Here is a 63596-nt window from a genome sequence, read left to right as displayed (position 1 = left end):
TATCAGTGCCCACCAATGCTGCATATCAGTGCTACCTATCAATGCCACATATCAGTGCCCATCAGTGCTGCCTATCAGTGCCGCATATTAGTGCCACCCCATCAGTGCCACCCCATCAGTGCCACCCCATCAGTGCCTCCTCATCAGTGCCTCCTCATCAGTGCAGCCTCATCAGTGCTCATCAGTGCAGGAAAAATCTTATCTATTTACAAAATTGTATAACATAAAAAACAAAACTTTTTTTTTTCAAACTTTTCGGTCTTTTTTTATTTGATTAGCAAAAAAGAAAAAAACCTTGCGGTGATCAAATAACACCAAAAGAAAGCTCTATTTGTTGGAAAAAAATGACATAAATTTGGTTTAGGTACAGTGTTGCATGATCATGCAATTGTCATTTAAAATGCAACAGCGCTAAAAGCTGAAAATTGGCCTGGGCAGGAAGGGGGTGAAAGTGCCCTGTATTGAAGTGGTTAAACAATGATAGTGTTCCTCAATTTTTATATTTTTTAAAAGCTCTTTTCTTAATATTTATAGCTTTTTTAACTTTGGCCGTGAGCCACATAGGTTTTATTTTTAACCTTTTAAACGTATTGCCCATGGGAATATACTTTGCAGGGAGTTTGCATACAGTTTTTTGAAGAATTCTCATTTCTGTTCTGTGTTCATCAATGCCAATATTCCCTCCCAGTCTAAGTCTTAGAGAGCAGCCCTCATCCTTGGAAAATTTGCTCTCCTAAAGTTAAGTGTTTTTATATTTCCCGTATGTGTTTGGTGCTTACAGCTAACAATAAATGAAAAATACACGCAATGCATTATAATCTCCTTTTGTTTCTCCTCAGCATCATTCAGTGTTGGGTGCCAAAGGAAACACCTGGTACTTCTGGGTATGAAAGTGTATGTGACTCATGCCTTGTGAAAACCCAATCAGCATTTTTACATGAGAAGTCCATAGCCCTGTGCTGGCCATACATGGCTCCAATTTGGGCCAATTCCTGTTCTGTCAGCACCTTCAGGTTCAGCAAAACTTGTCTGAAAAATCAAAGGAGCTAGGTGGAAAATTGTGAGATACAATCACTGTCCATGTAGCTGCACCCGTCAGTACTATAGCAGACAGTGTAGATTCCTCACAGGAGGATGGCTTGCTTCAAACACGGTGTTACTTTTCTCCTGGTGGCTAAACAGTGCAGAAAGAGAGAAAAAGGAAGGTATGAATATGTTAGAGATGAGGGCTAAATAAAGGGGATCCTATATGAGAATAGGGATGGGCTGAACAGCCCCCTGTTCAGTTTGCAGCAGAACTCCCAAACAGGGAAATGTTTTAACCCAAAACAAACCCCATTGAAGTCTATGAGAGCCAAACAAGTAAAATCAAAAGATTTTGAAGGGTTATATGCAAGTAATTGGCCTTAAAAGTGGCATGGTGGTCTGGGTACTTGGGGACATGTATCAATAACATTTTTATTTTTTAAAACTAACGTTTTTTCAGGTGCAAGAATAAAAATGGAAAATTCCTTTTAATTTAGTGCCGGGGGATCCCCTTAATGAGCATGTAAAGTGGCGCATCTGTAGCATGCATAATAAATGCTATAGAAAAAATTACATTTCTAAAGAAAAAAAACGAGTCAAATCCCATTTAAAATGACTCGCGGTTACAACTGTGGGGCACCCAGCTATTGAAAAAATAAAGACAAAAATGGTGTGTAGTTCCCCTCCCCCAGTCCATACCAGGCCACATACCCTCAACATGGGTGGGTGCTTTGGGGCAGGGGGGCTGGTATGGATTTTAGGGGGTGGGCCCACGCCGACTTTTTCTTTATTTTTTTTTACTGGCACTTTGACCAATCAGGGCGCAGAATGCGCTCCGCTCGTCGGGGCGAACACCTGGCGAACACCCTGCAAATATGGGTGTTCGGCGAAAGGCTGAACAGGCAAATGTTCCCCCCCCGAACTCATGCCCGGGCAGAACCAATAGCCCATCCCTATATGGGACTATGATGGGACTATGATGGTCATAAATACAATCAGGTTTTACATTCTCCATTACCAACATCTTTGCAGTACAAGGGTGAATCTGGCTGGATATATGTATGGAATAAATTGATAAGGCAGATCCTCTCACTACATGGTTGTTGGTAATTCTTAAGGGGATCTTTAAATTCTGAGGTACAATTAGAAACATTCCCCATTGGTTATGTATTTAATTAAGATGCCCCAGAACCATCCCTGGGTCAGTATGGTTTTTGGGCATGTCCCTGATGGTATACATACCTGATGGTATGGATACGGACAGACTTGAAGGGGGGCACAGTGGGATATGTAGTGGCATTTTTTTCTCAATGTATTAATATTTATGACCTTTATTATATATTCTTGTGTTATCCGCTATATTATGGGTAAACATAGGAAAGGTGCAGTGCACTGCATAATACAGGGATACTCAACTTAGAGCAATAGTTATGCTTTTGACTATGCAGAGACTGCATTTTGATTTATTAAACATATGTCTTAAGTTGATATGTACGTCAGTACTGCTTAGGATTGGGATGTGGCTGCCCATTTTATTATATTTCTTTTCATTATTTTATTTATTTATTTTTTTTGTGATTTTCTTTTTTGTATGTTTGTTTTTTTGTATAACAAAACTTTCACATTGGTGGGATGCGGGAACCCTGCGAATCCATTGCAGGTTCCCGCATCGCACCCAACTTGCAGGCAGGTCACACTGCCATATGCGAACTGCTGGGAGTGTCAATACAAAGTTAACGACACCCCCAGATTAGTTTGCATATCGCAGTGCAAACTGTCAGTTTGGACATGAATCGGATCGCATAGGTGTGAAACACCTATGCGATCCGATTCTGGTGAAGACCAAAAAAGGGTTCTGCTCGACTTTGGTCTGAATGCAATGCAAATTCAGCCATGCAATTTGTATGGCTGAATTTGCATCGCACAGACATCGCATGTGATTCGCATAGCAGTGTGGGGCTAATCACATGCGATGTCTCACATTGCATATGTGTGAACCGGCACTTAATAAAAACAATTTAACAACAAAAAAGATGCCCCAGAACTCTTGGATTTTGCTTACAATAATTTGTTTAATACATGTTTTTGAAATAAAAAATTTTAAATTTACATTTTTATTAATAAAAAACAATTTAAAAAAAATACCTTGACCCCAGTACAAAACATCTAGTATTTATTTTCTCATAAATATAAATAATTACATATATACATTATCTACAAAAAAGTTTATCTGAGCATATGAAGATATATATATACACAGAGGACTAGCTGCAGCCACACTCTTCGACAATCATTTCTTCATGATGCCTTAAGACAACATCACTTCCTTCATAATACAGCATGGATAATGGGCTCATTCTCACTGGGACGCAGGATGGGCATTCCACCTTCTCAGGCTGGTACAACTTTACCACACTCTGAAATAACAAGAAGAAAACTGTGAATTGTGATGGTAACAAATAGTGTGTGTGTGTGTGTACTCAATTTATTTTGTCATTTTCCAGTGCACCATATAGAACTATAACACCTAACTTTCTAATATCTAATCGTGAAAATAATGGGGCTGATTTATTAAGAATGGACACAACAGCATAATCTGAAAAGCAGAGTTGTTGACCAAGCAGAATTCTTGCATAGTTTCTAGCAAAGTGAATTTTCATATTCTGCTAATATTTATGTTTTAAATAATTTTTCAAAAAAAAAAAAAAAAAAAGGATTTTTGTTTCTTTGAGTATCTATCTATCTATCTATCTATCTATCTATCTATCTATCTATCTATCTATCTATCTATCTATCTATCTATCTATCTATCTATCTATCTATCTATCTATCTATCTATCTATCTATCTATCTATCTATCTATCTATCTATCTATCTATCTATCATCTGCTGTCTACCTATCTTTCTTTTAAGTACATATTTTGGAATTATTGGTACACTTCAATGAAAGTAATGTATGTCTTTCAAAGTGTATTTGGTTTACGTTTTATATTTTTATCATTTTATTTCATGCACATGCTGTAAAATTGTCTTTCAAGTGATATATATATACATATAGGGAATACATTCTGCATCCTGGTTTCAAGCCTGTTGAGGATGGGAGGTGTTCGTGAAATGTTTACTATGTTTACTTAGTAAGCAGGAAGCACATCGTATAATAAGAAAATTTATTTTTTTAATGTCCTTATATATTTTCTGATCATAGTCATGTAAATAACTAAAATAATATTTATATCTTTATAATATTTCTAAAAAAAAAAAAAAGAGTATGGTTTCTCTTTTAGAATGCCATATATATATCTTTTGAAATGACTAATGTCAGAATAGAGATACCGCTGTCCTTCAATTATGACATCAATGCTCTAGAAATAATTACATACAGAGCTGAGTCACTACCATCCTAATATATATATTTTTTTACAGTTGCCATGTGTATATTATGTATTTCTTAAAGAATGTTAAAAACATCATTAGGAATGGATTGTATCCCTTCTCTTACCTTCATGTAAGCATGATTTGTTGGTTGGAATGTCTCATTCAATGGGATTGGACATGTACCCTCACATCTGTAGGCATTATACTTCTTGGGGTAGACGATCCAATCACCCCATCCAATTTCACCAAAGTCTACAACCATATCCACTCTTCGGCACAAGGGTTTGCCATGTTCTACAGGTCTTGAAGGCATATTGTTTATCAGCATATGGTGGTTCTCATTCCTGTTCCTTCTGTGTCTTCGGATGGCTGATACTCTGCTAGCTTTCTCCAGTGCAACATACTTTGAGGACTCCACTGTTTTGATGAGGCTCGGAGAACCAACTACACTGTCATAGGACTTGTCCTTCGCAAACACTACAAGCACAGCCCTCTCTGCACTGAATGTATAAGTGGTCTGTTGTGTACTGTATTTTGGTTCTAATTCCATATTGGTGTCCATGGTTTTCTCTGTTATGTACTTGGACTTTATGTGCTCATCTGCATGTTTTTTTCTTACGTGCTGGAGGAAGAGCTGAAGCATTTGGGTAAGGTCGAAGCTAGCCCAGGAAGAACCTTTTAAGGTAGCAGGTTCTATCTTGAATGACCCAAGGAAGAGTTCTTTTCCTTTCTTGCTGTGATAGATGTCTAAGGTTTTGTTCTCTAACATCAGGAATGAAGAGATGTGTATCCTTAGCTGGGCCAACTGTAACTCATTGCTGCTAGAAATCGAGGACATATCGAAAGACAACTTGAGGCGATTATTGTCTTCTGTACAATCTGCAGAAAAACAAACCAGTTCCGAAAATATTAACATTCATATATTGTTCTGCAGCTTTGTTTTCCTAGATGTCACTAAGAAGAACATGTCATGTGTCAAACTGCTGTCTGTGTGGTGGCCAGACAGGAATAGACTTAGACACTCAATACACAAAAAGTAGTTGGATAACAAGTGTTTTAACACTTATACCCAACAGGAGTAAGTCTAGTAATAGACCATCCATCTTTCTGACTAGAGGAACGAGAAAAGGGTCATTCCTCGGCCACATGAAAATCAGTTAATGATATTACTTTTAATACATGTACTTGAAAGCGAATGCATGATGAATCTTGGGGAAAATGCCTCTTCATTTTAAAATAAAACCAATCACTTAAATCTTATCCCATATAAACATTATTGGTTAGTGTAATTGTAAAAGTAATTTTCAGTATTTTTAAAACTTCAGCTTTCAATAAAATAACACTTGGTGATCATGCTATAAGGGTTGTCGTTCAGCCAATTCCTGTGACAACACTTTGCCCTTGTCTCCCAATTGTGCTTCTATGTTGTCACCTTATTGCACAGGTTTTTCTAGAGACAATCAGCAGCTCTTTTAACACATATTCTGCAGGAATGGCCTACTGTTGTCACCATCAGGGAGCTCACACTGAGAAATACCATGCTGCCTTTACTGGAGTGCATGTAGATGCAAAGAGGCTGGAGGAAATCAGCAGTGCTGAGGTGCAACAAAGCATGAAATAAAGGAGAAAATGAATTTGTTTTAATAAATGATTAATAATCATTTTTGAATAAACAGTGCTTTATCAAACTAAATGTTTCAACAGCTAAAATTAAAATCTAATTATATAAAAATAGATGTCTAAACATACTTAAAAAATAAAGTAGCCATTGGAGCTAATGTACTTACTTTTTGCAACAAGGCTTAGCACGATGTCATAATCTGAAGTGTTGGCTCTTTCAGATAATTTTGACTCATTCCTCATGAGCAGATTGTGGTAGAGCTGCATCATATACAGAGGATACCTAATATTTTGTAGGTGTCTTTTTCCGTGAAGAATGGATGAAAGTTTTAAGCCCAGGTCAGATCCTTGAAGACCAAATCTTGACTCTGTTTCAAAAAGTGTGGGCATCCCATGCACTATGAACAATAGTACAAAACTCAGTGCAGTGTTAAGTGCAATCATCTCGCCTCAACTTCTCTGTATTGCCCCTTAACTCAGGAGATGTTGCCAGTTCTCACACTCTCTTAACACTGGTCTTGCCCTCTGTATATATAGCAGGGAGGCTTGACCTGTTCCTTTACTCTTCACACCTAATGACCTTTTGATCTACATGACCTTAGCATCAAAAGCCAATCACTTCTAGAGCCATGTCAACTCAATGGCTCCCTGCTGCTAAACTAATGACTCCACAGTGGGATTCATGCAAAATGTCAAAGCTGCATCCTATGATACTTGATGCTCATTCTGAATGAGTATTGTCAGTTGTAACATTACAATAAAAAGTATACATACACGTATCTATGGATCTCCAAGTCTTCAAATTCTGTTACTCTTCAGCAGGAACCAGCCGATTTTGAATCCATCTATGGGCAGGCTGATTGTACTGAAGTCGATGCATTGTACAACCGGCCTGCCAGGTTTTTTTTGTACAATCACTGCTGCCAGCTCTAGCTGCTTTTAAGGGTAGGGTGATGAGGTGGTCATCACGTCCTCCACATTTCCTGCCTCGTGGAGCACCAAGCAAGGGTCACATGAGGGGCCTACCCAGGGGTGGGCTACGATTGGCACTTTAGATAGGGTAACTGCTTTACACATGAGGTACCTTGACTGGAACAGACAACTGAACAGGAATAAACTCTCTTGATTTACTAATCATCACCATGGTTACTTGTGCAATTAGGAGGGACACACAGAGTCCTTGTCCTGTCCACCTGTCCACCTATCCAGCGTATAACCACTACCTCACTCCCAGTAACAATATGGGGTCCTGCTGTGCACCTAGCCCAGACTCCATGCATGCACTTCACCTAACCTAACTTTTGCTCTTCTGTAAAATTATCTTTAAAAATGGTGCCTCACTCCCAAATGCTAATGTGCTATTATAGCAATTTTCAGAATCAGAATATCATATTAAACCATATATAACATAAACAAAACAAACAATGCATAAGTCCATAAAGTGTCCTTTGGTATGAATTCGCTTGCATATGCTCAATCTTTCATAAAAAACAGGCTTGTGTTTACATATCCAAATGACTGCTTCCTTAATTAGTGTTCACCACTATGTGCTCTAATTATCCACATACATTAGTGATAAACCCCTCACCTGGGGGGATAAGACCAACCAATGGTCTATATGCGCTTTTGCCCCACTCTGGGGATCTGTTTATGCTGTTTCACTCCTTTGGTTGCAACCTCGAGTTTAGAGTCCTCTTTTTCTTCCACTTATTTCCATACGCCGACATCAAAGAGAGAAAGCTGGACATAGTGCATTATCTTTTAAAACAAATGGTTTATTAAATAGAAAAACACTCACATTTTCCTGGTGCTTAGAGTGCACCAAACTGTAAAAAGCATTCAGTCCTCACAGTGCGGATATAAGAAAATCAGACAGTATTACCACGGTATTCTCACAATGTGCGCCTCAAGGTGACAACAGATTGGCCCCTCCCCTACACGTTATGCCAGAGGGTCATGTGGCTTCCTCAGGTTATACCTGAGGTACCTACTGAACCTGTGCACAGGCTGAGGGTCCCAGTGGTGCAGATCTGCTACCGTTGCTATGGGAGATAGATCGCTGCAAAAGGAGTGCCGACAACATCTCCCTTGCTGCAAGAGGCTATCTCACCTGCAACATGCAAATAACAGAAAATATTGCAGTGTAAATAACACACAAATTAATAATAAAAAAGTTCCACAATCGGGTTCTCTAAGACGATCCCTTAGTCTTCTGGATGTCCAGCCTACATACTGTTTCTGGCAACTACATTCTAATAAGTACACCACAAATTTTGTCTCACATGTAATAAACAAATCAATTTCAATCTCATAGGTTTTGCCCATACTATAAGAGGAGAACTGGTTTATCTTTTTAAGTCTCCTATGGCTTAATTTACATATTACACAATTATTACAGGGGTAAAAGCCTTTTAAATATCCTAAAAAAGTTACCTTTTGTGGTGGATTGACTACATTATTTATCTCTCACGTTGGGTGCCCTTCTGAAAATTACCTCAGGTATATTAGGGAGCAATCTGTTCAAAATCAGATCCGACTTAAGCATTCCCTATCTTTTCCTAATGATGACTTTAATTTGATAGTGTTGTATGGTGTAATTAGTTATAAATGGACATACCATTTTAGATTTCTCTTTCTTTGTTTTTAAATCTAACAACTCACTTCTTTCTATGTTTCCTATCTCCTCAGTGGTTATTCCCAGAGTATTATCATCATATCCCCTCTCTAAAAAAACAACTTCTAAGGATACTTGCTTGTTCGTAATAGTCCAAATTAGATGTACAATTACATTTAATCCTCATAAGTTACCCTTTCGGGATGTTGCGCAACCAAGTTGGATGGTGGCAACTTGTCAATAGTATGTAGCTATTTCTATCAGTAACTTTGAACACTTTACCACCGGAGGATTTTGCTGTCTTCCGTCCAGGCCACTTTTTGCGATTCGGCGCTGTGCGACTTCAACTGACAATTGCGCGGTCGTGCGACGCCGTACCCAAACGAAATTTACGTCCTTTTTTTTCCACAAACAGAGCTTTCTTTTGGTGGTATTTGATCACCTGTGCGATTTTTACTTTTTGCGCTATAAACAAAAAAAGAGCGTTTATTTTGAAAAAATAACAATATTTTTAACATTTTTTTATATGAAATTCCCCCCAAAAAAGATGTAAAAAACAATTTTTTTAAAAATTTTTGGCCAATTTGTTTTCTGCTACCTATGTTTGGTAAAAAAAAAATCGCAATAAGCGTATTTTGATTGGTTTGCGCAAAAGTTATTGCGTTTACTAACAAAGGGAAAGATTTCTGTCACTTTTGGTGTTTTTTTTTTAACGCGTAATGGCGGCGATCTACGATTTTTTTTGCGGGACTGCGACATTGCGGCGGACAGATCAGACCCTTGACTGACATTTTTGACACTTTTGGGGGTACCAGTGACATTACTGCAGTAATCAGTGCTATATATATGCACTGTTACTGTAAAAATGACACTGGCAGGGAAGGGGTTAATTTTATTGGAGAGGGAGGGGTTAATGTATGCCTGGTGCTTACTGACGTGTAGGGGGGGAGGTGACTGAGTGAGTCATGGACAGATCGGATGTCCAGCTATGCTGAACAGTCCGATCTGTCACTCCCTGTCACTATGGAGATCCGCCTGCTGTGTTTACACACAGCGGGCGGATCTCCAGACTCGATCCCCGACGATCGGGTAAGAGCAGCGGCGATCGCCGCTGCTCCTCCCCTGGCCCGACTCCCGCTGTGAATGAAAACAGCGGGAGCGAGCCTTCGGCGCCGCCCAGAAGGGGGAGTGTCTGACGACGCAGTACTACGTCGTCAGACGATAACGAGCCACTCTGCCGCAGTAATATTACTGTGAGCAGTCGTAAAGTGGTTAAAGAACATTTTGGTATATAATTCTCCTTCCCTTACCAAAATGGTCAGGTCCAAAAAGTTGATTTCCTCTAGACTGGCGGAAAAAGAAAGCTGTATGTTGCGCTCGTTGGAGTTTAGATTATTCATAAAATATTCTAATGTTTCTCCATCTCCATTCCAAACCAGTATAATGTCATCTATGAATCGCTTGTAAAAAAACAAGCTGTACCCATTGGCGACCTAAAATTACTTTCCCAATGAGACATAAAAATGTTTGCTAAGCTAGGGGCAAACTTAGCTCCTATAGCCTTGCCCCTTTGCTGTAAATAAAATATATCATTAAACCAAAAGAAGTTGTGTGACATGGCGAAAGATAACAGATCAAGGATGAACCTTCTTTGGACCAGCGGGATATCTTTATCCAATTGCAGGTAGTATATAACTAGTGCCAACACACCATCTCTATGTTTAATGTTTGTATACAGAGATGCAACATCCGCTGTCACTAGGAACATTCCCTCTCTAAACTCAAGATTACTCAGCTCATTTAGGACATGTTTAGTATTACGTGAATAAGCAAGTGTCTTAATTACCAGGGGTTGTAAAAATGAGTCTATATAATCCTCAATCTGTAAGCTGTAAGAGACCCTATTTCACTTATTATGGGTCTCCCTGGAGGGTGGACTGAATCTTTGTGTATTTTTGTTAGACAATACATAATGGGAATCCTTTGGGCCACAGGGATCAAAAATTATTTTTCTTTTTTATTCAAATGCCAAGTCTACCTTTATTTATCAAGAGTTTTAATTCTTTGAAATACATACCCATGGGATTTCTTTTTAAAGGTAAGTAGGTTTCCCTATCGTCCAGAATATCATACATCTGTTCTATGTAATTCTCCTCATCTAAGATGACCACTGCATCTCCTTTGTCCGCAGGGCGGACTACAAGGTCTTTCCTCTCAAGAAGGTTCTTCATACCTATGATAGATTATTTCTCCTCACAAACTTTCCAGATCCTAATTTGTTCAAGATCTTGTATCACTAGATCTTTAAATGCGGAAATATGGGAATTTATACCCAGGGGATTAAACAGTGATGCATTCCTAAGATTAGTATATTTATTAGTAGAAGTTATAGGGATCTGATTCTGAATGGGGTTTTGCATAAAATGTTTTTTAATGCTCAGTTGACGTGTAAACGTATTAATGTCAATGAAAGCTTAAAACTTATTAAGCTTGGCCTTAAGTGCAAACTTAAGTCCCTTGTTCAAAACTGTTAACTCTTCTTTCCCTAATGTTATTGAGCTAAGATTGAAAATAATATTATCTAATCCCTCACCTTCCTTTTCTTGGGGGCTGTTAATCCTCCTCCCTCCTCTCTTTCCTCTCTTCCATCTGTACTTATTTTTCTGTTGCCTCTTACCCCTAAAAAATTATTATTCTGTGGGTAATTAGATGTGGGAGTGAAAGATGGAGGATGATTAGAGTTCCTCATATCATAACCATTCCTATGATCTGATTGTTCTTCCCATTCCACCCTTTTATAGGTATTACTCTATGATTGGGATGATTGTTCCTAGGTTGGGAGTAGTTGGTGTTGTGTCTTTTATATGGGTTTGCTTGGTAGGCCCGGTGTGGGTGCCATTCCATATAATGCCCCCCAAAAATATCCTCCCTATAGTTATCCAAAGGTTCAAACCTATTTTACCTGAACCCCATAAGAATCTCGCCTTAGGGGCCAGTACTCCCAAGATTGGGGATAACCATTCCTTTCTGGGGGAGGGGCATGAGAAGAACTACCCCTTCTGTTTTTTTTATTGTAATTCCATGGTCCTTTTTTCATTTTCTTTTTTGATTTATGTACTTTAACCAATGGGGTGATCTGAGGGTTTTGTATAGCAGGTCCCGAGACATTATTGAGTGGTTCATTATCGTCTCTATGTATAGGGGTTTTACTGAGCTCCTGCCATTTAAAGACCTTACCCTCCTTATAATATTTAACGTCTCTTAAAAATTTATTTTTCTTTTTAAAACATTGTTCATCCTCGGTATCTTTCAGTGATTTGCTCAATTTCTCTGATTCCCGTTTGTAATCCTCTTTATCTTTAAATGGAGTAAGTTTATCTCTTACGCTATTAATTTCTGCATCTAAGTTTGACAATTTTAGTCAGTGCTAGCCTCATTAAAAACCATTCATTATCATTTTTTTAATTATTCTGTTCTGGTGTTCTGGTGGTATATCCCATCTTAAAGATCTAGGTACCATATTCTCAGTAATATAGTGTTCTAAAAGTCAGATGTTCCATGAGACTCTAATTTCAGAGGTCATATTTTTTAAATTGACAAATATCCCCTGAACCTCACTATAAAACTCATCCTCAACAAAAACATCATCAGTATTAAGGGTTCTTTTACTCCTGACCTCAAAGATATCCATGATAGATTTAAAGCCTAGAAATAAAATAAATCAAATAACTGTTGTTAGATCATAAAGTGCGTATCAATGTAAAAATCTGTAAAAATAGGATTAGCACAGATAAGTAATAGGGAGCTGCTAGCAATAAAGGAAAACAAATGAGGTCAATGAACCAATGCGCAAACCAATAAATAAATAAATAAATAAATAAATAGATAGTGAATCACTGTGCAAAGCAAGGTGATAGCAGCCAGTTATTTGTAGTCTCACCACATACAATAAAATATAGTAATAATATAGAGAATCTGCGCTAATATACACAGATAAAAATATACAAATACATATACAGTATAATGTGTTAAAATCTAATTTTGGTAGGAAGTGTGCTGATAAGTGCAAAAAACCTTCAATAAAAAACACATAATATAATATACGGTGGTGCTAATGACAGACGTATTGAAGTCAGACGTCTGGTGAGTTTGCATTGCATGTGGGTCGGAAGGAGTGAAGCACTGGAAGTCTGTTTTTTTCCATCATGGGTGCACTTTGCCTATCTGCTTTTCAAGAGTGTTATACCTTACTACACTATGAGTTTTGTATATTTTTTTACGTTTTTCCCCATGCTTTGACATTGGGAGAGACGGAAGTATTCACCATCAGGGACAGGCCTTCTTGACTGAAAGATCTGCACAGGTATTTTCGTGGAATCTAAGAACTTCTGATATATACCATTTGCAGTCCTTGGTGAGTGACTTTCTTGTTTTTTAATGAACATCAAAACATATTTGGAATTTACTGACTTTTTTGGGGTTTTATTACCTGATTTTGGAACTTTTTTAATCATTAATTTGTGTGTTATTTGATTCTTTTTAGTGCTGCAATTTTTTCTGTTATTGTATTTGAGGGAGTGTGTTTTCCTTTATTGCTAGCAGCTTCTTATTAGTTATCTGCGCTGATCCTATTTTTACTGATTGTCACATGTAAATACTTATGACAAGCTGCTAGAGAAACCTTTTTTATCTTTGGTAACCATTTATGTCTTCACAGTACATCAGCTCTCGTACTGTATTCTTTATACCCCAATGTGTATAGCGACCCGAGCTATAGATTACATGTGCCGTTTACTTGCATTACACCCCTTTGGTAACTTCAGACCAGGCAAAGGCAAAGTTCCAAAAGCTTTACGTAAATAATTTGGCATGATTACATTCACAAAGTAACAGTTCAACATAAATTGCTGTAGCTTCCTACATCCCTTGACCCTAACATTTTGCTTGTGGCTGCCCCAGCATACCTGCATAGGATGAGAGTCCATTCTTGGTAAAGACCATAATAGGTTTCTTCAAGGAGCACTGCAAATCTAAACAGTCTCCCCTAACAGTGGGGATTTTGATCCCAGCATAGTACTGGTGATCTAGGTTCCGGCAACAGCAATGAAAAGAACACCTCTCTAGCTCAAAATCCCAGACCCCCTGGGGCTTTCTAGGTATGAACCCCCTGTTCCTTATATCACACAGAACTAGTGGGTTGGTCCCAGCAAAGTCTGCCAGAAGAAAATCTGGGAACATGATTACCCATACCCTTTCCAAGTGGGGCAGCATTAACCTCTACCTGCCTACTGTACATGCTGGTAGTGATCATTGTATTCCGATGGCTGGGAAACCTCTCGCTGTCAGAATACAATAGCGCAATGGGGGGGGGGGAGTTGCTTGATTCCCCCATCAACACAGTCAGTGTTGATGGGGGGATCGTGCAATTGTCTTTCCTTCAACCTGTGGTCCTGGAAAGAAAATTGCATGATATATGGCTTGCTTTACTATTTAAGTAGATACATGGAAGACATTTAGAGCTTATTTACACAAGTTCAGTTGACCTGCATAAATCAACACACTACAATGCTGCCTTGAGGTGGGTGCATTCCATAAAATAGTAGACATGTTGCAATTTTCCACATGATGCACTGCAGCTCACCTGAAATCAACACACTGCAATTCCAACACAATGAATGGAAATGAATGAGATTTCATTTTGTGACACTTCGTTAAATAAAGTAAAAAAAAATAAACATTGCCTCACATTGTAACATAGCAGGGCACTTCTCCTCACTGCCGCCTTACATTGGACACCTGCTCTTACCTTGCTAGAGAGCTGTGCACCATAAACAACTGCCATTTTATAAAAAAAAAAAAGTCAGATTCTTTCCTTTGTTGCAATTCAGTTGCTATTAATCTAAAGCAGCCTATTTGCAACTAATTTTCTGATGTTGACAAGTGGATTATGCCATGTATTTTAAAGAGCCATTTGTAGTTTATATCAATAACCCATGTACAGGGTGACAACAAAGGAGCTTAGCTGGGAGACAGGGATAGAGCGTTGTCACCCTTTAACATTCATTGAGCATTATTTTAATGAACGCTCTAAAACCATGAAACATTATCGGGAATCAAAGTTCGAAAAAAGAAAAACTGAATAGCTTTGTTAGACAAATTTGTTCCAGGTATTCCTAAGTCCTCCCAGAAATGTATTTTATTTTACTTCCTAGCATCCAAAAAAGCCATTGCTAAGTCATGGTATGTTTAGACAAACTATCTTGGATAATAATCCATGTAAAACCATTTACTATTATTATTGATAAAAGAGAACTCTTAGAGAGGACATGAACCCTGGACCAAAGATGTACAACTATGAAGTGGGGACCTTATGAAGGACTAGACAATTGTTTTGAAATATACCATTTTGGAGGATGTGGGGCCAAGGTTCTGGGATATGGAAATTGGGAGGGCTGGTAGATGGCACTTTTTCTTGTTCCCTTTTCTTAGTAAGGGAATTTTTTTTTTTGCCAGAGCCATTTTTGCTAGACCTTTTGGTCTTTCCTCGTAACATTGTTCTCTTTTTTTTATTTCTATATTTCAAGCTTTCTTCGCAATGTTGTTTTAGCCAAACACTGGAATATTGACAATGAACCTGTACCATGTGCAGTGATTTACAGGGACAAGAGCCAAAGCTTATTCATATGTAAAGCTTTATCGCTGATTTTGCTTTATCAATGATATATATGAGGTCTTATTGATGGATAGTAATCCAGATATTGATATTAGTTGAATGTTACTGCCCTTGCACTGTATCATTGATGGAGTGTAACTATTAGATTATTGTTGGCTTTGTGGCTTAATGTTTCAGGCACACTGCTATGTAATCTTTATTACATATACAATAAAAGAAAATCCTTATCTGCAGTCAGGATTTCTAATAAACTGTAAAATTGCTCTTTTATTTAGATCAACAAAAAATTGCAGTAACAAAAAATAAAAACTAGTTGTGTGCAGTGATATGCCGAGCCTCACTGGGTTCCTTTTCAGGCTCTTTTACAGTTTTGAAGAAACTCTGAGGGCAGATGAGGACTTTATGTACTGACTGACCTAACTTCTGTATTGCCATAGGGAGTAGTTATCCAAGAACAATGCATACGTTAAGATGCCGGCTCTGTGCAACTATTGAAGTTTGAAATTACATTTACATATTAAAGTTTATATGGGATTTAGTAATTAGGGTTACATAAACTCTCTGTTTAATGCATTTCTTATAAAACACAATAATCAATAGAAAGACAAATTTGATACATGACTTTCCCAGTAAGATGGAAGTAACAGAAAGCTTGTGATGAGATAAGTTGACCTTTATAAGGTTAGATCTATGTGATCTACTCTCAGTACTTGACTAATGGCCTATAGGTGTCAGCTATAAGCCCTGGTAGACTGTAGCTGAGGACTGAAATTGCCAAGAAAAGAAAACTGATGCAGCCACCACAACTAAGCTGCAATATATTACATGTCTGGTTTTGGGTTTAATACCACTTTAAGGCTGAAAGTACTATAAAATCTTTAGCAGAATATTCAATTAAATCAGGAATAACTACTTTTTCAAAGGAGATCATGAATTGATGTTCAGTCAAATTTCCGATTCACCCTGCCAGTTTATGCCAGAACTTCCTAATCTTGTCTAAATCATTTAACATGTGGTATAGGTCTGGTAAAGCACCTATTACAGCCTTTTATTATATATTTTGTTACACCTTTCAATAGTAATAAACTGTATGTTCCATTCTATATTTATAATTGTAAAATATACTTCACTTAGATCTGTGCTTATCTTTGTCCTGCAGACCCTAAGGTACAAACCTGGCGCCAACTCTCCTACTTTATCTGAATGTGGGAAGGATTTACCCCACTTTACCTTATAAAGGTCATCCACTCTCCTAACTTCTGACCTCAGCAAAAACTCATAAATACATCTTAATAGGAATTTACTGATTACTCCTTTTTTTTTCCACAATTAAATTAATAACAGCCTCGGTTTCATCCCCTAAAATAATCTTCAAGGTGTCCCTAGGAAGAGTCAAGCTCCTCTGTGATGCCCACTTTCTCTTTCAGTTTATCTAAATAGATTAGCTCCCCATTTGTCTATAGAAAAATAACCTAACCCTCCAAGCTTGACATACTCTATAAATTAATCCTGATACAAACCTGGGATTTCCCAGTTAGGGCATATTGTTAAAATGATCAAAAGAAAATTTCAATCTATTTGAAAACTATTCCCAAGCCTTAAGTGTGCCCCCCCTCAAAAAAAAAAGATTTTCACAGAATCTATAGTATTTCCTTTTTTTTTTTTTTTTTTTTTTAGCATGCAGCCAGAACACCACTCCCTTTTTCCAGAAGGGAAAAGGGAGAAATTATTGAAACCTTTATATAAATCAAGTAGGTGAATAAGGTTCAGGAGAGATGTTTTTTCAATATAAAACCAAAATCAAGACCACGGGGACATCATGACCTCAAACTAACTGGATGAAAAGTTCAAAACTAATCTTAGAAAGTATTATTTTACTGAAAAGGTAGTTGATGCTTGCAATACATTTTCTGCAGAGGCAGTGAGCCATTTATTTAAATGGCTTCAAACATGCTTAAGACAACCATAGAATAATGAAGAGAGATAACACCGCTCAGGCTAGTCAATTCAAGGTGGGCGCTGAACCTTGGCTCGCCACCAGGAGAAGCATGAAAGAAGAAAATGGTCACACACCACCACGGAATCCAATGAAGAAAAGTTCTTTATTCACGTAAGTGGTACAAGGTAAAGCAGGGAAGGACAGTAGACACGTTTCACACGACTGCTACATGCTTGTTCACTACCTATGTGAATAAAGAACTTTTCTTCATTGGATTCCGTGGTTGTGTGCGACCATTTTCTTCTTTCATGGAACAATAATAGATCTATACTTAGACAAAAATGTCAATGGAAAAAAATACAAAACATGTATAAAGAAAAAAGGGCAGACTTGATTGACTACTCTGTCTTTTTTATTCAGTCACTTTTCTATGTTTCTATGTAGACCCTCCTTAAGTTGCTCCCCAAGCTCTACCTTCTGACTTCCTAATTGACAGAGGGTATAACTCTTCCCTATTCTAAAGGAAAAAACATCTGCCTAGAGGTGGACTTTAAGAAGATAATCACGTTAAAAAAAACTTGAATTATATATCGTATTTCCCAATCAGATAGTATGTTAATTTAGCAGTGCGTTCATGAACCTGATTTAGCCAATTCAGTCAGTGGGAAAAACTTTCCAGCATCATGCATTAAATAAATGGCAAAACAAGGGAAAGTGAAAGTGCATTTGTTTTTATTAGCAATAAATAAATATATAGTTTCTTTAAATATCTCTTTTTTACAATATTTACAAATTACACATTTTAATGACAAAGACATAGACATCAGTTGCATCCGCATGTTTCGACCACCATGTCCTCGTGGTGCTTCAGTGCAATTTTGTGATCTTCATACATCAACATTGACATTGCACTCATCTTTACCGGTACACAGGAGGAACACTCAACTTTCTCTGAATCAAACATCTTCACCAGACTCTAAAAAAAAGTGCAAAAAAAAGATATTAAAGATACGGTAAGTATTAAAGGACTAGCTTTTCACATTATATATTTTTTAAATTATTGTATTACATAGCACATAGCATATTCAACAGTGTTTTAATCAAGGAGGAAGCTGTATGTATAGAAGACTGTGTGGCTTTTTTGGGGCACAAGAGGCACACGGGGTCAGAGCCATCTGAATACCCAGTGATTTATATTGGTAGCAATGGAATTTGGCAAATACCTTTGGATTAAATTATTTTATAATACATTTGAGCAATTGCTACTTGTGATTGTTAAAAAAAATTATTTTCTATGAATAGAGGATTTACCTTTTAAATGAAGATTAGAAAGGCAGGGGGGCCCTTAATGGTTTTGCTATGGGGCACAAAAAAAAAAAAATAATTTCCAGTGTAATGTCCCTTTTACAGTCATGCAGACACACACAAAGCCAGAATTAATCTATGATATGGTTGGATTGTTGGTTGGAATCTGGACTACCTTGAAGATGCCCATGAACTGCAATAAAACAATGATATCACATAGCTATTAGCAGCTTATGTATTAACATACTGATGGATCACACATGGTTTTCAAAGTAGTAGGAAGGTTGTGTAATAGGACTAAATAGCAACCTCTAAATGACACAGGTTAAAAATGTTCAGCTTTTTTTTTTTTTAACGGCCAAACATGCTGACAATGCAATAGGTTTTTGGCATTGGGTGGGAATTTGGGATGTTGTTGAATTTGTTGGAGTTATTTGTATAACTTTACATCTGCTTTAAGTGATGTTATCACTGAACAGGTGTTTGAAAGTCTTTAAAAAGTACGTGAGAAATCAAGCTGTAAGGTCTGTTAATTGTTCATTTCAAGAAAAAGGGAAAGTATTAGATTGATATAAGAACAGAATGATAGATCTGTGTGTTTATGGAAAGCATTATGAGTTCATTAGATCAAGGGGTTTTGGAACATTTTTCTTGAGGCAATAAATGAAAAGTGTATACTTTTTTCTTTGACACCTAATTCAAGCATAGGTCTTGGCAAAAACAATATACATGGAGTACTATGCAATACATACACATTTTTTTCAAAGCAAAGTACCTGTTGATCTGCCATAAAACCAGTGAGTGTCTAACTTCATGTAGTGAGCTGACAGCTCTGCCTTTGCAGCACTGAAATTGCAACAGTGTTATCAGCCCTGCCCAGTTTTTCTATGTTAGACAATGAGACAATTTTGCTACGGAGATGATAAGAGGAGGAGGAGGAGGAGTTCTGTAGCCGATCAATAGAGTACTGATCAGGGATGACAACACTGCTTGGGATTTTAATGCAAAGAGGCACTGTGTTGTCAGCTTAAACATGAAGCTGGAAGCACACTGGGTTTCTAGCTGACCAGAAAGTATTTTTCTGTATTTGCTGCATTTTTAAAAGGATAAAACATGGGAAAATGTGAATGCATTGCAGAGATGCTCTGAATGTTTTTTTTTTTTTTTCTAAAACATACATTTTCATATATCTATTGAGTCACACAGGCTTAAAGAGGAAGTAAACCCGTTTAAAAAATATGAAAAAAAAAAACCTGTAAAGACAAAGGCATATTGAGCTTGTATACATCGCATACTAGCTCATTATGAAGTACTTACCTAAAAATGAAGCCCCCTCAGTGCCGACATGACGGCCTACATGTCCGGCTGTCCTGCTTCCTGGATCTCGCCCTCCGGCCATCTGATTGGCCGGGGGCGCAATTACATCACAAAGAGGGAAGACGTTCACGGCACTGCTATCTGAAGGAACGGCACAGGTGGCCGTTCATTCAGAGCGCATGCGCTGATGACATCATCGGCTGCATGCACTCTAAATATCTCCTAAACTGTGCAAGTTTAGGAGATATTTATAGCACCTATAGGTAAGCCTTAATGTAGGCTTACCTATAGGTAAATGTAAACAAAAGGGGTTTACAACCTCTTTAAGTAATTTTTCCACATTCTTTAATAAAATAAATTAAATTGGTGCTTGTTAAATAATTACCTTGATGAATGCATGATTGGTTGACTTAAAGGTCTCATTCAATGGAATTGGACATGTCCCCTCACATCTGTAAGCATTGTAACTTCTTGGGTAGATGATTCGATTTCCCCATTCGATTTTGTCAAACTCTACCCACATGTCTACCCGTCTGCAGAGCGGTCCACCAGATTCTGTTCTGGTTGGGAATTCATTGACAAATATGTTGTGTTGGGGATTGTGGTTTCTACGATGTCTTCTTAGACCAGTCACCTTGGTTGTCCTTTCTCTTATGATGTATTTTGAAGACTGGACAGTTTTAATGAGGCTTGGGGAGCCAAAATGGTTGTCAGAGGTCTTTTCCCGAGCAAACACAACTAGCATTACTTTTTCTGCAGACAAAGGATCTTTATTTTGATGTGGAACTTGTCCAGACTCTCTAACATTACCAGATTCTGTGTGTCGCTCTGTTGTGTCCTCAGCTGCTACGTAATCAGGATTTAGGATTGGCTTCCCATGTTGGATGTAGTACTGGACAATTCTGGTCAAGTTAAAGATCTTCCATGATTTGCCTTTTGCAGCTGAAGGGTTAGACATAAATGACCCCATGAAGAGTTTGTCATGGCCATCCTTGGAATGGTATATCTCCACTGTGATATTGCTTGCCTTTTTGAAAGAGGGAAGACGAACTCGGAGCTCCACAAGCTTGAGCTCGGTGTTGGTGGAGATTGAAGACATATCAAATGACATCTTCCAATGGTTTCCTGCTTCACTGCAACCTGGATTAATGAAAGAAAGAGTTTAGAGTTTTAAACCTGCAAATCATACCACTTTCAAATAGTTCTGAAAATATTTTTGTAAATGGCATACAATTTTTTTGAAAACTGCGAGATACCACAAAAATAAGTTACATAGATAGCTGATACCCTGAAAGATAGCTGAACTGACAACATTTTAGTATACTTCTGAAGTGTGAACCTCTGAAGATGTATAAACCAGACTTTGTGCCTCTTGCTTAATTTTGCCCAAAATGTCTTTGCTTAATTTCTTTTGCTATATCGTTTTATATTGTTTATGAAAATGTTTGAATAAAGATTTAAAGCAGTTGCCTTGTATATATAAATCATCAAAAGAACACTTATTACACAAGCTGATTAAACTAGTTAACAGGAGCAGTATTATTAATGACGAATAGGTTTGGGACTTGGCACATGCTGGAAAATCTCTTAACCAATGGGGGATCCTTTTTTATTCCACAGTAACACAGATTGATTCCTTCTCTCCGAACATGAAATAGAAAACTTCTAAATGGAATGGTTATTGTAACATTACTAGCATATAAATATAATTTTGAGGACAGGAGGATCACATACTGTTAAGACTGAGGTACAGGATAGTTGTACTTTAGGAAAGTACGGTTTTCCTTTTTTCCTACCCCAGCCAACCTAAAGTCCTCCCCAAGGCCCTAGATGCGTTTCTACCTGAATTGGACGTTCACAGCGTTCAAGAAATCTTCAGAGCCTTTGGGCAAAATCAAATTTCTTCTGTCTGTGCCTGTGTAGCTGATCATCAGAGACTTCTTTGAGGCTGTTCCTGAGCATCTTCTGTATCCGGTGACAGCCCATAAAAAGTCTATGGGGTTTGACAGTTCAGGCATGTCCAGGGGAAAGAAATAGTTCAGCTGAAAGGCTCTGAAGATTGCTGCAGGTTGCTGTTATCTGATACAAAGATAATAAGGTCCTTTAAAATAATTGATAGAAAATATAAAAAGAAAAAAGAAGCAGAAAATATTGTATATACTAATGGTATATACCCACTCGCGCCAAACTGTGTGATAAACAATGGTGCAAACAAGAATTAAATGCAGTAAATATAGCAGCTGCCATGTCAACCAATAGGTAAGTTATGATAGAAAAAAGACTCTACTGGGTAGAGCGTCTGAAGACGTCACGTTTGATGATGAAAAGCGTTAAGCTGAGACGCACCCCGTGACATACCAACCCATAGGTGGAACGCATGCTGGCCTCTGGTGGGTCTGGCAGGTCTGCCTTGTGCGCAGTGCGGTAACACTTACGGGAGAGTTTTTCTCATAATATATTACATTATTGTATGAGTTTTTATGGCCCTGATGGGATTTTTTAATTAAATAAAACTACCTGATGTTATCACACGAAGTGGAGGTTGCTCTCCGTTTTTTATATTTTTCCTGTATAACCACCCCTGGAGCTTGCATCTTCTGAAAGGCAGAGGAGGAAGAATCGGTGACATGCTGTTCGGGCCATAGAGACCAGATCAGCCCGTTTGATCCTATTGCCGTAGAGTAAGAAGGATCAACATTAACTGGTGAGTGGGAATTTTTGCACTCATTGACTGCACTGGGTGATACCTGGCTCCCTGCATCCATCCATCCATGTTTGGGATACATTGATTCACCACGATAGGAGGAGTGCCCTGTATTATAAGGACACAGAGGGAGTTCTCTTTCCTTTATGGATGGTCTTCTTCGCTTTTATTCACTTGGACTTTTCTTTTACTCTTTTTTTTTTGTATTATAGAAGTATATGGTGTTACACAGATATTTTCACTTGTTATGTTGCACAGTTAATTTGATTCTGATATATTCAAGTTGTATATGGTGCACTGAACACATTAGCAAGCGCTGTTATCTGCTTGGAGTAATTTACCCAGTAGAGTCTTTTTTCTATCATAAAAAAAAAAAAAAAAAAAAAAACCCTGATTACGGAGCATGCAGTAAATGTTAAGTTGATACAATACTTATTAATATTAAGAAAACATACAACCTTTTTAGGACTCAGTTGAAGGAAAATAAGAAACAAAGCAAAAAGACAAACAAGGATACAGTAGAATCGACTGGGAAAATCTTTTTAAGTGGAGTTATTATATTATTATAATCATTATTATTATTAATAATAATATTATTATACAGGATTTATATAGCACCAACAGTTTGCGCAGCACTTTACAACATGAGGGCAGATAGTACAGTTACAATAAGTTTGACACTTTAGGCCCCGCTATCAGGCACCTTCGAATTTGCTCAGGTGTGCCTAGATTGATGGTATAACAGCTTAGATATTTTATTGTTAGGCCCCTTTCACATGGGCGGTGCGCCCGATGGACTCAGTTTTGCTCAGCGGGGATCGATCCGCCGATCCCCGCTGAGCAGGCGGATGACAGCTCCGTCCCCGCTTACTTTGCAGATACAGAGATGTCAGAGGCCTGTCTCCTCTATGGGATATCGGATGAGAACGGACCGCCTGTCCGCTTTCATCCGGTCTTATCCGATCCGATCCTCCAGACGGATGGAAAATAGGGTTTCCATCCGTCCGGATTTCACAGATTTCTGGATCACCGCTGACATCCGCTGCTCCATAGGTCTGCATGGCTGAAAAACTGACAGACAGGCCGGATCAGAAAGCCCGTGTGAAAGGGGCCTTAGGATCATAAGTGTGGTAATGGGATGACTGCATCAACAGGTTGTTTGCATGCTAAATTGGTGTAAATGAGAATGCAGCCATCCTTGACTAAATGTATTAATAATAAGTGATGTCATGTTCTTGGGCTCAGCATTTTTCAGGCTTGTATTGCTGCATTGAAAGAAAGTTCTTGTTACTCAAAAGATTGCGGTAAATCCAACTGTCTCAAATGTTTAGGCATTTGCTGGGCAAACTCTCCAGAATATGCTGTACCTTACTTGCATTTATTTGTAGGATGTTATATACACCCAGACTCAACAAAAAAACATTTAGACAAATGCCAGAAGTAAGGATGTGTATTGAGCCGACTGCATGCTTTTTTAATACAGGTCGGAAGCCGAATACACAAAATGTAATGACATAATGAGTGCTTAGCACCCAGCGTCTACATAGTGAAGTCTGCCTACAAGCCATCCATCAGTGCACTGAAGAAGTAGTGTAAATAAACAAATCACAAAAAAAAGGGCACTTAGACAACTTGATTACAGTATTTTCACTCCTAGATGGATAACATATGCAGTTTACTATTTGAACATGGGAAATGCTAGGCAATTTAACCTTACAGACAAAGGATCTTATCAAGAACTATGCAATATAATAGTATTCAAACCCAATTATTACATGCAATAATAGATCATTATGAAACAGAAAACACCAAGGGCAGATAAAATTGTAAAGCTTGGTCTGGATTTTCCATTTATACTTAAATATCTGACAAATTAGACAATTTGGCAGCAGTCATCAGACAGTGTATAAGGAAACCAATGATTCCCTGAATTATCATTATTCCTTCAGATGTGGGATTTGAATTACACATGCATGACCTCATTAATGGTTGTATTTAGAAGCCTTCCAGGTGATCTAGACAGTTGGCAGAATAACCACAAGTCTGAATCTTACAGGCTAAGCATTCATCTTATATGACTGTCAACTTTTTTTCTATAGTATTCAGGTTATAGATAAAATGTATAATTTTTTAAAATGTTAGTTAAAAATGTTGTAATCCTGAACAATCTTGATACACTTGAAAATGGTAGAGATTTGCTTATTATAGTGAAAATATGGCAAACATCCAATAAATTCAGGTACATGTATATTAGGCCCCTTTCACACATGCTGTCCGTTTGTCCATTTTTCATCCATCCGTTGATGGATAAAAAACGGACATCAATGTATCTTTATGTAAAAACGGATGACAACGGATGATCATCAGTTAACATCCGTTTTCATCCGCTTCCGTCAATGTCTGTTTTTTTGAACGGATGAGTGCCCTATTTTTCATCTGTCAAAAAAACGGATCGGATGAAAAACGGATGACAACGTATGAAAAATGGATGACAACGGATGAAAACAGATGACAACGGATGAAAAATGGATGACAACGGATAACAACTGACGAAAAACGGATGAAAAATGAATGAAAAACGGATGATAAACGGATGGAAAACTGATACATTTGAGGTGACTGAACTGATGAACTGAACGGACCGTATGTGTGAAAGGGGCCTAACTCTGTGGGTTCATTTACTAAAACTGGAAAGTGCAAAATTTGGTGCAGCTCTGCATAGAAACCAGAGAGACTTAGACAAAAAAAAAATCTATCCCAAAGCACTTATACAGAGAGGTCTTTGCATAGCCACTTATAGATCTAGGGGAAATCTTTTAGACTACAGCACAGATTTTAAAAATACAAGTAACAAACAGCACAGTAAAAAGTATAGAATTAGAGGTAAATGAGTAACATTTGTCACTACCTATTCAGTTGAATAGAGACATTGGGATTGATAAAACTGGAGAGTGCAAAATCTGGTGCAGGTCTGCATAGAAACCAATCAGCTACCAGTTTTTTTGTCAAAGCTTATTTGAACGAGCTGATGTTAGAAGCTGATTGGCTATCCTGCAAAGCTGCACCAGATTTTGCATTCTCCAGTTTTAGTAAATCAGAACCTGTGTGCCTGTTCACACTAATGTGAGGCCAGACATCACATGTGATTCGATCCACATTGCTGTGCAGATCACATGCGATGTCTGGCGATGCGATTTCAGCCATACAAAATGTATGGCTGAAATCGCATTGCATTCGCACTAAAAGGGTGCAGGGCCCTTTTTTTTGGTCCACACTGGAAGGGGATCGCATGGGTGTTTACACCTATGCCATCCAATTCCTGCACCATTTCACAGTTCGCACTGCGATCTGCGAACCAATCTGGGGGCGTCATTAACTTTACATTGACACTCCCAGCGATTCGCAGATCTCAGTGTGAACCACTGTGCGGTTCTGGTGCAATGCGGGAGCCGGCACTGATTCGCAGGTTTTGCCGCATTGCACCAGTGTGAACCGGGACTGTAAGTTCTATCAGAAGTAGATAATGAAATTAAAGTGCAGACAAAAGTATTAAAACAACAAACTGAAGAAAAGAAAAGGACTTGTCAGGGAAACAAGTGCCATGGAAGTGTTAACAAAGTAGTTAAGACAATGTAGAAAAGGAAGAAAATGAAAATTCAATTTAAAATAGGAAAATAAAAACTGAAACTAAAGTCTGAGTCTCATTGCTGTTTCTAGTCATCTATCTGTGTCAGAAATAAGTACATTTTGGAGGGAGCGACATCAATGTAAAGACATGTGTGAAGTATGAAAATTCTAAGCCATTACCTTTACATGGATGGGGATGGAATGGGAGAGGTTGTGTGAGGCCTAAGATGTAAGTTGGGTTGTCTTGATTTGAGGAAAAAAACTGCCAACTTTTTTTTAACCTTTTTGTTTTAACATGACCTAATCTGAATATAAGAACAGCCATAGAGTGCTCAATACATGCAGATCCCGTGTCCAGTTAAGGCAGTTAAGAGTAACAAAAAATCGTTCTAATGCTTGATGCATGCTATGCTGCTCCCATCAAGCATTAGAAATATTTTTGTTACTGTTTAAAATAAAATTGTTAAACATGCAAAGAGACAGTTTTTCCCTGTGCATATATAACATTAAAAGTCATAAAAATAGGCAAGGTATTGCACAGTAGAAAGAAGGACTTACTCTTGGCAGTGAGGCTCAGAACCATGTCGGACTCCTGCAGGACAGGGTGTTCCATGCCAGGAAAATCAGTCCTATTTCCCATGATGAGTGACTGGTAAAGCTGCATCATATAGACCGGGTAATCCATTTGGTGTGAGTTCCCATTTGATGAATCCTGATCATGTGTATGCCTATCCAAAGGGGTAGCAAAAACTAAAGAGATAAGTGCAAGGCAGATGATGCTGCCAAGTAGAACCATGTCTGCAGTGGACTCTTGCTTGTAGAAGAGTGGATCTGAGCTGAAGATTACCAACACACTTTATATAGTACTGAAACGTATTCACACCTATGGCTTTTCACACCTAGTCCGTATTCATGTGAATAGACTGTACATTGTAAGACTCACGTCAGTCTTTGCCCGTGTCTGGCTAATGTTTCCTAACTGTTATGTTAATGCACAATGTCTGAACGGTGCTACCTGTTAGGTTTATTCAAGACCTGTTCAAGAATAAGCATTCATCAGTGTACCTGTAAATCACATATTCATGAGCAATAGAGGTGAATTAGCAAAGATTAATTTATTGTTAAAATGGACATTTGTCATAATCCATTAATTCCAGCCGTATAAGTGGATTATTAGTTTCAGTTAACACCTGATAAGTGTTGAGAAGTGTACAGAATGAAGGTGGCCACAGACCTTTGAGGATAGTCTGTCTCTCCTAAAAATCTTCTTTTTTTTTACATAAAAATTCCTATCTTAGTAAGAGCATGGATGTTTCTGCTGCCAGACACCTTAAACAGTGGTTTATCTTGAGCAATCATTAAAGGTTTTTAACTATATTATTACATCCCCCAAAATCAGTTTGTCAGAGATGCCTGATGGTGCCTATTGACATGTGATTGGCTGGCCATACATTATACAGTTTTCCTTGAGATATTCTCAAAACCATATAATATGAGGTCAAACCTAAACAATTTAAATTTGTATACAATCAGGCCGTCCCTTGCACTACATAGAAAATCTAAAGGAAATTGAATAAGAAAATTTTATAATAATATACCAGCCATTGTCACCCAGTCCAGTTAAAATTGGTAAGATTTGGATACAATAATTTATGCAGCCAGCTTAAAGAACCCCTAAATAAAACATAACTATTGTTGATCAGTGGGTCTAGGGTTACAGTATATGGCAACACCCCAGATGGTTGCTCTCATTGGCTGAGGTTGGATATTGATAGTCAATCACTATTATTTCTTTAGTGTAATGCATGAAAACTAAAAAAAAAACGCTTTTACTTGATGATCACTTTAAGAAAGTAGTTGCTTAGTGAGTATATCATTGCAACTTTTTTCAACAGACATCTTAGGTGTGTAATCTTTTCAACCACTACTTGCTTATCATGAAGAGGTAGGCCACAAAAGCATTTTGCATGGCTCTTATCATTTCTCACAAAAGCATTTTGCATGGCCTGTTATAGATCTCTACATCTAAGTGAAGCATTTTTTTACAGAATGGTAGAAAAAGTAATGTTTGTAAGTTCCATAATAACATTGAAGTATGGTTCAGTTCATACTATGTTGGTTATGGTCACCTTACTGAGAAATATGTGAAAACTACCATTGCTGACCCTCACTTATGCAAAGTAGTTACTGCGCTCAAACTTATTACAGTTAGAGTAAATGAGAGAAACTGGTGCTCGGACCCAAGCCCCTGTAGGCTGGCCAGTATCAGTAGAAATACTAAAAGGGGAATCAGAAAAAGATATAATAGAGAGAGGTATGGATAGTATTTGTGTATAAATGCCAATCCACCTTTGATTAATTACTTGGGATATTGTCAGTTCCAATTCAAGATCTAAAAAATTATAAAAAGAGGAATAGTAAAGCGAAGGTTCTCACAACATTATTTTATTTACTTTTATTTTAAAAATAAGTTTACCCCCCCCCCCCCTGTCATTTAAATGATGGGGTATTCTTGTTCCCAATTTAAAGATCCACCATGCCTCTCTTTCTAGTAACTTGCGATGTATATTACCAGATCTAATAGGTTTACTCATCTTCTCCACTCTATGAAACAGAAAGATGGACAAATCATCCCCTTGAGTGTCTCTAAAGTGTTTTGATACATCTGATAATTGTTTGACATTCTTACTAATGGCATAGTAAAAATGTTCACTTATTTGGACCCTGAGGGGAAGAATAGTGCAGCCTATGTATTGAAGTGCACATGCTGAACATTGACAACATATACATATATGTATACATATACAACATTGTTGGTATAACTGTTTATAAATTGATGAATAGGGAATTTTTCACCTGAGGAAAAAGACTTCACTTCCTTGGTATTGCTATGCACCCAAAAATATCTACAGGTGCTTGCTCCAAATACCCTACAGTAGACAACCAAGTTCTATTTATAGTGGATTGAGATTCAAAAATATATATTTTTTCCTATAATCTGTACAATGGGGTTTGCTAATTAACACAGGAGAGCACAAAATCTAGTGCCGCAGTGCATAGTAGGCAATCAGCCTCTAACTTCAGCTTGTTCAAATAAAGCGTTTGTTAACTAAAAAAAATAAAAAAAAAGATCCTGTTCCCTTAAAGCATGTCATACAGCACAGTGCTTTTGCTGTGTAAATTGGCCCCCTGTTTCACCTAAAAACCCTGGCTGATCCTGCCAGTTTCTTCTTTCCCCCTGTAAACTGACCACGGTATATAATGGCTGCTGAGCCCTAACACAGTGGTCAGTTTACATGCCTTTTTCATCTGCAGCTCTCCTCTGTCCTCTCTGTCCTTCTCTTCGCGCCTGTCTGCTCGTGTCAGTGCTCACCCCCTCCCCTACTGCTGCTCTTATATCTAGTATAAAATCCCCCCTTACTCCTGTAATATGACAATGATTATCCCTGTGTCTGCATTATATAAAAAATATGCAGATCGGAACCTATATTAGAGCGGCTCCTGACAATTACATGACCGCTCAGCTCTCTCTCCTCTCTTCCCCTCCTCCCTGGCTGACATCAGCCGGGCAGAGGAGAAAGCCGAGGAGTTCGCTGAGTTTCTATGGTTTCTTTGCAGAGATGCACCAGATTCTGTACTCCCAAGTTTTAGTAAATCCACCCCAATGTCTCTATATTCAACTGAATAGTTGGTGACAAATGTTACTTATTTATCTTTTATTCAATACTTTTTACTGTGCTGTTTGTTACTCCTATTTCTACAATCTATGCTGGAGTCGAAAAGATTATCCCTAGATCTATCAGTGGGTATGCAAAGACCTCTCTGTAAAAGTGCATTGGGATAGCTTTTTTGTCTAAGTCTTTCCTGTATAACATCACACTCAGCTGAGAATGCAGTATCCTTTGAGCAATTTCTCCTCACTCTCCCTGAGAAATAGCCTTAATTGTTTGGGCAGAATGATAGCTCACCACCTGCAGCAAGAATTTTCCACAGATCTTCTGAAATGTAATTGTTCCTATATCCTCTGAATCACTACCCTCTTTCAGTGTAATGTCAAGGTAATTAATGGTCTTATCTTGACATTCTTAAGTGAAATTCAAGTTTAAATAGTTGGAGTTAAGATAGCGTACTTCTGTAGATAATTATTATTATATAGGATTTATATAGCGCCAACAGTTTACACAGCGCTTTACAACTTGAGGGTAGATAGTACAAATATTAAACACTTTAATACAATAGGAATCAGAGGGCCCTGCTCGTTAGAGCTTACAATCTACAACTTCTGTAGATGTCCACTATCACCATTCCAGATAAGCAGGAGATTGTCAATACACCTCCCATACCAATTAATTAAATTGTTTTAACACTTGCTACCACTAACCCATTTTAAGGCCAAGAAAGGGGTGGACTTTGCTCCCATGGAGGCCCCACATAAATGTAGATAAAAGGTGCCATCAAAAAGGTAAAAAAAAAATGTTTAAAAATAAATTCTGTAGCTAAAAGCAGAGACTCTTAATGTTAATGCCAATAAAAAGTATACCTGTCAAAATTATGTTTAAGTGAAATTAAAGCCAAATGATGTGGAATTGATGAGCACAGAGCTTTTACATCAAGAGTGACCCAGATCATTTTAGTATCCCAAATGTATCCTGGTAAACTCAAGACAAGGGGCTGTAGGTCCATATTTATCCATTCTCCTAAATGCTCCAAGAGAGAACCCATTGCAACTACAATGGGTCACCCCTGGATCAGATCAGTCAGTTTGTGGATCTTCTGGATCTGTCATAGGTGTGTGCAGAGGGAGTGCCGAGAGTGCCTGGGCATACCCTAATCACTCTGTGCGGTGCCGATTAATTCTGCTTCCTGGTGCCCCTTGTCTCCCCCCTGCAGTGCTGCTAGCTTCCTTCCTCTCCTCTCCCACCAGCTGCTGCAGGGGATGTTTCAAGATGGAGAGTGGGAGAAGGGGCCAGTAAATCAAATATTCCTTTTCTGAATGTTAGTACTGATCGCTCCTGTGTTCATTTTTAACTGAAGCATAGTAAACTTGCTTCAGTTTGTGATTGAAAAGGAAGCCACTCAGCATTGAGCACTTCTCATTCATTCGCTGTCCAGTGCAGCTGAGGCTTCAGAGAAAGGGACAGGGGAATCTCTGTCCTCAGTCCCTTTCTCAGTCTTAAAAGTGAGACATCAGGGGGGCTGATTTTTCACCAAAGCCCCCTAACAGGGCTTCTAAAAACACTGTAAAAATAAATAAATAAATAAAGATGAAAAAAACGACTGACATTGTTCACTGCCCTACTGACACCAATCTCTGCTGACATGTGTGTTTGTACTCTGGGGTGCACACCCTAATGGAATAGGCTGCACACACCAATGGGATCTGCCACGTGTTGACCTGTTTGGAGTTTTACCATCGCTAACCCTGTTCTAAACAAGCTAGTTACGTGGCTGTTTTGGTTTTTGATCAGTTATATGTTGATGATCTGGAATAAGCATTGAGTCAATGATGGCAGAACACCTCATTTTCATACATGTTTGTGTCAGTTGCACAGACATTTTGGAGCCTTTCGATTAGTGTTATAGCAGGACAGATAGCATTTTAAGGGTTTCAGCTGTGGCATTTTCTATTGCTTCCATAGTACAAATTTACATCAGTTCAGAGCTAAAATGGTCACATTTGTTTTAAATTAAGTTTAAGTAAAAGTACAATAAAGAGATAGTGACAGATTCTCTCCGTAAGCTGACAATGGAACCTGCTAACGCTAGCATCAGACTTCAGGTTACGGAGAGTGGGAAGGTCTTTTGAGATACCACTAAATGCTAGTTTGTGAGCAAGCTTTTTGGAATATTTATTGTTTTGCTTTTAGTATTATAGTTTATTCAGTGTTTTTTTTTTAACTCGAATTTGTTTAGACCCATGTTAATTGTATGTACCAAGTTCTGTTAACAAACAAAGATTTCTCACCACTATATTTATGGTAGATTGCTGGTACAAAAGTTGGCCATACACTAATTGTATACAGTGTGGGTAAACAAATCTCCTGCTTTGACTATTGTCTTTCCACCGCAGGCCCCGGATGGGTCCTTCCTCCTGGGTCCTTTTTTTAGTTGAGGGATGTCAGGCAGGAGGAATCAGAAACCAGCAAAATGTATACTGTGTATGGCCAGCTTAACAGTGCACCCAGTAAAGATATGTTTTTGTACTTTCTCGTAAGACCGCAGGGAATGTCAGGGGCACCGCATTTCTGGCAAAATCAAAAAGTAGTCTTTGTACTTACTGAAAATGTTCTGAGTCTGAAAAGTGAAAATGAATACAGACACCACATTTATGGACTGGTAGGCTGGTAAGCTGCTTTGTGTTTTTGGGTTTGGACTTGCTTTAAAAAGAAGTGACTTAACCTGTGTGCAGTTCTGAAGAAAAGTCAATTCATATTCAATTGCCACTTCAAGACTTTCTAAGCCACACCCGGATCATTATTTCCCCATTTTGTTTGTTAATAGAACTGAGTACATACAATTAACAAAGGCCTAGAAAGTTACCCAGGGCTACACAATTTAATGCTTATGAGTGTGTGAATGAAGCGTCCATCACTTACAAGTGGAAGCCCACTTTTGCACTGTAAGCAAATTTATATGGACAGTTTAATCTACAAAATTCTAACACTAATGCTACAAGCACAGTTGTTCAATAACGTTACATGCAGGGCTGCTGATAGAAATCGCAGGGCCCCATACAGACTACCCTACAGGGCCACCCCAAGAAAATATTAAAGCTATATTTTGATAAATATACAATAAAATCATTATTAGTAGATACAAATACATCATAAACTCACAGAATTCCTGCTTAATCTAAGAGATGAAACCGAGTTGATAAATTAATCTGTGTGTGTGAATTAGTGGTTCATTTATGTGTCTTGAGCCATCTGGATCTCTACGAACACAGCTGCAGGTCCTAATTTGACAGGGGAGGGGATGCAGGTGTACAGCCTGAACACAGACAGTGTGCATTTGGGGACCATTCACCTGCACACCTGTCCAAGTAGGGCCTGTGGCTGTGTTCATACAGGGGATGCATCCCCATAGAGTGACAGGTGGCTCCAGCCCAAATCCCTCCTTCATACAGCCAAAGTACCTGTGGGAATGAGCCCTTACATATATTTTTCTAACCTAAAAAACAGATCTCTTCAGCGACGTGCTGTCACTACTAAGAGGGATTCCAGCTTTGTCTGGTCTTCTCCCTGTTTTTTTTGGCTCCAGTTATTTGGCCAAACTGCAATAATGTAACTCATGCACGCATGCGCAAGGGTTTCATGGTCACAGCACAGCTCTCTCAATGGATGGTATTTCATCCATTGAGAGCGCAGTGCACATGTGCTGGTGCTATCACCGGCTGCTATGTTTAGGAGATATTCACTAAACATACAGGTAAGTCCTATTATAGACTTACCTGTAGATACAAGATAAAAAATGGAGTTTACGACTGCCAGATCAATTAGTAAATGGTTAAACAGAAGGAGTTGATACATGGATGCAGAGGGAACTGACAGTGTAGAGGAGAAGAAGTAAAGTTGCACAGGTCAGGAAGTAGTCTGGGGAGGAGGCGTGGGAAGCCCAGTTACATAAAGCACACTAAACTTCACTGGGACCAGATAACAGGCAACTATGGAACCAATGTAACAGTAAATTCTTCACCCCATGGGAATGCAGCTGATCAGCTGTGACTGTGTCAGGAAGACAAAGCAATGGGGGAGAGAGATGAAAAAAATATACAGGCTGGGACAAGGAGTATAGGAGGAATTGCAAGGAAAGAAACAAAGTTACAGAGATGAAAAACTCCGGAGCAGAGCTAACTTTAGGGCCAGGGCTGGGAAGGGGGGTCCACACAGGGAGGGGGATTAGTGAGGGACAACTGTCTCTTTCTCAGCAGATAAAAGCTTCCAGCAGGAAGAGATCAGCTTTCAGCTGCTGGAGGAAGATTTCTGTAAATGTCATTCATCACGAATCCCCCTCCCTGTGTGGGCCTCCCTGTGTGCTCGGGCTCCCTACAAGAGGACCTGTGGTCCCCTCATGTCAGCAGCCCTGGTAACATGGCATCATAAGTGAACAACAGATTATTCTCAATGTCAAGTTCAGAGAAAGATGATTGTGTAGGTTTAAGTACACATAGAGATGAGATATTTGCCCAATTTAACCAGAAAGACCAGATTGGACCATGGTTTCATGTCCAAATAGTAACTGATGACAGTGCCTGCCAAGCCTCTTAGGGGTGGATAAAATAAAACAGGCGGTTGAACCCAGTGTTTTAAATTAAGGATCAGCTGGATAACGCACAATGGTCATTTAGAGACCAAAATGTCTGACCTCCCTGGCTCCCTCAAGTATTTACGATTTTATGACAATTATTGAGTTGTACTGAATTTTCTTTTTTCCTATTATTTGATCTGAAGAGTGCATGGATCACAATGGTTTTTCAGTTGTTCCCTGATTTTGGAATACACACGTCTTCAGGTGTTTTGGTTCCTAAGAGTGATTGTAAAGGCAGTTTTTTTTAAATTTTTTAATTAAAAAAAAAATAAAAACATGTCATACTTAACTGCTCTGTGCAATGGTTTTGCACATAGCAGCCCCGATTCTCCTCTTCTTAGGTCCCCCGTCTGCACTCGTGCATACTCGCTCCCAAGCCAGCTCTATGTCCATAAGACACAGAGAGCACGGCTCAGCCCAGAACCCTGCTCCCTCCTCACTGGCTGTGGTTGACAGTAGCGGTTCTGAGGGCTCCCGCTGCTGTGTCTGAGCCAATGAGTAGAGAGAGAGCACAGAGAGCCTCTGCTCTTGTGTGCCTTGCTGAATTGGGATCAGGCTCAGGTAAGTATTTAGGGGGGCTGGGGTCGGTGCTTGTGGAAGGTTTCTTACCTTCATGTAAAGAATAAAAACCTTGTGCCTTTAGAATCACTTTAGGCTTTTTTTCTGCGAGTCCTTGCAACAAAGATAAGCTCTAATGCAAATTTACATAAAAGTGTGGGAATTCAGTAGGAGAAAGTGTTTGATTTGTTAATTATTTATGTTTGCTAATCCTTTGTGCAGTAATTTTTTTCTATTTTTAAGTCATTTTGGCTACTTGGCTTTTTCACGCCAATGCTGATTATCTTGAGATGAGGCCTAGAACTGTGAAGACAACACACTGCCCAACCACTCTCCATCTATACATTTCCATCATGATGGATCACTTCAGAGGTGAATTTTTTTTATCTTTTCTTTTAAACTTATTTTGGCCATTAGTAGCTTCTACTATAAAGCATTGGTTACAATAACTGGGATTCTTCCGTTGTCCTAGGGGGAAATAAATAAATACCTTCTAGATTTAAGACTGGAGTGGTGAGGGTTAGAAAATCTGTTAGCATTTATTGCTGTCTACTTCTCCACTGTGGAGATTCCCCCTCTTGATTTTTCCTAGTGACCATTGGCACAGGGACTAAAAGTGAAGAAAAATCCATTATTTTGAGTTAGTACCAGAACAAAACCAGAATAGAGGGGAATCTTTCAATGGGGACACTTCCATCTAAGAGGGCATTTGGGAGACAGCAACTGAAGTAAAATCTCCGAGATACACACGAAAAACAGGTTTTAATTCTTCCGTACTTTATCAAAATAATAAAAAAAAATGGTTTTAAATCTTCTTATAAAACTCTCTCTGAGTGGGTCAGAACTTTCAATGTTCTTTGCAGAAGAGAGAAGGAAAAAAGTACTGCCATTATCACACTCAATTGAGAATCCTGGTGGGTCACTGTCAACTTGGTTGCTTAAGGACAGGCAGATGGCAGATATCTTCTGATCAAACAATTTGGAGGTTATATCTGCTCATCATTACTTTATTTAACGCATAGTAATTACTGATAAACATGTTTGTTTTAGACTTTGTAGAGAACTACACATCATAAAATTCAAAACAAATTACCACTAAACAATAAAAGGGTGAACCAAAAAGCTAAATTTCAGATAATTTTGAAATGATATTCAATTAAAAACACTTTTTGGGAAATGATTCAGGGAAGAGGCAACAATACAATCATCATCTGTACACTTTCTGAATTGATACAGTTGGGTGGAACAGTCCTTTTTACATTTTGTGGTCAGTCTCCTATGTTGCTGAAATGCTTTTTTGGAGGAAAAAGAAAACCAGAGATGTGAATTGTCCATTCATTGTTGTCTAGGATAATGCCTGATTCAATGCAATAACTAATGATCATTGGAAGGGAATATACATTCAACACAATACCTTAAGACAATGTTGGTTTGCCAGAATCACATCAATGCGGGCTTCCCCTTTGGAAATGATTTTGTATGCTAATTTTTCAGGCCCTTGCCATGAGCCATGTGCCTTTAGACAAAACAGAAACTGCCTGGCCAGTTGTAAAAACATGGGAGATGTTTACTGAAGCCTCCTGCAATCCATTTTAACAGAGAGCCGAGACCCAATACACAAACTTAATGAGATAATGAGTATTTAATACCCAGACTAGTGCACAACAACTGTTCATGTGCATATATAATTTAAAGTATGCATTATTTTATCCATTTATAATCATTACTAAACCAGAATTTATGTGGTTTGTGCTATAATTTTAAATACAAATTTTTTATTAAATGCATATATTGTTGCTTATTTATCTATTTACTTAGCACTGTACTGTGAACCCTTGATCGCATCGGTTACTTTAAATGAGCTTTTAGTTCTACTGTGCAAATGGCAGTCACGATTAATTATTATATACTTCTACAAAGCTGACAGGCCCTGCAGGATGTACAGCAGGTAAAATAAGTATTGAACACGTCACCATTTTTCTAGGTAAATATATTTCCAAAGGTGCTTGACATGAAAAATTTTCCCCACATTTTGGTAACAATCCATGCAATCCATACATACAAAGAAACCAAAACAATTCTTGCATTCCTCTCCTACATGCAAAAATCATAATTTTTCTTTGCTAGAAAGTTACTCAGAACCCCCAAACATTATATGTATATTTTTTTAGCAGAAACCCTTGCGAATAAAATGGCCGGTCATTGCAATTTTTTATGTCACACTGTATTTGCGAAGCAATTTCAAACGCGTTTGTTTTGGGAAAAAAAACACTTTCATGAATTAAAAAAAAAAACAAAACTCAATATTTTTTTGTAGAGTGTAAAAGATGATGTTACATTGAGTAAATAGATACCTTACATGTCATGCTGAAAAATTGCACGCACTCACGGAATGGCACCAAACTTTGGTACCTAAAAATCTCCATAGGCGATGCATTAACATTTGTTACAGGCTAGTAGTTTAGAGTTACATAGGAGGTCTTGTGCTAGAATTATTGCTCTTGCTCTAATATTCATGGCGATACCTCACATGTGTGGTTTGAACGCATTTACATATGCAGCCATGACCTACGTATGTGTTCACTTCTGCGTGCGAGCACGAAGGGATGGGCACGCTTTAAAATTGTATTTATTTTTTGTTTATTTCATTTATTTTTACATTTTCCCTTTAATTTTTTTTTTTTTGATCACTTTTATTCCTATTACAAGGAATGTAAACATCCCTTGTAATAGGAATAGGGCATGGAAGGTCCTCTTTACGGGGAGATCTGGGCACTTTAGATCCCCACATCTTTTCTCTATGCTGCAAAGCCTGAGATCAAAAAAATGCTTTAAAATTACACGCACTCATGGAATGGCACCAAACTTTGGTACCTAAAAATCTCCATAGGGACGCATTAACATTTGTTGCAGGCTACCAGTTTAGAGTTACATAGGAGGTCTTGTGCTAGAATTATTGCTCTTGCTCTAATATTCATGGCGATACCTCACATGTGTGGTTTGAACGCCATTTACATATGCAGCTGTGACCTTTGTATGTGTTCACTTCTGCGTGCGAGCACGAAGGGATGGGCACGCTTTATAATTTTATTTATTTTTTGCTTATTTAATTTATTTTTTATTTTTACATTTTCTCTTTAATTTTTTTTTTTAATCACTTTTATTCCTATTACAAGGAATGTAAACATCCCATGTAATAGGAATAGGGCATGGCAGGTCCTCTTTACGGGGAGATCTGGGCACTTTAGATCCCCATATCTTTTCTCTATGCTGGAAAGCCTGAGATAAAATAAAAAAATGGATCTCATGCTTTCCAGCTAAAAAAACAGCAGTGTTGATATGACGTTGCTTTCAGCCTCCGAGGGTCATAAAGATGGCTCGGAACCATTTGGTCCCCGGCCAGCTTTATGGTAAACCGCCGCCACTGGTGGATCCATTCTCCTGCTCCCAGATGACACAGGAGAGACCTGAGAAGCACCGGAGGGTGGCTGGGGGGTAGACGTCCCCTCCGGTCACCTGTTAAAGCAATCAAGGGGCTAAACAGCTGCTATGATGGCTTTTGCATGTAAGGGCATTGCCGGCTGAAAAAAAAGTTATCCGTATGATGCTTGTAGCTGCAGGCATCATTAAGATATCTCCACTTCAAGTCCAGGACGTCATATGACGTCCACCTAAGGATAATAGGTATTTGTAATAAAATGGAATGACACAGGGGAAAAGCATTGAACACGCTAACTGAAATTTATTTAATACTTTGTACAAAATTCTTTGTTGGTAATGACTGATTCAAACTAGTCGCATGCATTGCTCAGATGTGACATTCGTTCACACAAACAGTCTTCAGATCTTGAAGTTTCCGTGGGCCTCTTCGATGAACTCTGATCTTTAGTTCTTTCAACAGATTTTCTATTAGATTCAAGTTAGGTGATTGGCTGGGCCGTTCTAGCAGCTTTATTTTCTTTCTTTGAAACCAATTGAGAGAGTTTCCTTGGTTTCTGTATGGGATCATTGTCTTACTGAAATGTCCACCCTCGTTTCATCTTCATCATTCTGGTAGATGGCAGATTTTATCAAGAATGTCTTGGTACATTTTTCCATTCATTCTTCCTTCAATGACATGAAGTTTGCCAGTATAGTATGCTGAAAAACAGCCCCACACCATGATGTTCCCACCTCCAAACCTCATTGTTGGTATTGGGGTGTTTTTGGGGTGATGTGCCATTTGACCTCCAAACATAGTGTGTATTATGGCATTCAAAGAGTTCAATATTGGTCTCATCTGACCAGACTATATTCTGCCAGTATGTCACATGTTGTGCAGCAAACTTTAAACAAGCTTCAACATGCTTTTTCTTCAGCAATGAAGTCTTGTGTGGTGACATGCATACAGGACATGGCGGATGAGTGCATTACTTATTGTTTTCTTTGAAACAATTGTACCTGTTAATTCCAGGTCTTATTGAAGCTCTCCACAAGTGGTCCTTGGTTCTTGGACAACTTTTCTGATAATTATTTTCACTCCTCTGTCAGAAATTTTGCAAGGAGCACCTGGTTGTGGCTGGTTTATGGTGAGTTATGTCCTGGCCGGGGGGCCTGTCAAGGTCTTGCACTTTCACACTACCCGCACTTCTCCACTTCCCCTTCCCCACTCTCTTGTGTTGCGTGTTCACAGTTTGTCCTTTTTTATGTGGCGGTTGATTATGTTTACGGCACGATGAGTATGGCGTAGGTCCTCGGGCCTGCCCTGAAAGTCTTGGGAGGGGGTGGATATGGCCTTATGGCTTAGTTTGCCCTCTCTCATGGGGTCTCCCTTTGGGGGAGCCCCACCTAGTACTTGGGGTGGGCTGTTTCGGCAGTCCTCCCAGAGAACGGGGTCTGCCTGGTTTCGGCCAGGCAGGACCAAGTGAAGTACCTCAGTCCCTGTCAGTCCCTGTCAGGTTTAGGGCCTTCCCTCTTCGGAGGAGGGCTATGTGTACGCCTATGTGTACACTTTTTGTGTTTCCCACGTTTGCGTGTGTGCACTTTTTTATGCACCGGGTATAGCTTTTGAGTGTGTTTCACACACCACGGGCTTAAAAGAAAGAAAAAAAATGGTGAAATTATGTTCTTTTCTCTTCAAGATTTTGGCCCCAACAGTGCTTACTGGTACATTTAGTTTAGAATTCCTGCTGTAATCAATGCCATCAGTACGTTTTGCAACAATAAGGTTGCAAAGGTCTTGAGAGAGCTCTTTGCTTTTACCCATGATGAGATGTTTTTTGTGTGACACCTTGGTAATGAGACACCTTTTTAAAGGCCATCAGTTGAGACTGAACCAGCTGATATTATTTTAGATTTCAGCTGGTTTCTTAGCTTTCCATGCCTTTTTGCATCTCCCTTTCTTCATTTGTTCAATACTTTTTCCCTGAGTCATTCCATTTTTTTACACATAACTTTGAACATTTTGAGCTTATTTTTATTTTTTTTTAGTTTCTTTGTATGGATTGCATGCGTTGTTACCGAAATGTGGTGAAAATTTCATGTCAATAGCACCTTTATAAAAATACTGACTTAGAAAAATGGTGACTTGTTCAATACTTATTTTATCATATCTGCATATTTTAACCACTTGACGCCTGCGCTATACCCAAAAGATGGCTACAGTCCAGTCTTAAAATGCTGGGAGGGCATGCATTGACATCCTTTCGTTCTCACACTGCCCACGTGCTCCAGTGGACAGGCAGGCGGTGCACTCTGTGATCGCCAAGGATATAGTTTATATTGTATATATTGTATATATATATATATATATATATACATTTACATGTACTATATGACTACATGCAATGTGTTGTAGCTATTATGTGTCAGGAACTTACCTGTACTCTGCTCACTGTGTCTACCTTTAGACGTTAGTGCTTTTCCATTTTGCCCTCCCTGGATTCTGCTGTTCAGAAGAGCTGTGCACAATGGCGTAGCTAAGGGCACACCTGTGGATTTCCCTTTACTCCTAAAAAGGACCCCAACCTCATAGAAGGGTTGCCCAATGTAGTGTTCAGATCTCCACAGCTAGGGTCTATGTGATCCTTGTTTTCCTGTATCTTGTATGATTGTCTTAGTCCTCTGAAGTGTTAATCCACCCTGCCGTTATTTTATGTGCTGTTTGGTTTGTGACACAAACTGTTTTAACTTTTTTTTTCTCATTTTGTATAGAGTAAGGGAGGGTTATAACCCCTATAAGGTTTATTTTATCTCTTTTGCCCTGTTGGGGAGATTTACCTTAATTTCCTGTCCCATGGCCAAAACAGGAAATGAGAGGAAATCCCTGTTAGTTAACCACTTGCCGACCGCCGCACGACTATTTACTGCCAGCGGTCAGCCCCTCACAGGCAAAGCGATGTAGGACTACGTCATTAGTCTGTGAGGCTCTAGGGAGCGAGCGCGCACCCCCCAAGGCGTGCTCCCGCTCAGTCACAGACCCCCCCCGCGCGTGTGCCCGGCGGACCCGATGTCACTCGCCATCGTTCGTTAGAGCAGGAGAAAGGCAGGCGGCTAATGTAAACAAGCCGCCTGTCATTCTCCCCTGTGTAAGAATAGTGATCATACGGTTCTGCTATGTAGGATCCTTGATCTCTGTTCTTACACATCAAGCCACATCCAATCACAGTTAGAATCACGCCCCTAGGGACACACTTAACCCCTCCCTCTCAAAAAAAAGTTAACCCCTTCACTGCCAGTGTCATTTTACAGTAACCGTGCATATGTATAGCACTGATTACTGTAGTAATGTCACTGGTAACCCCAAAAGTGTCAAAAATGTCAGTTAAGGGTCCGATCTGTCCGCTGCAATGTCGCAGTCCCGCAAAAAAAATCGCAGATCGCCGCCATTACTCGTTAAAAAAAAAATGACAAAAATCTTTCCCTTTAGTAAACGCAATAACCTTTGCGCAAACCAATCAAAATACACTTTTTGCAATTTTTTTTACCAAACATATGTAGCATAAAACAAATTGGCCTAAAATGTTAAAACATTTTGATTTTTACATTTTTTTGGGGGGGGGGGGGAATTTCATATAAAAAAATTTGAAAAATATTGTTATTTTTGCAAAATTTACGCTCTTTTTTTGTTTATAGCGCATGATAAAAAAATCGCACAGGTGATCAAATACCACCAAAAGAACGCTCTGTTTGTGGGAAAAAAAGAATGTCAAATTCGTTTAGGTAGAGCGTCGCACGTCCGCGCAATTGTCCGTTAAAAAATAACTGTCCGCCTAAAAATAACAAACATGTTATACTTACCTGCTCTGTGAAGTGGGTTTGAACAAAGCTGCCCAGATCCTCCTCTTCTCTGGTCCCTTGCCAACGCTCCTGGCCCCTCCCTCCTGTTGGGTTCCCCCACATCAAGCAGCTTGCTATGGGGGCACCCAAGCCGAGCCCCTGCTCTGTGTGTCCATTCGGACATGGAGCCACAGTTCAGCCCTGCACCCTCTCTCTCCTCATTGGCTTACTGACTTTGATTGACAGCAGCGGGAGCCAATGGTGCCCCGCTGCTGTCTCAGGAAGGAGGGTCACGGGCAGCCGAGACTCTTGTGCAACATCGCTTGATTGAGATGGGTCTCAGGCAAGTATTAGGGGGGCTGAGGGGGTTTTCTGCACACTGAAGGTTTTTTAGAAGGTTTAGAATGCATAAGATAAAAAACCTTCTGACTTTAGATCCATTTTAACCACTTCAGCTCTGGAAGGTTTACCTCCTTAATGACCAGGCCATTTTTTTGCTATCGGACACTGTGTTATTTAACTGACAATTGCGCGGCCGTGCGACACTGTTCCCAAATAAAATGTATGTCCTTTTTTCTCCCACAAATAGAGCTTTATTTTGGTGGTATTTGATCACCTCTGCTGTTTTTTTGCGCTAGAAACGAAAAAAAGACAATTTTGAAAAAAAAAGAAAAAACAATATGTAAAAAAATCAAATTTCTTCATCAATTTAGGCCAATATGTATTCTGCTACATATTTTTGGTAAAAAATATCCCAATAAGTGTATATTGATTGGTTTGCGCAAAAGTTATAGCATCTACAAACGATGGGATATATTTATTTATTTTTACTAGTAATGAAGGCGATCAGCGACTTATAGTGGGACTGCGATATTGCGGCGGACAAATTGAACACAGAGTGAAACTTTTTTTAGGGACTGGTGACATTAACCACTTTACGTCTGCTCACAGTAATACTACTGCGGCAGAGTGGTTCGTTATCGTCTGACGACGTAGTATTAACGTCGTCAGACACTCCCCCTTCTGGGCGGCGCTTGCGCGCCGCCGGAGGCTCGCTCCCGCTGTTTTCATTCACAGCGGGAGTCGGGCCAGGGGAGGAGCAGCGGCGATTGCCGCTGCTCTGCCCCGATCGCCGGGGATCTAGTGTGGAGATCCGCCCGCCTGTGTAAACACAAGCGGACGGATCTCCATAGTGACAGGTCGGACTGTTCAGCATAGCTGGACATCCAATCTGTCCATGACTCACTCAGTCACCTCCCCCCCTACACGTCAGTAAGCACCAGGCATACATTAACCCCTCCCTCTCCAATAAAATTAACCCCTTCCCTGCCAGTGTCATTTTTACAGTAACAGTGCATATATATAGCACTGATTACTGCAGTAATGTCACTGGTACCCCCAAAAGTGTCAAAAATGTCAGTCAAGGGTCCGATCTGTCCGCCGCAATGTCGCAGTCCCACAAAAAAAATCGCAGATCGCCGCCATTACGCGTTAAAAAAAAAACACCAAAAATGACAGAAATCTTTCCCTTTGTTAGTAAACGCAATAACTTTTGCGCAAACCAATCAAAATACGCTTATTGCGATTTTTTTTACCAAACATAGGTAGCAGAAAACAAATTGGCCAAAATTTTTTTAAAAAATTGGTTTTTACATCTTTTTTGGGGGGAATTTCATATAAAAAAATGTTAAAAATATTGTTATTTTTTCAAAATAAACGCTCTTTTTTTGTTTATAGCGCAAAAAGTAAAAATCGCACAGGTGATCAAATACCACCAAAAGAAAGCTCTGTTTGTGGGAAAAAAGGACGTAAATTTTGTTTGGGTACGGCGTCGCACGACCGCGCAATTTTCAGTTGAAGTCGCACAGCGCCGAATCGCAAAAAGTGGCCTGGACGGAAGACAGCAAAATCCTCCGGTGGTAAAGTGGTTAATACAGTGATCAGTGCTAAAAATATGCACTGTCACTTTACTAATGACGACACTGGAAGGGAAGGGGTTAACATCAGGGGCGATCAAAGGGTCAAATGTGTGCCTATGGAGTGTTTACTAACTGTGTGGGAGGTGTTTGTACTGTGGGAAGGCAGAGAACCGTGTTCCTGCTTAGCAGAGACACAAGATCACTACCTTCCCTACTGACAGAACAGCGATCTGCCTTGATTACAAGGTAGACCGCCCTTCTGCTTCTCTACCGAACGATTGACAGGTGTCGGCGGACATCGAGGCCGCTTGACCCACAGATTGGCTCTGCTGTGTTCAGTCACAGTGGGAGCCGGTCGCTGGTGGTGCGCATGTGCGCCCCAGACCTGGAAGCGCAGAATCATGTACCTGTACCTAATTCTGTGCAGAGGAGCCGCCGCCTGCAGTAAATGTAAGTGGGGCGGTCGGCAAGAGGTTAATGCATTTAAATGTCTAGAAAAAAAAAAAGAATATTCTCGCCAGTAGAGTTTATTTTCGCTCAAATGTATCCTTGCCTATCCACATCCACAAGTATGCCATATGCGGCTTTTAGTGCGTTTTTTAGGCCGCATTTTCCTGCCAGCTGTTCTGGCATTCAGAGGAGCTTTGTAAGATGTCCCATGTGCATGAGGCCTAAAGGTTATTTTAATACTTATTTATTGTGTTTATTGTAATGGTATTGATATATGGATATTAAACACCGGCTTTTTTTTTTTTGTAGAAGAGCAGCAGAGACATGCAGGATTGCATGCAAGTTCAGGATTTCAACAGCTTATGCAGTTTTCAGGCCAAATTTAAATTTTCGGCCACTCTGCTAAACCACAGAAAGAGAATATAAAAGGGGGCACATTATGTGGCCACTTGTGTGGGATTGTGGCCACCTGGTAGAAGTTTGGTTAGTTAAAAGCATAGGGTTATAGATGTACAGGTAGGTTAGTGAAAGGTTAAATTTACCTGAGCATTGCAGCAAATATTAGCCAATCAGTGTGCATGGAGAGTTTCTGGCAGGCTAAGCAGAGGCTATATAAACCTGGTTTGGGCTAGAGTGCTTCCTTTTGCACCGAAGAGCAGCAAGGAAGAATTTTCCCCGCCCCCCTCCCCTTTGTCGTGAGCACCTTTGTGTGGTTGGGTCACCCTAGTATACTAGGGGGGACATTGTATTTCGTATGGTATTTGATTTGATTGATGCTCGAGTTGTTCTATAACTGAGCAATTATAAGTTATTCAGTTTGAGTGTTTTTACAAGCAAGTAATTGTTATGAATTAATTTATTTCATTTAAACCAATAAAGAGTGCCGCGGCCTTTTTCTTTGCCAAAAACTTGAAGTCAGTGTTATTATTTATTAAATTAAGTATGGTTAAGCGGGAGTGTGGCCTACAATTCCACATTTCTGGCTGTAAGTGACTCAGGGAAAGGACACAGTAAGACAGAAGATGTGTAAAGGTCCAGTCTGTGTGTGAGACGCAGTGTGTGTGCATTAGGCACTGGCAGTCAGGAGTGTTGAGTTCGGCACCGCAGCAAGCATATCTGGTCTCAACAGCTGCAGCAAGGGCGAGAGTCGCTGAAGGTGGGGGGACTCTGGTCCAAATAGAAAAATGAGTTCCTGACAGCTGAAGAGACAGTAAATAGCAGAAAAAAGGGGAGGATTGCAAACTCCCTTTGTGGCTTTCTTAAGTTTATGAAAGTGGAAGTTATTTTCAGTGTGAAACCATCTTTTAAGAAAAAAACTATTTTATTTAGGTTACACTCCCAGTTCACTTATGGCGCTTTTCCACTGCATGGAACCGAACGGTTCGGCTCGCTTTTGTGCTTTTCCACTGCTGGTACCGCATGGTACGGTGTAGGAACGGTTCGGTATGGTACGGCGGCGCTTTTCCACTGCATGGAACCGAACGTTACGGCTCTCAAAAACAGTACCACCTCGATTGTGGTTCCTAGAGGTACCATACCCGGTACCATATCCCACAATCCTTTGCATGCAGTCACTACTAGCCACTGATTGGTCAGAGAATCCCACCCACCCCGTTGTTATCCCATTCACTTAACTTTAGTACTACTTTAGTGGAAAAGCAAACCATACCGTACCGAACTGTTCCAACACCGTACCATGCGGTACCAGCAGTGGAAAAGCAAACCGGCCAAGCAGGGCCGAGTAGAGCCGAGCCGGTACTTGCAGTGGAAAAGTGCCATTAGTTCCCCAGCCATAGCCATGTACCTCTTCCTGTACTTATGACCCTGACCCATAGTACATAGCACTCCTTGTTTCTGTTCTCAGCCTGTCCATATCCTGTTACCTGCCCTTTTCTAATATTGCTAATACCGTTTACTACTTCTGACCTGTTGGTTGCTTTGATTAAATTGATTGCTTAACCTGACCTATTTACAACTCTTTCTGCCCTGACCTTGGATTTGGTATAGACTATGTCCCTGCTTAACCCTTTGACATAGATGGCAAAGACTTTGGCTAGTTATCTTCTAAACTCCAGAGACCTTAGCTTGCCACTGAGAAATAGCCTGCTGTTAATGTCCATCAAACCTGCTCTTCAGGAAATGTGGCACTTAAAGTGGAACGTAATTATTACTTTTTTAAGTGTGAGAATAATAACCAATATGAATGGCCATAGCAATTGACAAGAAAGACAATGCACAAGGTGTTAGTCAAATGTGTACTAGAACCTTCAGGGCCTCGGTGCAAGAAACCATGAGATCATGAAGGGCCCTCCTGACCCCCCGCCAGGGCCCCCCACTGTGACGTTTTTTATTATTAGTATTTTTTTTATTTTTACCAGTTTATTTTATTTATTTATTTTTATAATTTTATTTTTTATTTTTTACAGTTTTTTTTAGGAGCTTTTGGGGGGCTTTGATGAGATATTAGGGATCTCAACAGACCTCTGATGTTTCACCTTTGAGACAGAGAAAGGAGCCCTCAATCTCCTTCTCTGCATCCTCAGCAGCACAGAATGAAAGGACAGGAATAGCTTTGTAAAGAGCTTCCTGTTCATTCACAAACTAAAGCATAGTAAACACAATTTATTATGCCTCAGTTATGAATGAACAGAGTCAGTGATGGGTACAGATCACTTACTGTATTAATTAAGACAAGGAAGGGGCCGGCGAATGACACATTTACCAGCCCCTTCCCAGCTCTCCATCGTGACAGATTCCCTGCAGCAGCTGGCAGGAGAGGGGAGGGGGGAATCCAGCAGGGCTACGGGGATGAGGTGAATCAGTAGGGGCAGCATGTAGGGGAACCAATCTTCTCCATTTTTAGTGGCTGCAGGAGGAAAATAAAGGGGATCGGTTCCCCTTTATGCCATCCCCACTACCCCTCCACTATATGCTGCAATTGCAACCTATGCAAACCAATGTACATAGGCCACTGTCCTCTCTATCCTGGAACAAATCCTCCCCATTCCCCTAATCCTGGCCAGCACAAATTCTCTTAACCCCCCCCCCCCTCAAATTCCCCTCCCCAGCACAACAGCCCTCTCTTCCCTCCCAATCTTCCCCAGGACAAATCCTTCCCCCAATTGCCCCTCACCAGCACAAGTCCTCTGAATAGTTCCATCACAATTCCTCCCAACCAAAACCCTCTCCCAGTACAAACTCTCCCCCAAACAAAAAACCTCTTCTAGTGAAAATCCATATCTCCTATCTCCAAACTGTACCAGTTTTGGCGGGACCTTCCCAAGATTTGAACAAAATCCTGGTGTCCTGTGAATCAGGGCTGAGTTCTGGAGGCCAGTGCCAGAACAAGTTCTGGCACTTTGGTCCAGTAACATGTCTGGAAGGGGCACGCCAGAGTGGGCACTCAAAGCACTTCAGCAACATCTCTTACAGGGTGCCAGGGGTCCCAGACTCTGTGATTGCTCACTCTGTGGCAGACAGCATCTCTTTGATTGGGGGGGGGGGGTGGAATCAGGATATATGCTGGGGGGTGCTTTGGGAGTGGAGAGGACTTGTGCTATAAGGTATGCTGAGGGGGATTTCAACGGACCTCCCCAGCACAAGTTCTATCCCCTCCCAAAGCACCCCCGGCACATATCCTCTTACCCCCCTCATCACTCCTCTAGGTGTGTATTTTATTATTACCTGCCCCCCCCCCTCCCAGTCTTCCTCCTCTGTATACATCAATAAACATAGGTCTCAGATCATCAGCGTGGCTCTTCCAGTTAAATCTTTCTCCTCCCCGGCTCCTCCTGTCTGTGTAAGGTAGAACAAAGCGAAGCTGGCTTCAGGGAGTTCTACTGTGTGATGTGCACTGTGCAGACAGTCAGCAGGGAGGCATGCCAGCCACCACAGAGGGGGCGATCTCCACGTGTGGGACATGGGCATCCCGCAAGAGATGCGGGGCAGGTGTTCCAAGTGGCCACGCTGACGCGCCCAGTTAAGCAAGTAACCTGAGCTCAGTGCCTGCACTTGTTTCAGCAGCGAGCTCCATGATTCAGCACACAGTGCTGGGGGGGGGGGGGGGAGAAGGCCCTGGGCCCCTCACAGTGGTGGAACACCAGGGCCCAATCACAAGTGCGACCTTTGTGATCATGGTAGTTAGTATAGGTTGAGAAGGCGCTAACAGTATTCGGTCTGGTGGTGAACATTAAGTAACACTTGGATGGATGTCTGTCGGACTAGTAGATAGTGGGTAAGGGGAAAAGGGGGAGCCTCAATTATTAGATTAGTAAGTGCACTTCAGTTCAAGAGGGAAGTGGAGCATAAATTGGAGGATCATTTGTTGGAAGTCTGAGTTGATACCACTGAGTATATTGATTGAATTACAGAGATAGTAGAGAGTTCCGGGTAGATCTGCTTATGTAAAAAGTTTTTCTGTGCCACAAAGAACATGATAATAGGGAGCTGCTTGCAGCCTCTTAACATTTTAATGCCCAGGAAATTAGGTAGCCTAAAAAGCACCCATTTGGGGGTTAGAGGTAGTTAAGTACTTTGCTAAGTATGTGGTTGCATAATGAACTATGGAGTGCCAAAAACAATTCATCCTGGAGCACACCCAAAAAGCGTAGAACAGGTCCACATATACAAGTTTCAAGCAGCAAGAAGAGAACCTATGCTCCATAAGGTAGGACTAATGCAGAGATATACAGTCAGGTCCATAAATATTGGGACATTGACACAATTCCAATCTTTTTGGCTCTATACACCACCACAATGGATTTGAAATGAAACAAACAAGATGTGCTTTAACTGCAGACTTTCAGCTTTAATTTGAGGGTATTTACATCCAAATCAGTTGAAATGTGTAGGAATTACAACAGTTTGTATATGTACCTCCCACTTTTTAAGGGACCAAAAGTAATGGGACAATTGGCTGCTCAGATGTTCCATGGCCAGGTGTGTGTTATTCCCTCATTATCCCATTTACAAGGAGCAGATAAAAGGTCCAGAGTTCATTTCAAGTGTGCTATTTGCATTTGGAATCTGTTGCTGTCAACTCTCAATATGAGATCCAAAGAGCTGTCACTACCAGTGAAGCAAGCCATCATTAGGCTGGAAAAAAAACAAAACAAACCCATCAGAGAGATAGCAAAAACATTAGGTGTGGCCAAATCCACTGTTTGGAACATCCTTAAAAAGAAAGAACGCACCAATGAGCTCAGCAACACCAAAAGACCCAGAAGAACACGGAAAACAACTGTGGTGGATGACCAAAGAATTCTTTCCCTGGTGAAGAAAACATCCTTCACAACAGTTTGACAGATCAAGAACACTCTCCATGAGGTAGGTGTATGTGTGTCAAAGTCAACAATCAAGAGAAGACTTCACCAGAGTGAATACAGAGGGTTCACCACAAGATGTAAACCATTGGTGAGCCTCAAAAACAGGAAGGCCAGATTAGAGTTTGCCAAACAACATCTAAAAAAGCCTTCACAGTTCTGGAACAACATCCTATGGAGAGATGAGACCAAAATCAACTTGTACCAGAGTGATGGGAAGAGAAGAGTAGGAAGGAAAGGAACTGCTCATGATCCAAAGCATACCCCCTCATCAGTGAAGCATGGTGGTGGTAGTGTCATGGCGTGGGCATGTATGACTGCCAATGGAACTGGTTCTCTTGTATTTTATTGGTGATGTGACTGCTGACAAAAGCAGCAGGATGAATTATGAAGTGTTTCGGGCAATATTATCTGCCTATATTCAGCCAAATGCTTCAGAACTCATTGGACGGCGCTTCACAGTACAGATGGACAATGACCCGAAGCATACTGCGAAAGCAACCAAAGAGTTTTTTTAAGGGAAAGAAGTGGTATGTTATGCAATGGCCAAGTCAATCACCTGACCTGAATCCAATTGAGCATGCATTTCACTTGCTGAAGACAAAACTGAAGGGAAAATGCCCCAAGAACAAGCAGGAACTGAAGACAGTTGCAGTACAGGCCTGGCAGAGCATCACCAGGGATGAAACCCAACGTCTGGTGATGTCTATGCGTTCCAGACTTCAGGCTGTAATTGACTGCAAAGGATTTGCAACCAGGTATTAAAACATGAAAGTTTGACTTATGATTGTTAATCTGTCCCATTACTTTTGGTCCCTTAAAAAGTGGGAGGCACATATACAAACTGTTGTAATTCCTACACCGTTCACCTGATTTGGATGTAAATACCCTCAAATTAAAGCTGAAAGTCTGCAGTTAAAGCAGTGTATAGAGCCAAAAAGATTAGAATTGTTTCAATGTCCCAATATTTATGGACCTGACTGTATTAGTGACTGTATGAGTGGTGGAAAAGCCGAAGCATTATTTTGTGGTACATTGTGGTTTTGCTCGTGCCTCAAGACCAACATAGTAATTTTAGAAGAGCATCATCCGAAAGCTGGGGGAAGTTCTTGGTCCAGCCATTAAAAAGGAGTACTCCAGTGGCTGTCTGAAGAATTTATATGGAATTGAACTTGTTTTACCTGGGTTAGGATATCCCCGAAGCGTATCCAAATAACTTCCCCAGAAATTTTTTTAAGAATTCAAGCAATTTACGATTTCATTTCTGGAAACTGAAATGGGTTACTGGATAAACAAAGAAATGTTTCTAGGGCTACATTGGAAGAAAGCGGTTGCTTGTTATCGACATCCACTAAGAATTTGATATAAAGAAGACCAAGGTGCCACTGCTGAAGTATAGGGAGGCCAGAAAACTCCAGGAGGCCCAAGTTGTTTCACTGGAGAAGAAAGAGAGATGAGTGACTGTTTAGCAGGCAATGTGTGCGTATTTGATGCAGTGCTAGCCATGTGTAGTATAAGGGGGATTTGCTGACACCTCCATGGTTAGGAGTTATTTATGTTTATGGAGAACATACAAGTTGTTTCAGAGGGTCATATTTTGATCAGGTTCAGTGTCTGTACCAGTATTAATTTAGGCTTACAACTGAACTCTAGGCAGATGTAAGCCACAGATGAATGTATTGTAACTCTGTAATAGTCAACACATTGTTAATTGTATTTTTAAATGCAAATAATGTAAGTACCTTAATGAGACCTGGTATCAGCCTCTTGCTGTCCCTTTACAGCAGGACTGGAGAGTGAGATGAAGAAGCAGCACAAGAGGACAATCACTTGTCACCTCATGTGATGACCAGAATCATGCTGATAGGAAGAACAAGCAGAATGTTGGTGAGATACCCTCATCACTGTTCTGCTTCTTTTACTGTCCAATCAGAGGTGGAGGCTGTTCCAGGATGATCTGAGCTCAGAGGAAGTAGGAAAAAAACTGCTTGCCCTGAGGACATCTGGTGCAGAAAAAAAGTACTGCAAGGGAAATCTGAGGCTTGAAGTTGAATATTGCAGCAAAAACTGGTTATTGTTCATTTATATGGGCTATTTGTTTTAGTCTTATTATTGGCTGGAGTTTTGTTTGAAAGTAAGGATACATAATCAATTGCTTTTCACATTTTGGGGTTTATAATTGACACTTGGAGGCATCACATGATGCTAAACCTCAATGTACCAGATCATTGCATTTGGTGTTTACTGATTATTGATAATAAACAGAATGTGAAAAAAACTTGTGGGGGAGGTGCAGCGTGGTGCCGCGGCAGTAAGCACTCAGTCCAGCCCAGTTGCAGAGAACCAGACATGTATTGATGTAGAATTCAATAATTCACAACAAACCCGACGGAGAGGCACCTGAGCGGGAACACTTACGGTATACAACAGCAATGTGTAGCAGAGCAGGTCTCAGATGTGCCCACAGCGTCTGTCTTAAGGGGCAGAATGCAGCCATGCCAGTCCTTACCTAAATGGGGAGGTTTCCAGAAAGGTTAGCGTTTCTTTATTATTTTCCTACTTGTCTGGGACACCAGACACCTGCCACTAATCATGGTCCCTACCAGACAGGTGACCTGTCCCTACACTGCCCACATGTGAAATGCACGCCAAGCCCACGAGCCAGGGTCCTAAATATACTCTGCCTGACCCAAGATGGCCACCAAAGTCACATGGGGCAGCAGCATCCCACCGGATAGATTCCTGAGTGACCCAGAAAACAATAAAGGACCCATGTTCCTCTTTACTTCCTCTCCCCTGCAATGCCGCTGTGGCTGAGCGCCACCTGCAGTGGAGAAAGTTGACTGCACCTGCCTACGAACTCTGTTAACTTAAATCTATGCTAGAAAGTTAGGAAGTACTTCTCTGCACTTCTCTGATGCCTAATGCCCCATTCACTCCTTAGAATGGGGCAGACTGCGAATACCCTCAGAAGACTCAGTGGGTTGTACTGGAAATAGCTGTGGGTGGGAAGCCCCATTCAAAGTAATAGAAGACTGACAGCGCTCACAGCTATTTATGGCCTTTCACATGTAATCAGTCATGCTGCCATTAACTGTAGAGGATTGGCCCTGGATACAGACTGTTTGCATCCAGGGCTGATCACAGTTAATCACAGGTAATCACTGCATGACTGATAACATCTGAACAGCTGCAAATGGCTTCCCACCCACAGCTATTCACAAGGAAACCTTGGAGTCTTTCATAGGTATTCCCAATGGCCCTATTCACAAGTGTGAATGGGGCCAAAGCATTTTTCACACGGGCAGCAGCTCCTACTGCCATTCCGAAAAGTGATCCGCAGTGGATAGCTTTTCAGAGGCAATTTGCAGGTATTCAAGAGGTGATACTGCTGCCTCCTGTATGCCTGTTATTTTTTTTTGTTTGCCTCGTTTTTCCAAGTGAAATGGGTTGTAAATTCTCTGGGTTTTTTTTTTTCACTTAACCACTTCCTGACCGCCCGCTGCAGTTATACTGCGGCAGGCAGCCCCCCCCCCTGCGCAAACCGACGTAGGTATACGTCAGTCGCGCCTGCAGTTAGGGGACAAGCGGCTCCAATTGCCGCCTGACACCCGCGATCGTTCCCCGCTGAGAGAGAAGGACAGTCAGTTGTTGTAAACACAGCCGACTCTTCTTTCTGAAATGATCATAGAGCCCATGTGATCCTTCTATATAGCCCGCCCCTAGGTACACACTTAACCCCTTGATCACTTACTGTGTTAACCCCTTCCCTGCCAGTGTCATTATTAAAGTAACAGTGCATATCATTAGCACTGACTGATTACTGTAGTAATGTCACTGGTCCCCCCAAAAGTTTCAAAAATGTCAGTCAGGGGTCCGATCTGTCCACTGCAATGTCGCAGTCCCCCAAAAATCACAGAATGCTGCCATTACTAGTAAAAAAAAAAAAAAAAAAAAAAAACCAATAAGAATGACATAAAACTTTCCCGTAGTTAGTAGACGCAAGAACTTTTGCGAAAACCCATCAAAATACGCTTATTGCGATTTTTTTACCAAAAATATGTAGCAGAAAACAAATTGGCCTAAAATGTTAAAAAACTTAGATTTTTTTTAATTTTTCTTTTGGGAATGTTATATAGCAGAATGTGAAAAATATTGTTTTTTTTTTCCAGAATTGTTTACAGCACAAAAAATAGAAAATCGCACAGGTGATCAAATACCACCAAAAGAAAGCTCTGTTTGTGGGGAAAAAAGGACATCAATTTTATTTGGGTACAGCGTCGCACGACCACGCAATTGTCCGTTAGAATAACGCAGTACTGAATTGCAAAATATGGCCTGGTCATTAAGTGGGAAAATCTTCCGGTCCAGAAGTGGTAAAGTACCAAGCCTATTTCTGACACATGTTGTTTACAAGTTAAAATCTGTATTTTTATCTAAAAAATTACTTAGATCCCCCAAACATTATATATATATATATTTTATCAGAGACTCTGGAGAATAACATGGCGGTTGTTGCAAATTATTTGTCACGCAGTATTTGCGCAGCGGTCTTTCAAATGCAAATTTTTTGGAAAAAATACATTTCACTGCATTTAAAAAAAATTAAACAGTAAAGTTAGCCAAATTTTTGGTATATTGTGAATGATGTTGTCACACTGAGTAAATAGATACCCAACATGTTACAGTTTAAAATTGCGCACACTCTTGGAATGGCGACAAACGACAGTACTTAAAAAACTCCATAGGCGTCGCTTTAAAATTTTTTAACAGTTACCATTTTAGAGTTACAGCGTAGGTCTTTTTTTAGAATTATTGCTCTCGTTCTGGCAATACCTCACGTGTGGTTTGAACACCGTTTTCATTTGCAGGCGTGTCTTACATATGCGTTTTCTTTCGTGCACAAGCTCACGTCGATGGGGTGCTTTAAAATTATTTCCCTATTTATTTTATTACATTTTTTATTTTTAGCACTGTTTTTTTTATAAAAAAAATCTGATCACTTTTATTGTTGTCACAAGAAATGTAAACATCCCTTGTGACAGTAGAAGGCAGTGACAGGTACTCTTTATGGAGGGATCGGGGGGTCTAAAAGATCCCAGACCCCTCCACTGCACTTACAAGTATTCAAAATGCCGAAATCTGCATTTTTGAATACTGACAGTTTTTTTAAATTCGGCGCCGTTAGCAGCCGAGTAAACCGGAAGTGATGTCATGACGCCACTTCTGGGTTAATACATCAGAGACCGATCAAAACCGAATCCTGCTTTGTTCAGGACTCCAACCTGCCGGCGGATGTGCTGGCTGGTTGCTCGGGTCTCCCTGTGGGATGGGAGACCTGGCAGAGCCACAGAAGGCTTGCTGGAATAACGGCCAAGCAGCTCCCGAGCCGCATCTGCTGTTATCTTCTGAAAGCTGACCGCAGGCTCTAAATAACGGTACCGGGTTGATGCCTGCAGCTGCATATCATCCCAGTACAACCACTTCTCCGAGCCAACGTACAGGTACATTGATTCACGGGAAGTGGTTAATGACAAACATGTTATATTTACCTGCTTTGTACAACCTACTCTTCTGGGGTCCACCACTGGTGCTCTAGGCTCCTTCTCTTTTTGGTGCGCTTCCATAGGAAGCCACTTCCTATGGTGGCCCACCTGCAGGCTTACTCCATTGACACACACAGCCCCGCTCAGCCCCACCTCCCGCTCCCTCCTCATAGGATTTGATTGAACAGCAGCAGGGGCCAATGGCTCCCACTACATTAGCAAAGCCTGTGAAAAAGCTGCTATGGATGGCCACAGCGCTTGATTGAGATAGGACTCAGGTAAGAATTTAGGTGTAAGGGGGGGGGGGGGGTGGAGCAATACTTCTGCTGGGACATTTTTTCTTTAATGCAAGGAATGCATAGCCTTTAGAGCCACTTAAAGTAGAGTTCTGCCCCCCCATGAAAAAATTAAAAGTCAGCAGCTACAAATATTGTGGCTGCTGAATTTAATTATTAGGACACTTATCTGTCCAGGGATCCCGCGATATAGGCACCCCAGCTGATTTTCAGATCGTGGCACCATGGAAGGGGAAGCAGATAAATGGAGCTTCCACTTTTGGCTGGAACTCCGCTTTAAGGGGATTTTTCATTAAAACTATGCACCAAAGCCACCAGTCAAGCAATTGGCTCACAGTTCCCATGCAGATCCACTGACTTTTAGATGCTGATTTAAAATGTATTTATTTATCACAGGCTCTTGTATAGCACCGACAATTTCTGTAGTGGTTTACATAAACATTGTACATTCAAATCAGTCCCTGCCCCCAAGCAGCTTATAAGGCTGGCCATACATCATATAATTTTCTTATTCAATTTTCTTTAGATTTACCTTCAACTATGTAGTGCAATGCACTGCCTGACTGCATACACATTGACCTCATATTATATTGTTTTGGTAAATCTAAAGGAAAATTGCATAAGACAATTGTATAATGCCTAAGGTCCCTAACTCACATTCATACATTTATATACTAGGGACAATTTGGACAGGAACCAATTACCTACCAACATGTCTTTGCAGTGTGTTAGGAAACTGGAGTACCCAGAGGAACGCAGAGTGAAGCATTGCAACAGCAATGTGTACTCACTTGAACAGCCACCATGTTACGTCGGGGATGGGTGGTTGGGATCGGTAAAATGCGCATCAACCAGCTATTTATACTGCCCCCTTGCTGCCAATGTCAAAATCACTCTGCTAGGATGACCTTTTCCCCAGAACATTTCTTGATTTACTGGTCCTAACCTAATTACAATATCTGTTACAATGTGTATATAGCGTTATATGGCCTATTTTTGCTGGTGATGGGAAAAAGTGACTGATAACTATACAGGGAAAAGGTTTTGATCATTGAGGCACATAGGCATGAGCTAACTATGCCTAAGGCACTACTGTGACCTGAAAGCCATGCGACTTACGGTGTGACTTTGCCAGGCAACTTCCTGGCGGTTTGCTGGCCACTTAAGTACCACTTTGATGTGATATTAGAAGCGTCTTTCAGGGAATGCCTGGGTAATCTTCCTGTAACCTTGGATCCAAATGACATCAATATAGATGAGGATCACCTGTGCCCTACTTCAGACCAGGAAAGTGATTCATATAGGCTGGAAATCTGCAACTCCACCAACCATTGAAACATGGGTGACCCATATGCGGAATATGCTTCTCCTTGAACAATATGTATCATTCAAGGAGAATAGTATTCCCCATATGGGTCACCCATATTTCAATGGTTGGTGGAGTTGCACTTCCCCTATGCTATACCAGCATACCAGTAAATTTAAGAAAATATGGACCCCTTGGCTCGATACACCTGGGGTGGAGCCCTAGGGAACTCATTATGATGAGACTTCTACAGTGTCCTATGTCTATGACCTCACCACTGGGTCAGCCTCTCAGTATCCCCAGTAAGGGATGTATTGCAATGCAATCTGCCCAGACCCTGCATGTCTCATTAAAGAGAAACTGTCACCTAAAAATCATCACACTTACTTTCCTATGTGATGAAAAAAAAAAAAGTTAAGCAAAAAAAAAAATAACATTTTTTTCAAAAAAATAAATTTACACCCAAGCACATAAAATCTCCCCCCCCCCAAAAAAAATGTTTAGCCCCCCCCCCCCCACCCCACATATATGCACGTGGGAGCCTATGCGTGAAAACATTGTTTGCAATACATGTTACATATCGCTTTGCGCGCCGGAGTGAGAGCGATAATTCTAGCACAAGACTTCCTCCGTAACACTAAACTGATGACCTATAAAGGGCTTTTGAAGTGTCGCCTATAGAATATATAGGGTACTGAAGTTTGTCGCCATTTGATGGGCACACACAAATTTAAGGTTTGACATATTGAGTATCTATCTATCTAGTATCTAGTACTTGGTGCAATCTCGTCTTTTTATATTTTACCAAAATGTAGTTTTTTAATGAAATTTTGCATTTCCTAGGCCTTTGCGGTAATATCGTGCGACATAAAAAAATTGGCACTACCACTATTTTATTCTCTAGGTTGTCTGCTTTCAGATAATATAAAATGTTTTGAGGGTAAACGTGTGCAAAAATATATATATATATATATATATATATATATACAAAAATGGCTCTGACAGCGAAAAGGTTAAAAAAAGTCACATTTAGCCTTCAGGCACATGGCTATACAGGTGCCATACTGCATGCAGAGTCTGTGTAATCACTTTCCCAGGATCCTGCCTACAGCTGCCCTTTGAGATGAATTACATAAACACAAGGCTTTCTCTGAATGGCAGCAGTGCTGAGAGAGTGACCTCTTGTGGTTACAATGCAGAATTGCAGTCACTCAGCACCCTATCTGGATGACTTCTGCTATCACTGTAGTAGCAGCGAATACTACAGTAATTTGCAGCTTACACAGGGATTGATCAGGTGATATGCAAAATCCAAGCTGGATCAATGTACCTATACAAAAAAAAAAATGATACCTAAACTTCAGCTTTAACCTCCCTGGCGTTATTTAATGCCAAAAGCGGTAACCCTGAGCCACACGCGGGATTACCCCACAATCACACTTACCTTCCACTACAATCCCCCGCCGTCCTCCAGCCATCCTCCCACTGTGTGCTCCGGCCGATGCCAGCACCTGTCTTGCGGTTCCCTTATCTGCGAGCGCCGCAATGCAGGGGGGTGGAACCGGCGGGAAATTCAAAAAATAAATTAAACAAATGGCATGATACAGTGTAATCTGTTAGGATTACAACTTTTTATCAAGCCATTTTTCACCTAGTGGCTTTTCCAGTGCCCTGCCTGTACTTTTTGCGGTTCTTTGTGCCTGGAAAATTGAGAACATCCATGGCATCCAAAAAGCGTTCTTTTAGCTCAAAAGTGCTTTTAGACGAACTGGAAAACAGCGACAATGAATCAGAATTATTTGGAGAACTGAGCAATAGCGATTCATGTAAAAATCCGTCATCAGGTACTGAAAGTGACGACAGCGACGATTCAGCGATGTGCGAACTTGGTGCTCTATTGACTGCGGTACGGATCAGGCAGCACCCCCAAGATTCCCATTTACTGGAGCACCTGGTATGAAAGTTGACCATGACAACCCCTTGGCATACCTACAATTATTTCTGACCGATGAGGTTATTGAAAAAAATAGTTACCGAGACAAACCGGTACAAAGAGCAACAATTGGCTACGCATCGGAGGTTTGCAGGATGCAGAAAGTGGGAACCAGTGACCAAAGATGACATTTGGAAATTTCTGGGCCTAATAATTCCTCAGGGAGTGGTGGGGAAACCCCTGCAGAAGTGGTAGTGGACAACCAATACATTACTTGCCACTCCATTCTTTGGCACGGTCATATCAGAGTACAGATTCTCCCTCATAATGACATATCTCCACTTTGAAAACAATGAAGAATTTGATGAAACTATTCATCCTGCACCAAAACTAAAGAAAATGTGGGAAGTATATCACATGATTCTACAGAATTTCCAACGGAGCTATGTGCCAGAAAGAGACATCAGCATAGATGAAAGTCTAATGGCCTACAAGGGAAGGCTCAGCTGGGTGCAATACATTGCATCAAAGAGGGCATGATCTGATGCAAATTATTCCAAAAAATTTCAGATTAGGACTTGTTCCTGCTGGAAGAATATTTAGCATCTTGATGAGCGGTATCCCTGTTGCTGATACAACTTATTGCTTTGATGGGGCTAGCACCTGAGACGTGATTGTGGAGTGTGGATCTCCCCCGGAGCTGCATGGGAACTATTTCAGATTTTCTTAGTCCCGGTTCACAGTGTTACGTTGCAAACTGATCTGATTTCAGGAAAGAGACCCTTGTCCTCATCAACACGTTTGTGTGTTATTATTATGTGTTCTACTGTTTTCAGGGGGGATATGTAAACCCCCAGCTTCATAGCTGTTAAGATTTGTACAATAAAGATTTATTTTAATTAACTTTAGTAAACTCTTTTTACTCAATATGAGATTAGCATGCAAAAAAAAGAAAAAACGGACAATCAATTGTCTGATAATCTCCTTGTGTGTACCAAGTAGGCCAAAAATAATACGATTCCAGGGGTTGCAGGAAAGAAAATTGCTCAATTTGCCCATCAACACAGTCAGCATTGATGGGGGAATCCCTTCCGTAGCACTATTGTGTTCTCCCAGCACGGGGAGCAGTTTCTTCAGGTTGAACACAGTGATTATTACTAGAGGCTATAACCGCTGGCAAAAGTTGCATCCTAAAAAATCCAACATGGATTTTTTGGGTATAATCAGCCTGCCCATACATGTTCCGAATCTCAGCCAGTCCCTGATGAACCTCTATGAACATCTATGGCCACCTTAAAGCTATGGCTCTGATATTCTCAGGAAGAATTGGAAAAAGGTCTATAATCTTTAGTGTTTGTTCACACTTGCCATACAGTATGAGTTGCATTTTCTATGTCTCGTCTGGGCGGAATTTCGGAAGGTAGTGCCTTGTGTTTTTTACCTTTTTTTAAATAAATGTATTTAATTTCTATGCACCGCAGCTCAGAAAAGCATAGAAAACCAAGATGTAACAGGGAGCAGTGCAGGCAAATGCAACATGCAACAGCATCTGGAGCAGCTGTGCATTGCAAGCAAACAACTTCTAGTTTTAAATCTTTTCTGGCCCAGCTGAAGATAGAAGTTGATTGGTTGCCATGCTTGACTTATTCAGATTCTGGCTGCTACAGTTTTGATTAGTTCTCTCCATAGAAGACTATTGTTTTTTATGTGCCCTTCTGGAAATCAGCATTTTTCTACTGTGGAAAAACACCTGTTTTTGCACAAGTTTGAACAAGTTCTTAGGGGTTTTCTCCCACCAAAGCACAGCCCAGATGTCATAGAGATAACACTGTCATCCTGACGCACCTAAAAACCATAGGTACAGCTGCTGAAGAAATAAACAAGGGAGCAGGGCTTTCTTTCTAAGAGAATAGATGCAGGTACCCCCCTTCCATCCGCTACCGAACTCTGAGCACTGCCCCTTGGTTCCATCCCCCGCCTACCTCCAAGTATTGCCCTTGACAATATAAAACCAGATATAATTTTGTGGTTTTAAGTAATTTATATGGAATTTGTTAATGATAACAAAAAAATCAGTAAAATAGATCCCCTACAGACAGTAACAATAGACCCACCACAGAAACAGTAGACTCCCACCAGCAACAATAGATTTCCCAGCAGCCATTATGAGTAGACCCTTCAACGACCAGCAACAATAGACTCCTTCTCAAAAGTAGATCCTTTCAAGTAACATAAGACCCATCCAGCAACAATGGATCCCCAACCAGCAACAATAGACCTCCCCAGCAAAAATAGACCACCCCCCACAACAAATGATCCCTCCCCCAGTAACGAATTTGGAGAGCATGCTCATTTTTATTTTCAAATATGTAGCAGAAATTGCAATTAGAAAAAAAATGTACTTTAGGCTTTTGCTGTCTCCTATGCCCATTGGAAAAGAAATTGTGCTAAGTGCCTTACTTTACTTTTTTAGGATGTCTGGATGCATGTGGACCAACCTCAACTCTGAGCATGGTATAGTAACCACCCCAAGGGTGCTCCTTAGGCCCATTATGGTGCTAGAGAGCTACAAAAAGGGAGAGAGGCATGTGGCTAAAAATACACCAAAGCTGCCCATAGATGGATTTTCCAAACTTTCTCCATACATTTAAACCCAAAGTAACATGGATAGTAACAGATGATCTGATCTTCTTTACTTTTTCACTATACATAAAGTAAAATGACTTTACTAGACAAAAGTCCGAGCCAAGTTACCGAACTGAGAATTACAAAGAGAAACAAAGCAATAAAATGTATTAGTGTATTTAGTGAGTTTATTGCATAAAAATAAAATAAGAATAAAAGAGTACAGAAACATACCTCAACATGAGAAACTACATAATAACTGTTTTATAATCTATTATGCATGCATCCCAAATCTCAAATTATAGTCTCTTGTACTCCAACAATAGAACAAAGTCCCAAACTCTTAACAATTAAAATTGCCATTCTTCCTTTCAAAGGGCTCCACATTCTTCAATTATCATGTCCTCGTGGTGTCTTAAAACAAGGTTGGATTCTTCATTGAATAGCATGGGCAATGGCTGCATCTTTACTGGCACACATGAGGAACATTCCACTCTCTCCCAATCCTTTAGATTGATTAAACTCTATAAAAAAAAGAACATTCAGACATTTAGTAATTGGGTTTAGCAATTTGCTTAGGTCATTAAACAGTATTCATAAAATGAATAACAGAAAAACAGATAGTTTTAATGCAAAATGTTAAACCTATAGTATACAAACATATTACGTATACACATATAATATGTAATTGGCTATTTAGCTTAAATTGTATTTCATATACAGATTTGTTTGTGCACCCTCTGGTGGTCAGCTGTAAAGGAGACCTGTCATCAGAGACATAGCTAGACTTCTATGACTGATCTCCTTTTGAAAAGTCTGAAAATCTGGATGACATACTGATTCTCTGGCTTCAGTGCTTTCTTATTGACTAACAAGGAGCAAGTTGCAGATGAAGGCGTACGTTTAGTAACCGGTGTTAAATGGGTGTTAAGTGGTGTTAGGCCTTATCACGGAGAATCAGGGTGGTAATTCCCTAAGATGTGTTAAGTAAACCGTGTTAACTAAGGTGTTCTGACTTCACTGGCTCCAAAGGTGTTGAGTCAGTAATTCAGAAAGTATGGAAAATACACAAAGCTGGCAAGCCTCACATTTTCAAGAGAAGGTCAGCAAAGTCAACCTACACGTTTCTCCTGCAACAAGCTGAGAGAGAAAACTGAGAGAAATACATAGGGGTTGATTTACTAAAACTGGGGCACTCAGAATCTGGTGCAGCTGTGCATGGTAGCCAATCAGTTTCTTCACTTCAGCTTGTTCAGTTAAGCTTTGAAAATAAAACCTGGAAGCTGATTGGTTGCATTGCATTATTGCACCAGATTTTAGTAAATCCCTAATGTCTCTCATTGCTAACGTCTACTTCTGAGAATAGTAAATCATCGGCTTTGTTCCTAATGTTTTGGTTTCCATACTTTCTGGTTCACTGATCCAAAACCAGTAAATATTTTTAACACCAGGTCTGTGCCTTAGAGGCCAATAAGCAAATAGCTGTTCCCCAATGTTTATACAAGATTCTGTATATTTTAAAATTTTACACATAACCATTAATATTCATTGATTAGTATTATATTATTTAAATTCAGCTGATAAGATTCACATGCATATATAAAAACAATAAAAATGCAGTTTACCTTAAATTAAAAACATGTTTTTAAGTGAGGTAGGAGGTAGCAATGCAAACTTTTCTCACCTTTACGTAGTTATAGTTTGTTGTCTTGGCAGTGCCCTTTAGTGGGGTATGGCAGCTTCCTTCACACCGGTAGGCGTTGTATTTTTTGGGATAGATAACCCAGTTGTCCCATCCAAGCTCCTTGAATTCTACCATCATGTCAACTTTTCTACATAAAGGTCCTTGCTCTTCTTCTGGCATGGAATGAGTGATGG

General features: G+C 40.0%; 3 protein-coding genes across 3 annotated transcripts in view; all 3 read right to left on the bottom strand.

Annotated features, from left to right (window-relative positions):
- Positions 1–3290: 3290 nt before the first annotated feature.
- LOC309552793 (nodal homolog) lies at positions 3291–10866 on the bottom strand (the record flags this gene model as incomplete). The annotated part of the gene is made up of 4 exons (XM_082253707.1): positions 3291–3443; positions 4526–5280; positions 6189–6419; positions 10713–10866. 4 exons carry the CDS (start codon positions 10864–10866, stop codon positions 3291–3293), a joined length of 1293 nt encoding a protein of 430 aa, XP_082109833.1.
- A 7204-nt stretch (positions 10867–18070) lies between these two features.
- On the bottom strand, positions 18071–26867 carry LOC309554828 (nodal homolog 2-A-like; the record flags this gene model as incomplete). Its single annotated transcript, XM_082256546.1, has 3 exons — positions 18071–18223; positions 20255–21009; positions 26759–26867. The coding sequence occupies 3 exons, from the start codon at positions 26865–26867 to the stop codon at positions 18071–18073; spliced, it is 1017 nt and encodes a 338-aa protein (XP_082112672.1).
- Positions 26868–63363: 36496 nt separating this feature from the next.
- Positions 63364–63596, bottom strand: part of LOC309552792 (nodal homolog) — a gene marked incomplete at both ends in the record, with an annotated part of 765 nt that continues 532 nt past the window's right edge. Inside the window, one exon of the mRNA XM_082253706.1 lies at positions 63364–63596. This exon is cut by the window's right edge and continues 532 nt beyond it. Coding sequence (XP_082109832.1) covers positions 63364–63596 — 233 coding nt within the window.

Source organism: Pelophylax lessonae, assembly GCF_965119305.1.
Source record: "Pelophylax lessonae genome assembly, chromosome: 4".
Lineage (NCBI taxonomy): Eukaryota > Metazoa > Chordata > Amphibia > Anura > Ranidae > Pelophylax > Pelophylax lessonae.
This window is presented reverse-complemented; position numbering and strand designations above follow the sequence as displayed.